General features: G+C 41.1%; 1 pseudogene; it reads right to left on the bottom strand.

The window, feature by feature from the left end:
* Nucleotides 1–29,081: 29,081 nt before the first annotated feature.
* LOC128122616 (hepatitis A virus cellular receptor 1 homolog) lies at nt 29,082–51,616 on the bottom strand (annotated as a pseudogene).
* Between the last annotated feature and the right edge of the window lie 20,473 nt (nt 51,617–72,089).

The raw sequence follows: 72,089 nt of genomic DNA, 5'->3' as shown, positions 1-72,089 counted from the left end.
GTTTATTCTTTTTACCTGGCCAGAACTCTGAGGTCTATATGCACAATGATGTTTTTAATCTATGTTTAAGACTTTAGCTAGTAATTGAGAGGTTTTGGCTACGAAAGACAGACCATTGTTGAACCCCATGGTTAGGAGGAGGTCAAATCAGGAGGCCAGGTTCTAGAAAAGCTTTTTAAGCTACTATTCGAGCAGTTTCAATCTAGGTATGTAATGCTTTTACCCACCTTGAAAAGGTATATTTAAAAACTAGTAAGTACTTTTAGCCTCTCCCAGCAGGCTGGACCTTGGTGAAGTCAGTTTTCCCAGAGTGTCTGTCTGTCTGTCTGTCTTTCTGTGTGTGTGTGTGTGTGTGTGTGTGTGTGTGTGTGTGTGTGTGTGTATGTGTGTGTAATCATGGGAAACAATGCAACTAAAAGATTTAATTTAAACATCTTCCCTAAAGCATGATATGTACAGCCAAGCCTCTACTTCCAGACTTCCTTCCAAGGCCATCTGTTTCACCCTCCCCTAGACTTACTTGCTAGAAAAATGGAAAGGGAACTCATGTTCCCTACACCATGGCTCTGTGCTCAACACTGTGTCTTGTTTACATATAAACTCTAAAATAAAACTGTAAAGGGTGCAATGACTTCTCCATTATACATACCTGGAAAGAGGGATTGAAAGAGTGGATGAATGGATTCATATTCTGAGCCACCAAGTGGAGGATATGACAAAGCAGAACAGTCAAGAGTGGCTGTCTGGAATTTTGGCAAGGCTTGACCTTAGCTCTGAACCTCACTTTTTTTTTTTTTTATCTGTAAGACACAAATGAATAATCTTTTTCCCAGAGAACTGATTTGGGAAATGAAATTACTGATGGGTAAGTTATGCAAAATCCCAAGGAACTGGGGAAATGTTTTGATTTATAAGCAAAGGAAGTAAAGACATGAGGAAACTGATTTGAGTCATGTGGTATTAGATGCCAACCTCAGAGAGCAGGAGCCACGAGCTGAAAAAGAGAAATGGAGCCTGGGTGGGTCCATGTTCTGGGTAGTTCAAAAAGTCAGTATTGCATCTATTTTCCTCTCGGAATTGGAGTTTCTATTTGAGGGTTTACAGAAAAATACTGAAATATCAGGAAATGAACTCCTATGCTAGACTGCTTCAGGACATTGAACGTGGGACAATCATCGTAAGAATGAAAAGGCATAGCATTCACTTCCTTCGGTGAGAGCCTAGCTGGTACAATTATAGTGAAATCAGTTCTTTCAGGTCACACAATAGTGAGAAAACTCGAATACAAAACTGGAGGTCTTTGGAAACCACAATCAATTGATTTTATATAGATTAGTGGTAGTTAAGTTAATGGTAGATTTTTGTTTGTTTGTTTGGGAGGTTACTTTCTTTTTATGTATTTATTATTTATTTATTTGTGTGTAGGTGTGTTACAAATTTTCCAGTTCCTTTTTTGGGTACATGATAGAATAGCATTTCTCATTCCCCTTAGCATCTCGTTCAGCATCACCACATGATTCCAGGTAAGCAGGTCATTTATAAGAGAGAGTCTTTTTCTTTTCTTTTCTTTTTTTTTTTTTTTTTTAGTTTTTCGAGAAAATGTTTCTCTGTTTAGTTTTTTTGTGCCTATCCTGGATCTTGCTCTGTAGATCAGGCTGGTTTTGAACTCATAGAGTTCCACCTGGATCTGCCTCCCGAGTGCTGGGATTAAAGGTGTGTGCCACCACTGGCAAGAGAGAGCCTTTAAGACACTTTCCTAATGCTGTGACCCTTTAATACAGTTCCTCACGTTGTGGTGACCTCCAACCATTAAATTATTTTCATTGCTACTTTATTACTATAATTTTTCTACTATTGTGAATAGTAATATAAATATCTGTGCTTGCCAATGGTCTTAGATGACCCCTGTGAAAGGGTCATTCAACATGCCCAGGTTGGGAACTTCTGCTTTAGAAGTTCTATACAATGACTTGTTTCACTTTCTCTTCGAAGAAACTTGATTCTATATGGTGAAAAGCTCCCAAACCCACGTGGGAAAGGCATCAAGTAGAGCCTCATCTTTCCCACCTCCACCAGCCCTTAAGGGAAACAAGAAAAACAAAAACAGTGTTGTGGAATATTATTTTAAGATGTGTTTATGTTTGTTTATGCTGTGGAATGTTTGTTTAATGATGCAAATGTGTGCTGCATTCTTTATGTTGCATTTGTTTAACTCTGTAAAGCTGTGTTCCTTTGCCTATCTAAAATACCTGATTGGACTAATAAAGAGCTGAATGGCCAATGGCAAGGCAGGAGAGAGAAATAGGTGGAGCTGGCAGGCAGAGAGAGAATAAATAGAGTGAAGGGTGAGGAGTGAGAAAAGGACAGGGAGAAAGGATGCCAGGGAACAGCTCCACAACCAGCAACGGAGTAAAAAGTAAAGAATGACATATAGGATAGAGAAAGGTAAAAGCCCAAAGGCAAAAGGCAGGTGGGATAATTTAAGTTAAGAAAAGCTGGCTAGAGACAAGCCAAGGTAAGGCTGGGATTTCATAAGTAAGAATAAGTCTCCATGCATTTATTTGGGAGCTGGGTGGTGCCCCCCCACCCCGCCAAAAAAACCCAACTACAGAGCTAGAACAGTTAAGAGCCCTTGTTCTTGCTGCCCTCTTGCCAAGGACCCAGCTTCTTCAGTTCCCAGCACACACACGAGTCAGCTCAAAACTGCCTGTAACTTCAGTTCCAGGGGATCCAACACCTTCCTTTGGTCTCCCCATAAGTACCTGCACAGACACAGTGCACATACATGTTGCAGAATATTTGTTTAACTCTGTAAGGACATGTTGCATTTGCTTAATTATGTAAAGATGTGTTGTTGTTTTACCTTGCCTGCCTAAGGGACCTGATTGATCTAATAAAACCTGAATGGCCAATAGCAAGGGATGAAGTATAGGTAGAACTTCCAGCAGGTAGAGAAAGTAGGAAGAGGAATTTAGGCTGGGGGAAGAAAGAAAAAAAGTGTTTTGAATGTTTTCCTCATGGAGAAATGATAAGTGGTTAAGGAGATAAATATGAGAAACCTATGTTGAACTTTAATCACAAATATATCAAAATATCATGAAGGGGGATGGTGAGATGGCTCAGTGGGTAGGGCCTTTGCTGTGCAAGCCCAGGGAACTGAATTTGATCCTCTGAACTCACATAAAAGTGGAGGGAGAAAACTGACTCCACAGAGTTGTCATCTGACCTCTACATGGGCACTGTGGCATATAAGTGTATACTCATAAACTGAACACACACAAATTATACGGCATCCCACAAATATCATATAACTTTATGTGTTGATTAAAGGCACACAGTAAATGTAGCAGTGTAGAAATAACAACTCAAATATGATAAATTAAAGAACCATTAAAATGATTATCTTTTCCATTATATATTTTCTAAATATAGTATGATCTCCCGAGTGCCGGAACTGCACTAGAATCACTCTGCCCACCTCAGCCCTTGGCACAGAACTGTGCATCAGGCTACACAGCAAGGCATACACCCAATAAACACTTAGTAAGCAAAGGAAGCACCACTTACAAAAACAGCTTTAAGGAAAGAGTGAAAACAATTGGCAATTATTCTAGACTGAGAAATGATTAGGAAAGTTTGTTTGCTCAAAATCTTGAAGACATTGTCTAAAGGTAAGATATAGGTCAGTTATAAAATATTCAGAAAATTGCTTCTGTTAAAATGAATTAAAGAAGGAATTCAGAAATGAAAGACAGAAAAGAACACAGAGGCACAAAAATGTCAAAGGTCAAAGATAGTTTCTAGGTGGTTGGATTTGGTAGTGGCTTGTAGTGTTCTACTACAGCAATGCTCATTATGTGTTTGTTAAGTAAATAGAGTTTCTTTCTTTTTTCTTTTTTTTCTTTTTTTGATATTTTGAGACAGGGTTTCTCTGTGTAACAGTCCTGGCTGTTCTGGAACTCACTCTGTAGACCAGGCTGACCTTGAACTCACTGAAATCTGCCTGCCTCTGCCTCCTAAGTGCTGAGATTAAAGGTGTGTGCTACCACCGACCAGACATGAGTGAACGTCTGTATTTTTTCACAAGTGTAGAGTTGAGCTGATAATATAGTGTATACCATCACTGTCTGTTAAGTGTCTTCATGTTTTCTCCAACATCTCCATACATATTTGAACTTTAATGTTTTGGGTAAATGTCATTGGATATATAATGTCTTTGAAAATTGCATAGTATGGCTTTGCACATTATATTCTAAGAGTGTGCAACATTTCTGTTTTCTTTTTCACTCAACCCTAAGTTGTCATAACCTCACTTTACTACCACACATTCTTCATTTATGGCTTTACATTGCTACATAGTATACTATTTGGGTTATATTCCCTGTAATATGTAGCCATATTATTAATTATGAATCTCTACATTTCCAAATCCCTGCTAACACAAAAGTTTGGTGAGCATAATCTTTTCATTGACACTGAACAACCTCATGGGTATCCAACAAGGAGATGAGGGAGAATTTGTTAGAAGTATGTATCCAGAGAGGGGATGATTAAATCTTAAGCAATTTGCACACTGATTTCAAAAATTATTACCAAATCTCCCCCTAGAAAATTCTGACAGGTTCCATTCCTGTCATCTGTGTTTGAGAGTGCTGACAGTAATCACTAATTGTAACATCTGCTATGAGTTTGGATGTGATATGCTTTCTTGTTTCTGATCTCTTTGAATTTCTTTGTTCAGAAGTCAATTTGCTCATCTCTTCACAAAACTATTCACTGTTTGTTTCTCCTTCAATGAATTGATTTCTCACATCTTTGCCTAATTCTCTGTAGGTTGTCATCTTCATTGCCAACATGACTGGATTTGGAGTCACCTAGGAGATACACCTCTGGGCACGTCTTTGAGGGCAGTGCCAATGCCCTTAACTGTGGCAAGAAAATCTACTCTGAATTTGAGTTGTGCCATCCTGTGGGATGGAATCCAGAACTGCAAAAGGAGAAATAGTTGAGTGCCAGTTGAGTTACCCTTTCTCTACTTCATAACCTACTCAGTTGTCAGCAAGCAAGCAGACTCATGTTCTTGTCACCACTGCTAAGAAAGACTTTTAACACCATGATAGTCTGTACCCCAAAATCACAAGCCAAAATAAACCCCTCTTCTCTTGAGTTGCTTCTTGTCAGGTGTGGACATAGCTGTAAGAAAAGAAACTGGCCGGGCGGTGGTGGCGCACACCTTTAATCCCAGCACTCGGGAGGCAGAGGCAGGTGGATCTCTGTGAGTTCGAGGCCAGCCTGGGCTACCAAGTGAGTCCCAGGAAAGGTGCAAAGCTACACAGAGAAACCCTGTCTCGAAAAACCAAAAAAAAAAAAAAAAAAAAAAAAAAAAAGAACTGATAAAAAAAAAGAAAAGAAACTGATACATTTTCTTCTTCCTCACTTGAGAGAGAATATAAATAGACTATGGATGATTGATAGATGGATAAATAGATAAGTGGTAGATAGATGGATAAACAGATGATAGCTGATAGATAGATAATATCTTTTCTAGTCATAAAAAATAATTTTGCTCCACTATTATCCCTCTCTTATTTGATTTCTTTACTCAGACGAACTTAAGAAAATATCAGTTTCTCCACAGTATAAGACTTGCTATAGACAATTGGCTTATTCATAACTTTAGAGCAATTTCAAACTAAACTAAATGCTTCTGCAAAGGTCTCATAAGGTTAACCTCCACAAAAGATACACAAGGACATTTTTCTTGAAGGTCTATTGTAGAACCAAGGTTATTAGCACAAAGCAGCCAAAGATATGGTGCCAATTCTTCACTTGCTAAAGTCAGGTTGATAATTCACATCAGTGTCCACTGGGGGGAAAAAATCCTTGTACCCTGTCCCAAACTATGCATTGCCATGGTAAATGGCTTTGCTCCTTATCATCTATTCAAGGAATGTACTATGACCTTCAGAGGACTTTATAACTTTTCTTATTATTTCAAGAGTCTGCTGTTAGATGTATGTATATAGCTATGTAGAGAGAAGAGCTAGGGAATTAGAGCTGAGAATTAGAACTAGAGTAAAAGAAATTGACCCCTCAGAATGTATATGAGTCTTTCCCCATCAGATAGAAACTTATTTATAAAAACCCCCAGATAAAGACGTTTGATACTCTAGAAATACCCCTCTGATAAAAAAAATCCTAAATTATGTTTCACTATACTGTGGTTTATTCTATGAACCCTGTCTGTAGCCTTGGAGCAGGATTCCACATACTGGTTACACTGAATGTTTCATTCTTTTATTGTGATGGGACAAGACAGTACAGAGGTTCCTCCATCTTGTATTCTTGCTGAGGCCATTCCAGGTTTAATTAGAATCAGGTCTACTTGATAGAGAATATCATGGAAAATTCCACAACTCTATTCTAGGAACCAAAATCAGAATGTCCTAGCTAACTTATCTTAGCTTTCCAGCTAACCTCTTGTCTTAATTTCCTCTAAAACTGCTTGCTTCAAAATGCCTATTCTGCAAAGCCCTCCCAGTAGCTGCCAACCAAAATGCCTAGAAGAGGTTTCTAATTTTAAAGACTTCATGTTCTGTTACTACACCCAGGTCCCTGAACACTTGAGTGTTGTCCCAGCAGCTGGAACAATGACCTTCAATTGCCCAGACACCTTCTATTAGGGATCTTCTCTGGAAAGCTCCCTGAAACGTTTTAATGCTTTGTTCCAAACTTTCATGTTAATAAAGTGAGTCTAACACTTCTAATTTTAATTTTTTAAAGACTTCATTTTACTTTATATGTCTAAGTGTTTTGCCTGCATGTATGTCTGTGTACAATGCCCTCAGAGACCAGAGAGGGTATTAGATCCTCTTGAACTAGAGTTACAGATGTTTGTGAGTCACAGTGTGGGTGCTGGGACCAAATCCAGTGTGGTACTTTGAAAGAAAATGATGCCCAAAGGAAGTGGCACTATTACGAGGTATAGATTTGTTGGAGTAGGTGTGGCCTTGTTGGAGGAAGTATGTCTCTGTGGATGTAGGCTTTGAGGTCTCATATATGTTCCAGCCACACTCAGTGTCTCAGACCATTTCCTGTTGCTTGTGAGTCAAGATGTAATGACCCTGCTCTAGCACCATATCTGCCTGCATGCTTCCTTGCTTCCCACCATGATGACAATGAACTAAACCTCTGAACTATAATCAAGACACCACAATTAAATGTTTTCCTTTATAAGAGTTGCCATGATCACAGTGTCTCTTCACAGCAATAGAAACCCTAACTAAGACACTCAAGTTCTCTGCAAGAGCAATAAGTGCTCTTAACCACCAAGCCATCTATCTCTCCAGCCCCAACACTTCTATTTTAAAACTATTTTGTCTTTGGAATTTAAAAAATGTATTTACAAAGGAACCAGGTTATTTCCTCCATTAAAACAGTAAGAATAAACTAGGAAAGTTTAAAGACATAGAAAAATATCACAGGTTATAGGAGAGATGTAGATGGATTTCTAAGTGGTCTTATTAAATAAAAAAAACATGGAGGTATAAATAGGGGAGAAAATCTGACAGAGATCAGAGGAATTGGAGCAGCCACCAGCTAACCTTACCTTACTACCCTGCAGCTTCCAAAGTGCGAGCTACTTTCTGTCTGACCTTTGCCTTGCTGTTCTGCCCTCTCATTGGTGATCTTTGCCCAGCTACCTCACTTTCTTTCCACTGCCTGTCAGTATAGATCTCCAGGTCTCTATGGTTGGTTCTGAGATTAAAGACATGTGTCACCATGCTTGGCTCTGTTCTCTAGTATGGCCTTGAACACACAGAGTTAAGAGTGTGTGCTAACATTACATGACTTCTGTTTTTACTAATAGTGGCTGACCTTCATCCTCTGATCCTCAGATAAAATTTATTGGGGGACACAGATAAATTATCACCATATTTCCTCTTTTTATCTAATAAAAGTAAAAAATGAAAGAAAAACTATATACAATTAGTACAATAACTATATAATATATTCAAGCAATAAATACATCAACAATGTCTAGTCCATTTACATTTGACAAATTCAGAGAAAATATTCCATTATCTATCCTATTTTGGTAAGTCCAAAATGTACCTGATGCATTTTCTATCCTAACTTATATTAGTAACAGGAAACTATCTTATAATGTCTTTCAAATTTATATACTTTACAGCTCTTAGTGAGTTTCTTTTCTGAAATTCTTAACAAAGAAAACTATAACTATCTAATCTTCAATTCCCTTAGAAACCTGAGAAGGAAATAATATTACTTAGTAAAACAGGAAGTGCAAACAAGTGACTTCCAAAAATTGTAAGTTGACAGAAACAGCCAGCTGCCTGGACAGTCACCCGAGGTTTCTCCACAACATTAGGGCATCTTCTTCAGCTTATAGGCTTAGCGTATCTGATAGGCTCATTTGTGAAGCAGGATGTATGCATGGTCTACAGCTCAATATCACATTTTGTGCGAGTATTCCATATACCAGATAAACTTGAATTCTGCCAGTGTCCTGTCATGATTCAGGATTTAAATTCTGGAAATTGCTGGTGTTTTTAAAATTCAGCTTTCCATTCTTCTCAGCTTGTGGGTGGTTTCATCTACTTTATTAAATGTCAGTCTACCATTGAGAGGTTAGACTCCTTCATCCTAGTTACTCCTTCAAGAATAACTGTTTGAGCTACTGTTCTACTGCACACCAGAAGCCATTGGTCCATTGCCTGTTCAGCTGCCTTCAAAGAAAGAGTCATTGTACCTTTTCCAGATTTCAAAGCCACTTCAGAGATAGTGCCATATTGTCCTGGCCTCAGAGGACACCTGTTGCCAAAGCTGCAACCACGCTTGTCTTGGTAGATTGGTAGTCCTTAGTTTTGTGTCCTGTTTGTCCATTTTGGATAGCATACTGTCAGCAGTCTATGTGAGGACAATTTGTTGCCTGGTTGATAACTTTTGCCACAGTGAAAGTTAACTCAGTGTGCATTTTCTTCAATTCCCATATCTTCTCTGAAGTAGATTGTTGGTGCCAGAAGCCGACATGTCTCATAGTCATAAAAAAAGAAAAAATTCTAAGTTATTAAAACATTTTAAATGCCATATTCTGTAGATCTCTGAAGGGTTTGAAGATGACTTATCTATCTAAAATATATCTCTGCTTAACCTTGGAAACACCTAATGTGACTAAGTTCAATTATAATGACTAAATATTAACTCTCATTTCTCTATATCCTAATAGTTGATAATAATAACTTTCAAGGATTAGCAAATTGCATTACATTGTTAAATGAACTGTATAGGTGTAATATCTTGAGCAAGATTAGAAATATACATACAGCATTTTCTAACAATATCAATCTCAATATATATAATTTGTATACAATATATAAAAATCCAATCCAATGTAAAGTATTTAAAACTGGTAGTTGTCTTTTAAAAGTAGATTCAATAATTGGCCTTTTCATCTATATCATATCTATATCCTCTCTTTGTTCTTTTCAGAGTAGATTCAATAATCTTGCCTTTTATTCTATCATTTCTATATTATTTAAATTTTTCTTAAGGTATGAATTTTATATCAAAACTTATAAGATTAATATGTATTTTAACCTTTCATTATGATATTAATGGTCATATAGAGTACTAGCTAATTCTAGAAAAGGGCTTCAGTTAGCTGCCTATACATGTTTTTTTGTGTTGGAGTGTTAAATTTTCTGATTTGTAACCTGCCTTTCCTTGTTTGTTTGCATCTGTATAAAATGTGAGTTCCAGATATGGGTATTTCCCATACAACATGAGGCAAAATCCAATCAGCTCTCTTTTAAGTTCAATTCTATCACTTTTGGGATATTTGCTGTTAATTTTTCCCCCCCAAAAATTACTGCAACCTCTTTGCCAAGGTTCACTTTCTGCCCATAATTTTTCAATGTCCTCCTTAGTTAAAGGTACGACAATATCTGCTGGATCTATTCCTGCTAATTGATGAAGTCTCAATTTTCCTTTTAAAATTAAGTCAGAGATCTTTTCCACATAAGTTTTTATTTTTTTACTCTGTTTATTTGGTATAAATATCCATTCCAATATAATAAATTTCCTCTGCATTAAAATTGCTGTAGGAGAATGCTCAGAGGGTAAAATAACCAAAATGCAATCAAGCTTTGGATCCATACCATCCACATGTTCTCCCTGTAGTTTTTTTTTTTCCACCAAGGCCAGTTCTTTCTCAGCTTCAGCTGATAATTCTCTTGGACTATTTAAGTCCTTGTCACCTTCTAAGGTTTTGAACAAATTACTAAGTTCATCATTTTTTACCCCAACAACAGTTCATAGATAGGAAATGCCTCCAAATAATCTTTAAAAGCCATTAAGAGTCTATAATCGATCACTCCTAATTTGCACCTTTTGGGGTCTAATTTTTTATAGACCTATTTTATATCCTAAATAATTAATAAAATCTCACCACAGAGCCAAAGAGATAAAGCCAACTGACCATGGAGGAGGTTTCTGAAGCCACATGACAAAGTGAGCCATTCTGGCTTCATGTTGATTGCTCACAGCTATTTTGTCACAGGAACAGGCAAGCATGTGACTGAATGTTGGGAAACTGAACTGGCTCTTGTCATCACTCTAGGCCCCACTCTGATATTGAAGCTCTTTGTAACTGGGTCTGTGTATGCTAAGTGTTTTCTAGCATTGAAGCAAGAGCAGTGAAACTCCAGGGTCCCATTGCTAAGGGATATTTGTTTCTTCAGGCCTCTCACTGCCAAATAGTTACTCACAGTTGCTCTTTGGAAGAGAAAAGGAATTTTTTTCCCAGCATTTAAGTAAAAATACATTTGAGTTGAAATTCACAGCTTTCCAGTTGACTATCTTGCATAATGGGCATGGCTCCTTACTTAAATGACTTCTGTTTCCCCATCAACACACCATGTCCAAACCACTCACCAGCATCTCTAGGGAACCTAAGAAACTCAGACTATGTTTTTGAAGATTAGCAAATCTTGAGATCAAATGATTTCCTCAAATGTAAAACTGTATATTAAAAAATAGCTAGAATACAAAATGTAGGTAAGCATATGAATATAAATAATACTGATATCAAAGAGTAGAAAGCAGCCTAAGTGTCATGCACATCAATATGAAAATTCATAAAGAGGGATCAAATAAAGGTTCAGCAGTCATTTAAAAGAATGTTGCATGTCTGGGATGGAACTCAATGGCAAAGTACTTGGCTAACATGCAAGAGGGCCAGAGTTGATCCACAGCAACACACACACACACACACACACACACACTCACACACACACACACACACATACACACACACACACACACTGTAGTTTTATATCTATTAATATAGACATATCTTCAGACTAGGAGAAACTTATAGCTAAATATGACAACTGAGATATAAAAGATCATGTACAATCTTAATCAATTTATGTCAGAAGAACATGTATGCACAGACACAGGTCTAAATAGATATTCCAAGTAAGATTATCCAAGTTTGGTAGCATGTACCTGCAACCCTATCAGTCAGGAAGTTGAAGCAGGAGGATTACTTGAAATTCGTTGATGATCCTGGACAACATACCAAGACCCTATCTTAAATAACCCTACACAACAACTAACTTCTGTTCTTTAAAAAAATTATTAATTTATTTTTATTTTATGTGCATTGGTGTATTGCATGCCTGCATATCTGTGTTAGTGTGTCAGGTCCCCTGGAACCGGAGTTACAGACAATTGTGAACCACCATGTGGGTCCTCTGGAAGAGCAATCAGTGCTCTTAAGACTGAGCCATCTCTCTAGCCCTACCAACCTATATTCTTGAGTGAAACAAAAGTTTTTAAGAAGAAAGAAAAATAACGAACCAAAATGGAAGTGAGCATTGGAGATCTACATCCCAGTCTCAGCATGTCCAAAGTTTATTAGTAGAAAATTCTGAATAAATCATCACATTTTTCTTGTGCCTCAGTTTACCCATAAAATAGGAGTAGCTGTCTTCATCTGGCACAAAGTTTTTGACAAAACATCACCCCACAGTTTAGCACAATGCTCAGTAATTTCACTGTTCGGTATTTTCCTTGAGAGAAATGAAAGCATGCCACTCTGGACTCAGCTCAGACCATAGGAACATTATTTTAACTAGCCACAAACTGGAAATGACCCGAATGTTTATACAATAATGTGTAATGCAACAATAAAAGAGAACAAAATTCTGATACATGCAATACCTCATACGTGTACACATATGTCAATATACACACATACGATATGTCAATCAAAATAATTATATTTTTAAAAACACCATGTCAGATGGAAAACCCAGACATGAAAAACTACATTGTGTACTATTAAATTCACACAAAATTATAAAACTTGGGATCCAGCTTAGTTGACAGAGTATTTATTTATCTACCATCCATCAAACCATGGATCTTTTTTTTTGTAACAGAATCACTTATTTTATGTGTATGAGTGTTTTACCCACAGGCATATAAGTGAACCGTGCATGTGCATTACTAGAGGAGTATCAGATCCTCTGGGAATGGAGTTAGAAAGGGTTGTAAACACTCTGTGCTTTCTAAGGACCAAACCCAGGTCCTCTACAAGAGTAATTACTGCTCTTCACCTCTGAGACACCTCCCCCAAACCATGAATTTAACCCCCAGCAATGCATAAACTAGGCATAGTGGCATACATCTGTAATCCCAGGATTCTGGAGGTGGAGACAAGGAGATCAAAAGTTCAAGGTCATCCCTCAGTGATAAATTTAAGGCCAGTCTGGACTACATGGTACTTCATGTCAAAAAATTAAATAAGTGAATACATACATGAGATTAAATACACAAGTGAGATTAAAGTTTTAAGCATGTGCATACACTACTCTTTTCTTAATACTGAGAAAAGGGAGGATTACCTGTGAAAATGCCTGTTATATATAACAACAATACCTCTTGTCATTGCTAAGCAGAGGCATAATTGTTCCCTTTCATTTCTTTTAGCTATGCTAAATATGACATCACATTCCAGGCTTGCAGAATATACACCTTCTAAATTACTTTTATATACCTTTCTGCTACATATTAAGTTGAAAAATAGAGAAAGAAAAAAAAAACATAGTTTTAGCCTCAAACCTGCCAGAAAAGCCTGGCAACACAACCATCAGATATAAAATACTTAGAAATATTTCAGATTTACCCTTCACATGACCAAGGACATTTTGGAGTAACTGAATGTTGGGATTGTGAATAATGTGCCTGAGGATGAGTACTAGGACATGTCAGGGTAGGACACTCCCCTGACTCAGACAGCATCTACACAGAAGGTTATAGTTTGACTCTCCTGTGGGATAACCAGCAAGGCTGGAGGAGGAAGTGCTTTAGAAATGAGAAGTGGTAAAGGTATGGTGGCCACATGAGAAGGAACCCTGAGAAGTGGCAAGGTGCCAGAAGCCAGGGCGCCTTTCCCATCTGTTGCCCAGCTGGCTTCTGATATTCCTTACCACAGACTGGGGGAGGGGTGGCCACATGACATAGTCTGGACTGTGTCTAGGGTGACTGCTGAGTGTGTCTGTCATGGGGTGGAAATCAGCAGGCTTCCTGAATGTCTGTGTGGGGTGGAGCAGCAAACCGCCCTGCTTGTTATCCTGAGACATTCCTGTGATATTTTTTTTCTTTTCTTTTCTTTGTTTGTTTGTTTGGTTTGGGTTGTTTGGGTGTTTTTTATTTTGTTTTCTTTTTTCTTTCTTTCTTTTTTTTTTTTTGTTTTTTTTTTTTTTGTTTTTTTGGTCAGGAGTTGAGATAAGGTTTCTCTCTTTAACCCTGGCTGTCCTGGAACTCCCTCTATAGACCATGCTGGCCTTGAACACAAGAGATCCATTTGCCTCTGCCTCCCAAGTACTGGGATTAAATACATGTGCTCCCATTACTCTCCCAGCTTCATCTGCTATTTCTACTTCAAAAGATTTATTTATTTATATATTTTATGAGTACTCTGCATGTATGCATGTATGCCTACATGCCAGAGAGGGAATCTGATCCCATTATAGATGGTTGTGAGCCATCATGCGGTTGATAGGAATTGAACTCAGGACCTCTGTGAGAACAGCCAATGTTCTTAACTGCTGAATCATCTCTCCAATCCCCATGATTTCTAATAAGAGAGAACACTGGCTCACACCATCTCTGACTGCACAACTGGGCACTCTTATTTTTAGTATTTATGTTTGGAGCTTTTGTTTTTACTCTGTACATAGCATAGCTGGCCTGAAACTCACTATGTAAGCCAAGCTTGCTTCAAAGTTGCAGCCATCCTCCAGCCTCAGCCTCCTGAGTGTTAGGAGTACAAACTTGAGCTACTGAGAACTCTATAACAAGCATAATCAGAAGGTGTGGAAGAACCTAAGAGCCATGGGAGTGTGCACTACCATCACTGTTAGTGTCTCATGGATGGTTTTCTCAACTACCCTCCACCATTACTCCATCAGCATTACCATAACGTAATGAACAACCATTGTTCTGTTCTCCTTCCTCCATTTCCGCTGAGGAGAAGAGGCCACAGTTCCAGATCCCAGTTCCAATCTATAGTGTGACACCATCCCTGAGTGTCATAATTGCATAATCAGTTAGGCAATCAGTGACTGAAAGTTCTAAGATATGGGTTCAAGGCAGATGCTAAGATGGATTGTTGGGGTTAAGAAGTTTATTAGGAGAGTTATTGACATCATAGAAAAACAGAGCAGAGTCCAAGAGATAGAAATGAAATCTCTTTTTTATAGCTCTTGGAAAAGAGGGTGGTTTCTCAGTGTGGGTCAAGAACTCGTTTGTAAGCAAGAGGTAAGAAAGAAACCGAAGACTTTTAAGATAAACCTGCTTTAATATAAACTCACTTTCCCAGGTAAGCAATCCTTGTATCTAGAAGTCTGTTAGCTATAGACTCACAGACAGTGCCCTTTGTCAGGTGCCTGTCTGGTCTGGATTCTAAGGCTGCAATCATTATATTTAACTTAATGTGTTCAAAGATGTACAATTTAAGAGTGGGTTGAATTGTGCACCTCTAAAGACAGGCTGGAATCCTAAGACCTCAGAATATGACCATCTTTGGCAGTGGGTTATTGCAGACATGATTTGTTGGGCTGAGGTCATACTGGAGGATGGTAGCCTCTTGATCAAGAGAACCCAACATTTTAGGAGAAAGGAGAAAAAGGCTAGCCTTGAATGTGCTGTGTAGTCCAAGAGGGTATTGGTCTCCTGACCCTACTGCCTCCACCTCTCAAATGCAGATATGACAGGTGTGAGCAGACACATCTGTCAACACATCTGCTATTCATCAGATTTTTTCATTTCCTGTACCACAGCTATATTTAATATTCTTACATTTTTAATTTAAACCTTTTTTCTACTGAACACTTGAATGTCTTTATTGGTTATACACTCTACTGGTGTGTGATGTTTTATTTAAATAAGTCTGCTTAACTAGATAGACTTCCCCTGCAATTTTTCTACTATGAGAAGCAGCTTTTTAATAATACCATTTATGAAGAATTGTCCTCACAAATACTAAAATGGAATCTTATCAAGCATTCAGCTCCTACTTCCAGTTTATAGGAAATGAAACCATCCAAAAAGTCCACAGTGGGAGGCATTTTAAAGAACTCATCTGGTTTCTTCGACAAGCCAGTGCCATGGAAATATGAGGGTGTCACTATTATAAATGAGAAGAAACATAAAACATACCCCAACACAATCTATGAATCTTGTACACATATTGGCATCAAGGAATAAATTATAAAAAGGTATCTGATGGGAAAGCAGAGAGGGGAGAGAACACAGGAAATTTCACTAAGGATCCTTACTGTGGGCCAGTAAGATGGCAGAATGGGTAGAAGCACTAGAATTCTACCAGAGTTCAATCCCCAGACCAACTCCTAAGAGTTGTTCTTTGACTTTCACATGCATACCATGCAACGCATGTGCCTACAGTCACACACACACACACACACACACACACACACACACACACACACACACACGTAATAACAATAATCATAGCAATAATTCATATTAAAGAATTATCAAAAGAGTTGTAGCTCATGGGCATATACAAGGTCATGAGTACAGTCCCTACCACCAAACACACAAAAATATTATCATTTTATGACTACTTTTGGTGAGATACAATGACAAAGGTTATGTAAAAATGTGTTCTAATACTTTAGAGATACATAACCCAACACTTAAAAAAGAAATGGTCTTCACCTTAAGAAGGGTCCTAGTCCTTAATCATGTCCTAGTCCTTGTCAATAATGCAGAAAATAATGGAATCAAGTTTAGTTAACATTTTATAGTTAACCAAAAGTTAAAAGACAGCATCTAGATGACAGTAAGTTTAGTATCATTTCAATGTAGTATCCTCTAGTCCCTGCCTGAAAATATTATTTTGATTATTTTCTTAACTTTAATTTTTAGTTTATTGTATTATGTGGATATTGCCTTCATGTATTTCTGTGTACCATTTGAGTTTCTGGTGCCTGGAGAGGCCAGAAGATGTCAGAAGCCCTGTAACTGGAGCTACAGACCGTTTTGAGCCACCATGTGAATACTAAGAATAGAAGCCAGATCCTCTGGAAGAACAGCCAATGATTTAACTGCTAAGCTATCTCTCAGCCCCAAATCTTTTTTTTTTTATTTATCTTTGTATGTCTGTGTATCTATGATGTATGCGTATATGCTTATGGACAGGCACACACAAACGTGGCATACAAGTAGAGGTCAGGGGACAACTTGCAGTGTCTGTCCTCCCTTCTGCCATGTTTGATGTGGGGTCTCTTATGATTTGCTACTGTGTATTCCAGGCTAGAAAGCCCTTGAGGATCCATGGACTCTCTTGGCTCTACCTCTCATATCACCCAAGGAATGTTGGGAGCACATAAGCATTCTACTTACTGCATACGGCATTTATGTGAATTCTGGAGTTGCAAATGCCAGTCTTGATACTTGTACAGCAAGCAATTTATGCTCCAAGCCATCTCCTAAGTCTGAATTTCTTTCCTTCTTTCCCAAATGATTCTCATTACTCGGTGTAAACTGCTACACATCTTGTTTCTCAGACTATCAGCTACATCAATACTGTCTATAAAACATATATATATATAAAATATATATACGTATATATGTGTATACACATATATATGTGTGTGTGTGTTTGTATGGTTTAATTTTATTAAAATAACAAAATTATTTCAAACTTTAAAATATGAATTAAGAAACAGCATGCATAGACTGAGTGGCTACACACACCTTTAATTAATCCCAGCACTCAGGAGGTAGAGGCAGGTGGAACTCTGTGAGTTGAAGTGCAGCCTGGTATATGTATTGTGTTCGTAAGTAGCCAGGGCCACATAGTGAGAACCTGTTTCAAACAAACAAAAAAGAAACAGTAATACCAAGGACTCTCTCACTTATGATTACAATTATTTACCATTCAATACATACCTAGGAGATTGAGTTACGAACATAGACTTTGGACAGGGAACCTATATTGATAGCAAATTATTTTTAATTTTTCTATACTTCCATATTATATGAATTTTTCTGATGATTATGTACATTAGTGTATTAGTTAAAACAGTAAATCAAAATAGTATTTAAGTAAATAATTAATTGACTACTATTGAAACAATCATCCTTGTCTCTAAACATTTACATGTGATAGTCATGAATTGTCTTAAGATAATGAGTGGAGAGAAAATATTGGTTCAGCATTTCCTTAGAAGTCATCTCAGTTCATCCTTTTGAAATTGTGTTGATGAAATATTGCTTCACCAACTCCCCCAGGCATACTTTTTTGTTTTAAAATCTTTTTTAAAGTTAAAATACTAAGCCAGGCAATGGTTGCCACACCTTTAATCCCAGAACTCAGGAGGCAGAGGTAAGCAGATCTCTGTGAGTTCATAGCCAGCTTGGTCTACAAAGAGAGTTTCAGGAAAGTCAAGGCTATGCAAAGAAACCCTGTCTCAAAATTTAAAAATGTTAAAATACTAAATACTCAGTGTGAAACTTTAAGACACACCACCACGATGTAGACTCAATCCTATCAGAGCTTCTCCTACAGCTGGGAACCTTAGTAGAGGTAACAGTTTGATCTTCTCCCCATCCCATTATCCTGTAGAAGCAGGCCATGAACCCAATGCCCAGCAAAAGCACATGGTGGACATAAGTCTCCTGATGAAGACACATTGGGTCTAACCATCCATTTTCTACCAAGTACAAGCAGAAGAGTGTCTGTCTTAGTTTTCTAATGCTGTGAAGAGACATTATGACCAAGGCAACTCACAGAATAAAGTTTATTTGAGGCTAACAGTTTCAGAGGGTTAGGGTGTCATGGTTGGGGGGCATGGTAGCAGTTAGGAGGGCAGGGCACTGGAATAATAGTTGAGAGCTCACATCTGATCTACAAGCAGGAGGCAGAGAGAGCTAATTGGGAATGGCATAAGTTTTCAAAACCTCCAAGCCCTGCCCTAGTGACACACCTTCTCCCAGAGCATCACAACTCTTAATCCTTTTCAAACAGTTCCACTAACTGGTGACCAAGGATTCAAATGTATGAGTCTATGGAAGCCATTCTCCCTCAAACCATCACAGTTCCAATGGTCATTGGTACGAGTATGGCAACCAGCAGTCTCACAGCGTAGCAAACCATAGGCCAGGGAGGCTAGTCAGCCCTAATTTACATCACCTGCCCCCTTTCAAAGGGGCATAGAGGGTTCCTTAGCTTCTGTCTTCAAAGAGAAGGAGGAAGAGGAGGCAGGAGTAGTCACCACTCCTCCCTCCCAACAAGTGGTATTCGAAAGGGCCAAGTTGCATAAAACAGCAGTGAAGACATGACATTCAGTGTACCCAGTTCCTCCCCATGTCACCAGCCCCCACTGCTGCTGAGACTTCACTTACTCATACAAGATAGAGGTAGTTAGACAAAATGCCAATGGAACTTGCTTTGCTTCTATCTTTATTCCCTGGTGCCTTCAAGTCCAGTCAGAGAGCTGATCCACATTCATGAATGAAGGCAGAGGGGTAGAGAGATGATCCCACACCCATGCATGGAGGCAGAGGGATAAAGAAATGATCCCACACCAATGCATGAAGACAGAGGGGCAGGGGCTCTTCCTATACCCTTGCATGAAGGCTGAGGGATCAAGGAGCTACTTCTGCACTCATACAAGAATGCAGGGGGCAGAGGGCTTATCCTCCACCCTTGCATGTTGATGCCACCCTTGGACAAAGAGAGGAAGTATTAGGTAGTAATGCTACTCAAAATGGTCCTTGTGCTGATGGGAAAGCTAAACTTAATGTTGCTGTCTGAAAAATGGCAGAATGACGTGCTGTGATCACAGCCTCCCAACAATTCCAGCCTGCACCTCCACCCTGCATCCTCTACACCACTCTAGACATGTTGACTGCTGGGAAAAAATAAATAAATTCAGAATCTGAGAATCTTGTATCCATTTCGTCAGGATTGTACCAATAACCAATCACCATAACAAAACTCAGGAGAGTCACAATTCAAATTGTGGAAATAATGCAATAACTACTGATTGATATGAATTAAATACTGGAATCTTCTGTCAAAGGTTTCATATCAGTTGTAATTTTAAAAAGTAATGATTAAATGATTGCAAAGCTTCTTGGAAGAAATAAATAAAAATGTGTGAGCTGACACCTTAAATTTCCTTTTCAGTTTCTTCAAAGAGTCAGCATTCATTCAACAGCCTCTTGCTTAGTTTTCATGTATTTGTACAATTTGTAAGTTTAATTTTATTGTATAATGGGCAAAGGACACACATTCTGGGAATTCAATTTTCTGTTCACATGGAAACTTGTTTTGTGACTTAATCCATAGACCACCATTCTGTCCCATTAGGTGATAGAAGAAAGTGCTGTTGGATGTCAACTCCATTTGATTGACACTCTAGTTTAACTCTGATGTCCCTCTGTTGATTTGTGGTGAGTGTGGGGGTGGGATGTGTGAGGGGGAGGACTCAGGATGATCAGTTCATTGATCAATGGATAATGAAGTCCCTCACTGCTTTATTGCAGCCTGTATCCCTCCAAATTCTTATCATCAAAATGGTCATACTACCATAGTGCTTTACAAACTTGATGTAATCTCATGAATATTCTATTGTGCTCCTCTACCAAAAACAAAAGAGATAAAATTAAAATACAAATGCAAGCACAAAAGATTCTGAACAGACCAAAGCTGAACACATCACCATGCCTGATCTCAGACATACTACAGTTACCAAGACTAGGCAGTATTAGCATAAAAAGTAGTGCAAACTGAATGTAACCAATTCCAGAAGTTAATTCATGAATCTACAGCCAGCAGATGGTTGGCAAAGATGCCAAAAGTCATGTGTGGAGAAAGGCCAGCACCTTCAATAAGTAGAAGAGGGGATATGGGATATCCATATACAGATCAGTCTGGCCTCAAACTCTCTATGCAGCTGAAGATGGTGCCTCTACCTCTCCAGTGCTGTGGTTACAGCTGAGTACTAAGATACCTGCCTGAAGAACAAAGGTTAAACACTCTGATCCTCATACTATATTCAAAAACAAGCAGCCAAACACAGGAACAACCTGAAAATGGATCCAAGAGCTCAGTGTCAGTCATGAAAGTACAAGCATAAGACAAGAGAAACAACTCAAGGTAAGGGTATGGTACCATTATATTTGTTTTAAATAAAAGATACTCTCCTGAATGACACGGCACATACATGCATACAGGTTTCCTTTCCGTAGCTCCAGTTCCATAAAGTCAAACACAATTTGAAAACATTAAATGAAATAGTCCATAAACAAATAATTCATAAGTTTTTGCTTGTATACTGCGCTGAATACGATGATGAAAAGCCATCCTGTCTTGTACTTTCCTATTGATGTGAGTCCCTCCATTGCCCAGCATCATCATGGTGTATATGCCATATGGGATATAAAAGTGACTCCTACAGTATTACAGGGCTTGAATATACCACCCAGTGTGATCCTGCATCTCAAGTGTCCACTAGCATTTCTCTACAGGGGGAGGCTACTGTACATTTGTAGTCGGATGTTTCTCCAGTCCTGCCCGGCCCTGAGGTCCATTTGAATCTCTCCCACTGTGGTCTCACAGCCACTTATAAAATAATTACACAGAGGCTTATATTAATTACAAACTGTATGGCCTATGGTTCAAGCTTCTTGCTAGCTAGCTCTTATAACTTAAGTCATTTCTATTAATCTATGTCTTGCCACATGGCTTTGTGGCTTACTGGTACTTTCACATCTTGCTTCTCCTGACCACAGCTCTAAACGTCTCCCCCATTCTCCTTTCTTGTTCTCTCTCTTTAGTGCAAATATACTGCCTAACCTTATTTTTCCTCACCATTGGCTAAACAGCTGTATTTATCAACCAATCAGAGCAACACATATTCACAGGGTATAGAAAGATATCCCACAGCATGTATTATTCATGAATGTGTTCACCCATTCCCTGGACTCTTTTTATTTTATTTACTTATTTGTTTATTCAATCATTCATTGTTGTTCCTTGTTCTACTTACTATTTCTTATTCTTCAAATATTTTATTTATTTTTTAATTTATTCTCTGGCGATTTTATACTTGATAACAAAATATTGAGATCCCATTTGCTTCCCTTCCTCCAACTCCTCTGAAACTCCTCTCAAATTCTGGTTTTGTTTAGGTTTGTTTGTTTCATTTTGTTTTGGTTTGGTTTTTGACAGAGGATTTCTTTGTGTAGCCCTGGTTGTCCTGGAATTGGCTCTGAAGACCAGGCTAGCCTCACATTCAGAGATCTGCCTGGTTGTCTCTGCCTCTTTAATGCTGAGATTAAAAGTGCATGTCACCACACCCAGCTTCATGTATATTTTTATTAACCCACAGACTAATTACTACTGTTGTTTTGCACAGGCACACAGGGCAATCCACTAGAGAATGGACAACCTAGCAGGTGTTACAGCACTCATCCACTAGAGAATGGACAACCTACTGAGTGATACACCACTGAAGAAAATTGACCTTCTCTCCTTAAGGATCCCTCAGATGCTGAAAAGCTCCTCAATTGTTCATGGGCTTCAGGCATCTCTCCCTATCCATGCTGGGTTGATCTCATGCAGGTCTTGTCAGGCAATAATAGTTGCTGTGTCTCAGAAGTGCAACAGCTCCATCACATTCAGAAGACACTGTCTTGAAGCAGTCCACCCCAACCTCTAGCTCTTACAATCTTTCTACCTGCTCTTCCATGATGTTCTCTGAGCCTTGGGGAGAATGGGTGTGATAAAGATGTCCAGTTGAGGGCTGAGATGCACAGTTACTTATTTCCCACACTTTAACCAGGTGTGAGTCTCTGTATAAATCACCATCTTAATACTAAGTCCCTTTGGGAGAATAGCTGTAGGTTCTCTCCATGACCTAGGCCTTCCCCAGCCATGGGTTCTTAGCCAGGTTGAGAGTAACACCCTCTCCACATTCTTGATAGAGTGTTTTGCCACACTAAAGATTTACATTTTAATAAAGTCCAACTTAACTATTATTTCAAATGTTCATGCTTCTAGTATTATAGCTAAGAACCATTTCATAATCAAAAATATTGAAATTCATGATTATGCTTGATCTTACTTAAAAATCTAAACCCTTCCTTGAATGGCAAATACAAAATAAAAATGAAATGAAGCTGGGTGGTGGTGGCACATGCCTTTAATCCCAGCATTGGGAGGCAGAGGCAGGTGAATCTCTTTGAGTTCGAGGCCAGCCTGGTCTACAAAGTGAGTTCCAGGACAGAATCCAAAGACTACAAAGAGAAACCTTGTCTTGAAAAAAACCAACAATCTTCCACTTCCCAAAAAATCAAAGGAAAGCTTTAATAAATGTTGGGTAGATGAGGGGTGGTAAAAATTAGGAACCTGTGAGGGCAGGAGAGACATTTAGAGTGGGTATCATGTATATCCCATGAATCCCCAATCCCCAGTCTTTACAACAATGAACAATAGATGCTCCCAGAATCTGCTCCACCCACTGGCTCAGACTCAGTGGTACCAAACTCCAGTCTTACTGATAGTTGATGAGGTCTGTCAGGACTCTGAGGCAAGGCTCTGTCTTATCCCTTACTTTTCAGCCTGAACTCAGCCTCCTGAGGTCTGTACCAGTCAGTGCCTGCCTGGGCCTCCTGCTTTCCAAAGCTGTATCTCTGGGCCTTCCCTCACTGTAGACTGCAAGGCCAAACTGAGGCCTATGTCTCAGATGGCTCCAGGTTGAGGGACTCTGAGTCACAAGGTGGGCAAAATGGGATTTTTCTCTACCACTGAGCCATCTGCCAGAGGAATCAGTCCAATCAAAACCCACAGCTGTGTTTGAGGCTTGTGAGGGCTGTGGGCTTGTCCTGTGGAAGGACAGCCCATTCTTCCTCTGACTTAGCTTTGGAAGCAGTTTCTACTTCCTCTTCACATCAGGATATTGCACAGCTGAGACCCATGGTTTCTGTACTTCTCTGCATCACATGCCCTTTTCCTTCACCGGTTGAGGGAAACTTTCCCTTTTGTGGTGGACTTCTGAAGCCGTGGATTAGAATTCCTTCTTTGAGATAAAGTTTGGTTTTTTTATTATTGTAATTAGCTCCTTCACAGACTCACAAAAGGCAGACTCTGCTTTACCATCTAACCCAGAAGTCCCTCCACTCCTTGATAATTACCTAAAGCAGTTGAAAACCCAACAAACAAACAAACAAACACCTGCACCTGAATCTTTAGAGCAGCTTAGCTGAGTTTCCAGAACTTGGAAGCTCCCAAACTGTCTTCCACCAGCAGATGAATCAATGAGCTTTAGTACACTCAGACAATGAAATGAATGTATTCATCTATAAAGTCAGCTGTGCTGGGCATGGTCATGCATACCTGTTATCCCAGCACTGAAGACTCTGAGGCAGGAGGATCACAAGGTAGAGGCTAGCCTACTATACAGGAAGAACCCACATCAAAACAGTAGCCCAGGGCTGGACAGAGGGCTGAGCAGTCAAGGGCACTTGCTGTTCTCACAGGAGACACTGATTCTATTCTCAGCACCCACGTGAGTCCATTCACAGATGCCTGTAACTCCATTTGAAGGGGATCCCACCCTCTTTTCTGGTCTCCTAGGACAGTCACACACACCCCACATACACATAATTAAAAATTTAAAAATTTCAACCCCCAAAAAAGAGCCATGAAGAAAAGAAGTCCCCTCTCTCCTCTCCTTCTCTTTCCTCTCCTTCCTATCCCAACTCCCTCTTTTTTATCTTTCACTTTTGTTCTTTCTCTCAGTGAGTAAAGATGTGTGTGTGTGTGTGTGTGTGTGTGTGTGTGTGTGTGTGTGTGTGTGTGTGTGTGTGTGTGTGTATGTTGAATGGGGAAGGTAGTTTTGTGGGAAATCTTTTTACTTTCCACTTAGTTTTGCTGTAAGCATAAATTGTGCTGAGTAAACAAAATCTGTTGAAAAACATGACTGCAGGTGCAGAAACTGGGGAAGACAGCCAGTCCACGTCAGTACTCTGCAATGGAGAATCGAGTGACCTTCGAGCATTTCCCCACAGCACAGGGGGGATTTTCTTTCTTGTATTTTTTTAATAGTTGTTTTGGGGAAATATTCAGTCCTTTCAAAACCCAGGGACAGAGTCAGCTAACAGCTGTGCCTCAGCTTCCTGGGGGAGCCTCATGAAGACATGGGAGCACTCAGACTTTCCCAATACTACCTCCTGGAAGTCAGACATGGGACAGGTCTGCTGTCACAGCCTTCATGGCCCTTTGTTTACTTGGTTGCACACTGTCCTCACCCATTGTTGATATTGTCCTGTTTCATTTTGTGCACTTTATATTCTTCTGCAGGACCTAACAGAGACATCCTGAAAACATTCTGTCCTCAGTCCTCTCCCCTGCCAGGCTCCCTAGATCAGTGGGTTTTTCTCTGAGGCACACACATAAATCATCTAAATTGAAACACGCAGGACACCAACAGCTGGCATCTGAGATCACAGTTACTGGGTCAGTGGGCAGTTTTCAGCACTCCAGGTGACTGAGCTGAGCAGCCAAAGTATGAACTACAGGTCTTTTTTTTTTTTTTTTTTTTTTTTTTTTTTTTTTTTTTTTTTTTGGTTTTGGTTTTTCAAGACAGGGTTTCTCTGTGTAGCTTTGTGCCTTTCCTGGAACTCACTCTGTAGCCCAGGCTGGCTCGAACTCACAGAGTTCCGCCTAGCTCTGCCTCCCGAGTGCTGGGATTAAAGGCATGTGCTACCACCGCCCGGCCTCAAACTACAGGTCTTAAAGGGCTCTTGACATTTCCCCAAACTTTTGCATTTTCCTCCGATTAATAACAAAAGCAAACTGAGATGAATATAGAAAAGAGAATCATAAATATAAACACATGGAAAAATTAAAATACAATACCATTTCTAAACCAAGTAGTAGACTATGATGATCCCTATACCATCACCACTCCTAAACCAGAAGTTTGGTCTCAGCTCCTAGTAGACCCAAAGTAGTTAGGGCCAAGTTTCCTATCCCATGTCTCTTCTTCAGGCTCCTTCTTAGGTTTAGACGACCACACAGCCCGTAGATTACCATTTTCCTTCCCTTCCTTTCTGAAAACCTATTATAATCTCCAATATAACATGCTATGTAAATAATCTAACTTTCCCTTACTGCCCCATATCCAAACTAAGCTAGATATCCTAGAACCATGCTGCTGAAGCAAATTCTGATATGCTAATACAGCGTGTACTAGGCAGCAGATATAAATCTTTAGTATATTAAAGTGCTATGTTTTCCAAGAGTGTGACTCCTCCCAAACAGATGTGCTCCTAGGTCCTTTCTCATTGAGCCCCCCGAGAGATCTATATGAGATTTCTTTCAGGAGATATTCACTTGGCTACACATGCCTTTGGTTTCATCTCTAATATCACTCTTTCCTAGGGACAGTCCTGAGAATGGGCTAAAGCTGTTCCCTCTGACAGAGATTCCCTGCAGCGCTGTCACTCAGCAGACTGTTCTAGCAGTCACAACTACAGGCTGTGATTGGTTCACAGTGGGGAGACTAGATTCTAAGGTCTCTGCTCATCCCTCATGCCAGTTTCCTGGTCCCAAATGTCATGATTGGGAAGCTAAGTGTTGTCACAACATCCTCCCCTTGGAATGAATCAGCAGATCAATGAACCAGAATTGATGTCCTATTCCATCTATTGCCTCCTGTCCTGCATCTTCTCAGGAACTAGACTTCAGAAATGGACCCTAGCCCCAGCCCTGAGAAGGGCACTTGGTACCTGCTTAAATTGTGATAAATTTTAACCAAATTTCCAATGCCCTATGAGCCTACACATTGTAAGGTGGAGATGTCTGGCCAAAATGAACTGGTGAGTTTGAAAAAAATAAATGCCAAGCCAGTTTTCAGAGTGAAGAAACAATAACTTTTTATTAGTGAAAATGCACACAGCTGAAGTCAGACAACCACCCAATATCCCATCTTTATTACTGTCCAATTTATGCACACAGCTCTCAGAGAAAGACTCATTCTGTTGCTTCATAAGATGTGCGAAGTTTCATAAATTTAAATGTGTAGTCAAGATTGGCATGAAGGTTCCACACACTTTTAATCCCAGTTCTTGGGATGCAGATACAAAAGGATCTCTGTGAGATTGAGGCCAGCCTGGTCCATATAGACAGGAAGTTCCAGCCAAACTGGGGCTACACAGACCCTATTCTAAAAACATAAAAAATAAAAAAAGTATAGTTGTTAAGCATTGTAATGAGCTATTCCACAACAGGTTATAGGTAACAGAATCAATATAATCTTGAAAGTTCAAGATTAAAAGAAAATTGAGTAAAATCGACAAGACTGATTTATGTGTGGGAATATCAACGAAATTCATCTTTTATCTTTCTATCCATCCTCTCAACTTATGACTTTTTTCTATAATATAAAAATATAAACACCAACTATATCAAAGGAAGACAGGATTATATTAAAGACATATCAGACAGCCTGCACAATAGGCTTGTGGTTGTAATAATATGAAAATCATTGACTCAGCTCTAACTCTACATCGGTTATTAGTACTACAACTTCTAGGATTGGCACATGCATTCTGGAATGTTTTCACTGCTCAAAGACTTCTCACCAGTCACCTCTCATTTCAATGACCACTGTCCACCGAGGTAAGTGGGGACATGATAACAGCAAACAGATAGAGGAAACAGACATAGAGGTTACTTGATTGTTACTACTGACTAGTACTGGAGCCCATATAAATGACCTGTTTTCTACTGAGTCCCACGTGCTTTCACAGAATGTCACTAGTCACCATGTTCTTGGGTTCAGGAAAGATTTGGAAATGGTAGGTGGGATAGTGAGACAGATTTCCAGACCCCTTCATGTCTATCAGATGTCTCTAGGAAGACTGAAGAACAGAGCAGACATCACAAACTCAGAGCTCTGCAGTCACCAGACAGGAATCAGGAAGGAGGCAGGAGAGTGTAGGGATGCATGGCCCCATCTAGTGGCCTCATCCCTCTAGAACCCAGGCTGATTTTGACAAATCTTTATTTGTAGTTTTTCTCATTGAGAAAGGCCTAGTCTGATGTGTAATTGCCTCAAATTAACCTCAGATATAACACTGTATACCCAAGAAACCCTGTCTTGAAAAACCAAAAAAAAAAATCACAAAATCACTCTTTTTTAAACACAACCATTTTAAGGAATCCCCATTTGGCAAAATCAGAATGCAACTTCCTACCATCTGCCCTCCTCAAGAAATCCACAATCATCACGTATTCATTTCCTAGAACTCTGTAGAACAGCAGTTAACTGAGATCCAGAACCTGCTCTCCTACAGACTAGTGTCTCTAACTGGAGTCAGAGCTTATTAAAACATTGAAATAGAAATTAATACCCTCTTACATCTCTGTTCTTCTCATAAACCAAACTGGCAAAGAATATACCAATATACCAATACAACAGCCTTTGTTAACTCTAGCAAATACCAAGTATTTAATTGATTCTGACAAACTGATCCACTATGAGAAATGATTTGAGAAATGAAATGAGAAATTCTGAAATAAATTTAAATCTCGAGACAATTATAAATTTGGAACTCTGAATGAAACCACTGATAATCTCAAATGCAGTCACTCCTGGCACAGGACTTCTCTCAGGCAGAGAGCCTGGGTCCTGCTCCCCTCTTTCCCCTTCATTTCTGCATTGTCTCCTCCAGCACCTAATTCAGAGTCCAGTGGGTGAGGACAGGACACTGAGCACCAAGTAAGACTGCAGTGGAAACAGCACTAATGAACTCAGTCCTTGGTCCACTATTTTCTTCCCTGATGTCTTCCTGGCCCATTCTCACCATGGCAAGCTCTCCTGGCATGAAACACCCATCCTTATCCTAAGATCAACCACATAATAATGTATTGTATATCCAGAGCTATGAGAAAGCATAACTAACTCTAATAGTGACATTAGAGTTCCTTCTATTTATCTATTAGAGAAATTAAAACCTGCATGTTCCCATGATTTTACCCCTTGGGGATGGGTAAGAGAAGTGACATTTCAAATTACAATAAAATATCTAACATGATCATCAAATACTTGTAAATTCAGGGTGCCACTCCTACCTGGGCTCACTCTATTTTTTTTTTTTAACTTTTCAATTCCATTCCTTTACAACAGATTTAATAACCAAGGCAGTAATCTTTTTCCTGTATTACTGATGATGATGTTGACCAAAGGAAATATAACATTTTAAAATGTTAATGTTTGGGAGAATGCACTGTAGTGTGTGGAGAAACTGAGGCAGTGTGAACATAAGAATTATGATGATGTTAACAGTGAGTTTGAGTACAAACAGCTGAGGGTCACTCTCTCCACCACTGCTGGATGAACTGACATAGAAAATAGCCCTGGAGCTGTAAAGGGTGTTTGCACTGTCCAATCCGGTTGTTGTCTTTCCAGTATCAGGCAGAAGACCCCTCAGAGGGCCACTGGGACTCATTCCATAGGGTAACGATTGTCTTCAATTATGTACACATTATCTTCAGCTGGGGACCGTACATCTGCTGGGTTTTGAAAAGCTCCATTTTTAGAGGCATGGAATGTTACCAAGCTGCACAGAGAGGGGGGGGCGGTTTGAAGAATGAACAAGAGGTCACCTTTCAGGTCTGAGCAGAACTATATGATATATGCTCAGAAATCCAGGGACCCCATTCACAAAAACTGTAACAGTAAACAGCACCACACAGAGCCCTCCTATTAAGTCATAAAAACGTTTGTTCAATAGGCATCAGATTAACTAAAAAATTGTTTTTTAAAAAAGCAGCTCATATTGGAGTCCTTCTAGATACTATTGTACAAAAAAAAAAAAAAAAAAAAAAAAAGGTGGTAGACCTAGGAGACAGATATCTAGATATCAAACCAAGGTACCTAATCAGGATGTGCATTTTGGAAGTAGGCTAGGAAATTGATGACTCAGGTACTTACTTTGCACTGTGACACTTTAGAAAGGGTTAGGGAGCCTGTGACCTGAGTAAGATCTGCCGCACACAAGGAAAAGGCAGAAGGAAAGAGACAGCTCCACAGTGTTGTCCTCTGGCCTCCACAGGTGCCACAGCACTTCATATCACCATACACACACACACACACACACACACACACACACACACACACACACACACACACACCACTCCCTCCCACACACTCATATCATGCACACAATAATACAAAGTTTTCTTTATTGAAAAAGAAAGTGTTTTGGAATCTGCACAGATCTAAATCTAACATTAAGCATGGAGTAGAAAAACATGTCAAGTAACAAAGCAGTGTCTTTTCACTGTAGCTGGTGGTCTGTGGTACAGTTTCAAAGATTACTGTATGACACACATTCTCAGATGTCACAAGCACACAAACATCAGGAACTGGACTGAAAGGAATTTGGGGGACAGCTCTGCCGGGGTTCACAACCAACAGCTGTGGGAGGGGCGTCACTTGCAGAGCTCATCCCGTGCCCCTGATAGTCAGGGAAGGCACAGTGGAATGACATTGAGCTTCTAGAACTCATGAAGGGGCAAACCAGGGAAGAAAACAGATGAACTCATGGGTGATGTTTTGACACAGTGGAGTTTTGTCGTTTGTACACAGCAGCCATTTCTACTACTGAAATGCAGAACCAAAATGAGCATCTCCAGTCAGCCACATAAGGAACATGCCTGTGCTGAGAATTACACAGAACAAGAGAGATCCAGCTCCACTCTGCCTGGGACAGTCACACATGTAGGGAAACAGTGTAGGGTCAGGACACTCCTGAGTCAGTGTGATATAAACTGACAGAGAAAGTCATGAGAGAATGCCCAGATTGTGTCATGTAATGGTTAGTTTGGTTTTGTGGCTTTCTTTCTTGCTTTTGATTTATTTATTTATTTGTTCATCCATCCATCCATCCATCCATTCATTCACTCATTCATTCATTCATTCATTCATTCATTTGGTTTTGTCAGGGTCTCACTGTGTTTCCCTGGCTATCCTGTAAAATACTACATAAACCAGATTGACTTGGACTCATAGAGACCCACTAGACTCTGCCTGCTGAGTTGGAATTAAAAGCCTTATTTACTTATTTTTAGACAGGGCATTGCTAGAAGTCTGGGCTGGACATTAGCTTACAGTACTCCTGCCTTAGCTTACTGAATGTTGAAATAACAGGCATGTGCCACCTTCCCCAAGTTCTCCCCCTCTTCTTTATGTGTTGTGTCTTCTCCAATGTTTTCTTTTATATTAAGTGATTAAAAAGTAACTTTGGGGTCTGGAGAGATGACTCAGCAGTTAAGCATGGTCCTTGCACAAACAGGAGAACCAGAGTTCAGATGCAGGCCCCAGGTAACAGGTAGAACATCGCCTGCATCCCTGTAAGCCAGCACTGAGGGAGACAGAGGCAGGAGGATCACTGGGGCTTTTGGACCTTGCAAAGCAAACAATGTGAACTGCAGGTCCAAGGGAGACTCTGCCTCAAAGGACAAAGTGAGGATAGAGAAGGACACTCCCTGTCCTCCTCTGGCCTCCAGGCAGGTGTACTTGAACACACTCATGCCTGTCCTCTCCATGTCCCTGTCCCACCTCTGCCTATTCTTAGCCTTATCTTTCTCTCTCACATGCAAAGATAAAAAATTTAAATTAAATATTTTTTAAAATGCCTTACTAATAAAGGAACAAAAATTATGGACTAAAATGATGCTGTGTTCTTCCAACTCTTGGGAATAGTTCTTTTCCATTTCCAGAAACAGCCTGTTTGCTTTACATTATTTTACTTACCCGTTAGATTTCCAAGCATGGGCTCCTGAGGTTGAGGCCAGTATAGTGTGACCTCATATTTATGGACTTGTCTGTTTTTGATTTTGTAGGATGAGACTAATAGCAGTTCCTACCTTATAAATTTATTACTGTGAAGGGAAGGTGTGATGGACACTTATTAAGAACTAACTGTGTCAGGCACTTTAATGCCCTGACACTGGTCACAACCCAGTCTATGGCTTCGTTCTTGTGCTTAACACAGACACAGGTAAGTCTATGGAGGCAGCCTGAAGGTCATGGAATTAGACTTAGTTAAAGACACAGTCCTGTGAACAGGCAATCTTCAGTCGATTGAAGAATATTAGATGGCTGTAGAGGAGGGCAGATAACACTGGAGAGAGAAAGGAGCTTCCAAGTGCAGTAAAGAGGACAAGTGCAGGAAAGAGCCTGTGAGGCGGACACCAGTGCAGTGAGTTCAGGGGACACGTGTGGAGTGTGGGGACACTGGCCACACCATATCCCGTTACACTCCCGGGGTCTCAGAAATGATCTTCCTCTAAATCCTCTGCTCCCTTGGGCTTCCTCAAACAGCCCACCCCCTAACCCTGTCATCCCCACCATACTTACCAAAAGCACCTAAAAGGACCTGTCTACTAGCTTATATGCTTTGTGATACACTTCATCAGTTTTTAATAGAATAGGAACTCAGTGAAAGAAAACACTGAGGAAACAAGAGTGGATCAACTCCTTCAACACCAGTTCCAGGAAGCAAAACTTAGAACTCAATGACTACCCATAAGAGGTGAGGATCCAGGGCCTTCTGTTCCTGTCCTACCGTAAATGCAGGAAATACGGAATGCAGAAAACATCACTGAGAAATGAGGGCAACAAGAAAGGGACTCATTAAACTTTATTTGGGATCCAATGTACAGAACAGAGCCCAAGCATTGTGGAACACACTGTAATCCCAGCACAAAAGAGTCTGAGGTAGAAGTGTTGTGAGTTCCAGGACAGTCTGAACCACATAATAAGACCATGCCTCAAATCAACCAACCAATCAATGAACCAAAGAGTAAAGAATGACTTAGTAGCAAAAGAGAAAATAGACATTCTTAAGATTGTAAGTTCGAAAGGAATCAACACTATCCGTGCCAGCTTACCTTAGAGACCCCGACTTCTTTTTCATAAGGATGTACCCTAAATTGGAATGGGTAGAGGTAGGATAAGTTGAAAGGAAAATTGAACATGTCATCAGAAACACTCATGATATTTTCTCCTAATCAAGGATATTGTTTCTGTTTTTGATTGATCCATGCCCTGGTAATTTTGGGTAATTTCTTCCTGTACCCCACAGGAAGGATTTTCTTTCCATTCATTGTCTGGTATATTCATCCACATGACCTAATTTGATAGAATGAGATTGGTAAATTATTGTTCACTGAGACAAACAAAAAGTCTGGATTCTTTCTAATGGGCCACTAGAGAACAAGCCAGTAAGGGAGAAATAAACAACTTTGAACAAAGGAAGGGAACATTTGTGGAATTTTACTCCCTTACAACGTAATTCTCCCTTTTAGACATGCTCTGATATGTAGCCCAGGCTAGCCACAGACTTGTAAATGCTCTTATTATAAACACACGACACTAAATCCACCTTAAACAATCACTTTGAATGGACACCTTTGAAATAATTAGAGGGAAACATCTGAAATCTGATGAATCTGTGAAACAGTCAGTAATGGTCTCATGCACGGTGTTTTGTAAAGTCCATGGCTGAAGTTCTTACACAGGGAATGGACTACACAGAAAGAAACACTGTGTACAGATGAGCAACTCATGGAAAGGGCCATGTAGGCCTGGGTGCCACCTTCAAATTGTCTGTTCAGTATTAGTCAGGGGGCTTCCCACCAATGTCTCATTTGCCTCTTCTACTATGTTCCAGAACATCCAACAGTATCATCATGGGAAACAAGTGAGATTCCAAGGGTGGGAAAGGAGAGAACACATCAAAATCTTACAGTGGTCTAGAAATTCTCAAACCTATCCAAAATCTCTTGTGTCATATTATGTAATTTATTTTATGGAAAATATAATGTTTCCCTTTCGATGGCAACAAATGAAAGACACAGGACAGAGTTGGGAACAGGAGTGCAGCCAAGCACTTCGGGCCTATCCCCGAGAGCCCAGCACTTGGATGTTGGAGGCAGGAGGATCTGGAGTGGAAGGTCATCCTCAGCGACCTCTTAAGGTCGGTACCAGTATGGACAACATGAGGCCAAGTTTTACAGAATGGGAATCTTTGGAGACATAGCAGCAATGGTTCAAGATCACTGAACAGAGCACTCACCAGGTACCAGAAATCACCTGCAGAGTTTTGTGGGTCCTAACACATCCCTTGGGGAGTAGATGTTTACCAAGTGTGTCTTATATCTGGGGCTATAGAAACCATGTGAACTCGAAGCCCCTGTGACATGTTTACTTGCTAAAGACTGTCAGAGAACCCTGGCTCTCCTTCCCTGGGGACAGTTGTGAAATTACTTACTGGTGACAGCCAGGGTGCACACAAACAGCAGCAGCAGCAGGGCAGCCATGGAGATGCCCACATAGAAGCCATTAGTCATGTTCTGCTGCTTCTGTGAAGGGACTGATTCCTAAGGAAACAATAAATAAAACAACAGTAGCAATAAATAAACAGCAGTAAACACAGGGACAGCAAGTGAGAGGAACAGAAAACATGTGCTTGACCTTAACCTAGACTCTAGGTCCTAGAGCTTCATCTCTTCTGGACTGTGGCTAATCTGGAATATGAGGAAGACCCAAGAAACTGAGGTGGTATTGGGCAGTGCAACTCCAAGACTGTGTGAATTTGGTGTCTTTGATGATGGTGGAAACGTGTTCCATGTTGCTTGAGGTTATTGCATGGGTGGATACCTCAGTCAAAATTCTACACCTCATGCTTAATGTAGGTTCATACATCATGTATGTGAATTACGTCTGCTTTAATAGTCAGTAGGGTATTCCCTAAATTCCAGAAATCATCTTATGATATTAAAAGAGAAAAAAAGAGTAGCCCATCTCTAAGTTCACTTGCTCTCAGTGTGCTCAGCTCCTGGTCTGGTCTTCCATCACAGACCCTACTTGTCATGTAAATGCAACTCAAGATTCCATGTCTTTATAAACATCTAACACCAAATGGTTAGCATGGAAACATATACACAGAAATAGTATATAGACTAGCCAGGTTATATTAATGTTTTTAGAATACATATATGTATTAAGTATAAATATGTAAATAAAACATCTTATACAGTTTATGTGTGATGTTAATAATTATGTATTAACATATTACAGATTTTATAAGTTATATATGTGTTAATATATTATATATATAAATAATTAAAGGAATAGAGACCATGAATTAGAAATAAAGCAAGGAGCAAGGATAGAGATGTGGAAGGATTTGGAGGGGGTTTAGAAAAAAGAAACCATACAATTATATCCAATAACTTTCTAAAAATAGTAGGAAGACTCTTTCCCCCCAGTGTAGCTTGATTAACACCATGTGATCAGACACAAATGCAGAATCTCCCCTAGTGCCTTGGTGCAGGTGATCAGGGATCAGCACATACTCGAATAAGTAGGAGACAGGCTGGTGGCAAGTGAGGCCCCTCTAATAGCTTAGCACTAATCTACCAACCCTAAACAGAGCCCATGGGATGGGTTTAACTGCAAGGAAAGGGAGGATCAGAGACCAGGTCTTTGCTGGTGTGTGAGCCTCATCTCTGGAGTCACAAAACGCGGCTCCTCTGCCTAGTCAGGGAGACCATGGACAAGTTAATTAAGCTCTATGAGCTCTGTCTCTATGTCCTCAAACAATGTGTTCAGTAGGGTTCCCAGGAGAGGGATTTTCATTTATTCTTGACAATACTGTAGAGATTATAGAAGAAAATAAGGTTTGTTTGTTATTCTGACAGGGTCTCCTGGTCGGTCCTAGGCTGTCCTGAATCTCATTAGTTGACAATGAACTTGAACCTCTGCTCCTCCTTCCTACACCTCCTGAGTGCTTGGACTGTGTGTGTCCATGGTACCCACATGAACATTTACTTCATAACATTTTCTTGATTATGAATGGCAGCTGTACTTATACTTTCTTATTATTCTTAACAAATTTTGTTTAACTTTTTTATTAAACAGAGTCCAGAAAGTTGATATATTGGTTTAATACATATGCTACAAATGATAGTCATGGGTGTGTACACCTTAATCCCAGGACCTGAGAAATGGAAGCAGGAGGGTCAGGAGTTCCAGAGCCTTTCTGGGTACATAGCCCTTTCAAAGCCAGCCTGAGCTCCATGGGATTCTGTCTCAAACAAACAAACACCCTGAAAGGAAAACTGTGCTGCTGTACATTGTTTTCGATGCACCTAGGGGACAGCTTGACATCTTAAGATGACTTATTTTGAATTTAACTCCAAATTATTCCTTTGTGCTGCTAAGCATGACTGTTTCTCAGGTAACTGAGGGCAAGAATAACTTTAACATGCAGTGCTGTTTTGTTTTGTATGGAACCAGAAATCTGCTCTTAGCAACGTGTACTTAATGGTTTCAGATATTTAACTTTCCATATCTTCCAGACCACTGGGTGCTAATGTCAATTAGGTTGTTACTTTTTTAGTGTGAAGCTGGGCATGTGACATAGGCCTGTAATCCCAGTGCTCAGTAGGCTGAGACAGGAAGATTGTGAGTTCTAGGCTGTCCAGAGCCGTGAAATAAAATGATGTCTCAAAGGAGGGGGACAGTTATGGTGGACTTCACTCCTCTTATTTCACCTCCTGAAAGACAGGGGGTCAGGAGTTCAGAGATATCTTCAGCTATGAAGAATGTGTTATGTTCTGACTGTCAATAGGTATAAAAGCATTAATTAGGCCATTTGGCCTTATATAGATATTTCCACATTGTCTTGAGGGTTTTACTGTTGCTGGGTGGTTTTGGGCAGTTCAAACCCAGGGTCTTGCACATGCTAACAAGAGCTCTCCACCCCCTATCTGGCTTTTTTCTTACCTCACCCACCATTTCTACTGTACTAATTACACATACTAAGACAAACCTTGCTTCTTCCTGGAGACAAAAGTGAAAAATCCTATTGAAGATTTCCCTCTGCTATTTGTAGGATAGAACTCTGTCAAGAATCTTGGAAGCAGATGACCTTAGATTTTCCTCAAGCTTAGTATACAGAAAGTCTAGAAAAAATCATGCAAAATTAATAATGCCTAAGGCCTTAATACCTTATGTGGAGGTTTGTGTGTGGAAAAAATATCACCAGTGGGCTCTACAAAAAATGGTTACTGGGTAGAAAAACAGTATTAGGAGACTGTAAATGAACATCTTGAATTCAAACACCCTTTTAAACATCATATTCTTCTTTTTAATTTCTTTATTTTTATATGTTTATGAGTTTATTTATCGACAGTTTTAGTGTTAGGGTCTCTCTCTATGTAGCCCAAGTGGCCTAATGGTCCAGGCTGGCCTCAATCTTCTGATATTTGTTTTAAGTTCCCAAGTCCTAAGAATAAGGAATAGACCACTATATCTGACTCTTTTTCTTTTCCTCTTCTTCTTTTTTGACACAAATATCTGTGGACTAATCTTACAGACAATATCTTTAAATACAAATTGTTTCCTAGAAGATATACAAGTGAACGTGGCTAATAAATTGGGGAGGAATATACTTACAGTGTAATTTCTGCAAAAGTTGTCTGAAGATGTCACAGTGTAATTCCAATCTGCTCAATAAGAGGAAAAGTTAATTATAATTACAAAAATTTAGATAGTATTCTACATCTGTAAATATTACCCACAAGGCCACGGTGTCTTATAATATGTGAGGGTTAATACTGAGTATGGCAGGAGACATCCTGAACAGCATGTTTTGAACATCATATATTTGAAGTCCTGTAGCAGGAATCTTAAAGTTCTTATTAATAAAATCAAACCTGAGACCAGTTATTGGGTTGAACGCTGGAAGATCAGAGAGACAGAACAAGCCACAGCTATCCTCACCTGGCCAACATCTCAGCTGATCTTGTTTCCTCAGACTGGAAGCCTCTGTGTCCTCATATCCGAATGGCTCTCAGCTGAACTGTGCTGCTCAAAACCTAAAAGCTTAACCAGCCAAATGCTTAACCAGCCAAATGCTTCTAGTTTCTGGTTCTCACGCCTTATATACCTTTCTACTTTCTACCATCACTCCCTGGGATTAAAGGCACGCTTTGTGGGATTAAAGGCATGAGTCAGCATGCTTGGCTGTATCCTTGAACAGATGGATTTCTGCCTCTGGAATGCTAAGATTAAAGGCATGTGCTACCACTGCCTATCCTAAGTATCTAGTGGCTTTTCTATTCTCTGATCCCAGATAAGTTTATTAGGATACACAATATTTTGGGGAACATAATACCACCACAAAGTCCATTTGAAATGCCTATTTTGTAACAAGGAATCTATTGTTTTCATTGTTTCTCTGTGTCTATATATGAAACACAGAACCCTGTATCAGACATACATAAGGTTTGTAGCATCCTGACAAGGAGCCCCTTCATTGCATTTAACAGATGGAGCAACTGACATCAGATGCCTCCATATTTCGAATTTTATCAAATGACAGACATCTCTGGTGGCAATGTACACATAGTGCCACACAATGAGTGGAAACACTACAGGTCCTTGGAAGTCCCTTCTAATTGCCAAAGCTGATATTGCCCAGCATGAATAAAGTTGAATGACTCATAGTTTTCCTCATTTTCACATTACTATGTTTACATTTTACTCTATGAAAGCTCTTACAGGGAACCAAAAGCAATGACTAAGTTTAGATAACATCTACAGTCTGGGCTCTGTTTGTAACTTAAGTCCTTAAGTTAAAACTTCTAGGAATAGGAGGAAGTGATTCAGTAAGATAAGGCTAAATCACATAAAATTTAAATTCAATTCTGTCTATATTTATTAGCAAAGTGACCTTCATCATCATCAAGGTCCTGCCCATAAGTACTGAGGAATACATGCATGAGCACTCAACACTGTTGGAAACCTTGGTGATGTTATTATTATTATGTGATGGAAGGAACAGGGAGCAGGAGGGGGAATACTGTGGAATTCACTTTAGAAATATCATACGGTTTATCTAATGAGGAGCATCCAACAACTTGTCAAAAGAAGTGTACCTAGAATTGGGGAATAAATTGGAAGGTGTGTATCTCCAAAGAAGAATTAAAGAGTTTCCCCAATCTAGCAGTGACATAAATTGCCATGAAATAATGAAATGGGATGGTGTGTAAGATTCCTGGCAGACACAGCTATCAAAGGCAGGTGGTGGGCCATGTGACACCCAAATCCCCTTCAGTCTAAACATTTCTTGTTTTTGCAAAATGTTCATTAAGAAATGGGTGCCATGTGCCAGGAAGGAATCAGCCCAGGAGCCTCAAGTTACAAGACCCAAATGCCAGAAGTCTCAAGGAGACCAGGGACACAGGTACTGCAGTCCCTGCTCTGCTCTGGAAAGCTCCCCTCTGACCAGGGTTAGGTGACATGGCATTACATACCCTGAATGCCCTCCTTCTTTCTTCTTCACAGATGAGGACAGTGGCAGACAGCAGCTCCTGCTGCCTTGTGTTTGTATCTGTTTCTTTTTGTTTTTCTACCTGGAAACAGGTCACACTAAGGATTTCCCTCTCAACATCCAAAGGTCACAATTATCTAATCCCTCCTGACTCTGTGGGTTCACTGCATATGACTTTAAATTAACTAATGTCTCTGAAAGCCTAGAAAAAAAGTAGGCCACATGGGGATGAGGAAAACACAGATAAGCAGCTCCTGAGAATATTGAGTCACACACACAGACATGCACACTCATGCACAGACATTCATTCAGAGTCCTGCAAGGCCTGGCCTTGTTTGGATGAGACTCAAGGCCACAGGAACCTGCTCTAAACCACAGAGGCCAGCATGTGGCAGTTTCAGCTTACCATGATTGAGAGCATAGAGCTGGCTGAGAAAGGTGGCAGAGGTCAGCATCACCATAGTTGATTAAGAAAGACATGCCACTATAGTTTTAAGGACAAGAAGTAGTATAGGACCAAACCAGAGTGTGGAGAGTGGGGCCGAGTGAGGGAGAATTAGGGTCTCAGTGCTGCAAGCCTATTTTGGTGCTGCCGTTGGTATGCTCAACCCACCTTGGTCCATTCAGGTTGCTAAAACAAAATTACTTAGAATGAGTAAATTAGAAACAAAAGAAATGCATTGGTCATAGTTCTAAAGGCTGGGAAGTCGCAGATCCAGACACAAACTGACTGGGCAGTTGCTGAGACTCCTCTGTTCATAGATGATACTTTTTGTGTGTCCCCAAGAGAAGGAAAGGGAAAACCAGCCCCATCAGCCCTCTAACAAAGGATCTAACACTGTGCACAAACTTCTTACTTTTATAACCTAATCACCTTCCTGATGACCTCAGCTTTTAAACTATTGCATTGAGAATTAAACATTATGAAAGGAATTTATGGGGACACAAACATTCAGACCACAGTGCAACCTCAGATTTCCCATGTGACCTAAGATTGACAAGGCAGAAGAGGAGACTCTGCTACACTGGAGAAAGTATAAGTGACAAGGTTAGAGTAGACATCAGGGAGCCAGGCTCACTAGTTTAAGTCCCAAAGAACCAAGTCCAGTGATGAGCTTGGGAATCAAACTGAGTCGTTTGCTTTGTAAAAGAGGCACATGAATGTAGATGTTCCCAAGTCATAGCAGCTACCTGTTGCAGAATATTCCTTGACACAGTGTGAAGATGTATCATTGTGGTTGGTTTAATAAAGAGCGGAATGACCAATAGCTAGGCAGGATGTGAGGTGAGACCCCTTGGGACAGAGAGGACTTGGAGAGAAAGAAAAGCAGAGGTGCCAGCCAAACTGAGAGGAAGCAGGATGAGAGTACAGAGTAGAGGTAACTGAGCCACATTAAAAACAGAAGTAGATTAAAAGATAGGGGTTAATTTAAGTTATAAGAACTAGTTAGGAACAAGTGCTGTGGGAAGTTCTGTATGTCAAATGTGTTGCTAATTAGTCAATAAATAAAACACTGATTGGCCATTGGCTAGGCAGGAAGTATAGGCGGGACAAGGAGGAGAATAGAGCTGGGAAGTGGAAGGCTGAGTCAGAGAGACACTGCCAGCCGCCACCATGACAAACAGCATGTGAAGATGCCGGTAAGCCACAAGCCATGTGGCAAGGTATAGATTAATAGAAATGGATTAATTTAAGCTGTAAGAACAGTCAGCAAGAAGCCTGCCACGGCCATACAGTTTGTAACCAATATAAGTCTCTGTGTTTACTTGATCGGGTTTGAGCGTCTGTGGGACTGGCAGGTAAGAGAGATTTGTCCTGACTGTGGACCAGGCAGGAAAACTCTAGCTACAAACAAGTCTAAGCTAAGGCCAAGCTTTCATGATTAATAAGTCTCTGTGTCATTTTCTGTGAGCTGGCAGCCCAAAAGAAAGTTCATCTACAGCTGCTTGCTGCCAGTCCTCCAGGCACTATGCCTAACAGTGTAGCTGTCATCGTATCTATGACTTACCCCCTTTGCAGATATGACCCAAGCCCCTCATCACACTTTACAACCACAATATTCTGTAAAATTGATTACAATAAACTGATTTTACATTTTAAAAAAGTGATGTTATGTTCATTGAATAAATAATAGAACAGATTCAACAGAGTAGATATCTCTATAGTCACACAACTGTTAGCCAAGACAGGAACAGGATAGAAAGGCAGGAGTAATCAATGAGCCACAGAACGGAAGCCTGCAGCATGGGGGAAGGAAATGGCTCATTGTTCCAGGATGAACAGGAGGGTGGCTGTATTGCTTATTCTGTTGACAAAGTCGAGATCCTTCTGGGAAACACTGATAAAGGACAGAATTTCCAACCTAGGCAATCTGTGCTCTTCACAGATATCTCAAACCAAGTTGGCATAAGCAACAAGCAAATCACACTTGTTGGGGGTCAAATGATATAGATACTCCTGTTTTTAGCACTTCTCTCCCATTCCTGAATATAAACAAATATCCCTCTGAAATCTACATCACAGTATTGCTTATGGAAGAATAGTATTTAACTATAAATAAATCTTGGAGCATTGTTTCCAAGCAAACAGCAACAGGAGGGATGGGGCAATTCCTAGAAATTCCAGAGATCCGACTTGAGAGCCACCACATCACATGTATACCCAATGTAAAGAAACCTAAGTGCTCTGCATGGAGAAGTCCATATACATGCCTCAGTGCACCCTATTCCTTTGCTAAGCATCTCTCTTCGTAATGACCAGGTGCTTAGGATCTGAGTTAAATATCATCAACACTCCATCCCATTGACTGTCCCTGACATTCTTTTCTTCAGAGAAGCCACACAGTCTAGTTTGGCCTGCATGGAGGAGCTTGTCGGAAGGTACCATTTGAGGATGCTGGGTGAGGGGGCGGTAGAATGGAGCTGTGTCTCTGTCCCTGCCACCACTTATAATGTCAGATCTGTATTGTTGCAGAGGGTGCCTATTCTTCACCAGCTTCATCAAGATCTGGACCTTCCAAGGGGATAAGGGAGGAGAACTTAGTTACCTGCAAGAGCATAGGATGGGGTTTCTGTCACCTCAGCTGTTGTCTGATGTGGATAAAACGTAGTGGGTTCTGGAATGAGAACAATGCAAGAACTGTTTCAGCTTTGGAGTGTGTCCCCACCAAGGAAATAGAAACAAAACTTAATATCACCTCCCCCAGTGCCTCCCCCAGCCTCCTAAGCAAGAATAGCTCCTTCCTATACATCAGCCTTGGCTGACTCCTCTGAGAAATGTATCCAAAGATGGGCACTGTCTGTCATTGTCTCACTATCCTGAGCAAGTGATCTGTGTCCTAATGTTCTGGACAGCTTTATCAGGATTCAGAATTATTTCACACTTTCCATTATAGACTCCTGAACTCCTCTGACACATAGGTGACATTAACACATGGAGGATCGAACACTCAGTTAAGATTTAGGTTTATCAAGAATAGGGTCATTTCACCTTCTAGGAGAGGGACCTGGAAGTATCTCACTACCCTCTTCACTGCAGGTCTTATTCAAGCCCCAGATTATCCACACTTCTTTCCATGGAGATGAGCTCACTGAACAACATGGAATAAACGGACCATTTCATCACTGAGTTCTCAAGGTAGCAGCATCATTCTGGGGATGACTCTTACTCTGCAGCCTGCCTTGTGCTATGGAATCCCTCTCTCCTTCCTCTTTGTCTCTGTTTCTCTCTTAAATTTATTTACTTATTGTTTGGTAATTGGTTGAATGACTGATTGAGACAAGGTCTCCTGTCCTCCATCCATTCCTGTACTAAGAGTGACTTCCTGTGTTTTCTGACTCATCTTCCATTGCTCACCACAGGCTTCCACATGGAACACTCTAGTGCAGCCTGTGTTTCCCTTTTCTTCTGGAGTCCCTACATTGTTCTCACCCACAGCTCACTTCACCTGCAGAGCTGAGCACTTGCCTCCCTGGGAGTCCTCTAAATGCTTCCCTTTTCAGAACAAGGAAGGATCTTGGAGTAAGTTGGTCGTGGCCAGACTGGAATACCTAAACCTGGGCTTCTCATGGCTCCTCAGGGTCTTTCTGGATCCCCTACCTCACTACAACCTGGACCTTACATTTGAACAACACTCTCCTGTTCTACACTACTCTCCTATTTTGTCCTGACACTGAAACATGTAAGATGTGACTGTCCTTCTGAACTAATGACAGGACAACACAAATGTCAGATGGTCAGAAGTTACCCAATTCAGTTCTTGATAAAAGGCATCATGAGTTTAACTGGCTTCCCTAGCCTGGGTCACTTTCTCCTTGTTCTTACACCCTCACATCTGATATTCCATGAATAGTATCTGGACAACCAGGATGAGCACCCGAGGTGGATGTGAGGATATGTGTTCTTTTTGCAGTAGTCAGAGTGTTTGCCTTCTCCCTGGACTGGACAGCCAACCCTCAACGGCAGTTCTTTAGTAAACTAACAATAGAAATATAAAATTGTATTAAATAATTCCCAGGAAGTCATCTGAGCTCATGGCCCAATGCTTCTCTTAAATATCAGTTTCTAGTCAAGTCAATAACCTGTCCATGTTTTCCTAACTTAGTTCACGAGCCTGTCCTCTGAAGCAGGCAGAAACTGAGTATTGAAAAGTTCCGTCAGTCCTGAGAGATCTCACAGTTCTCAGTGTGTGCAGCGGCCTGGAACAGAGGGTTGTTCTCACAAATCCTGTGCTCTAACATCCCAGTTATAACCTAGAGCTCTCTGCATACTTGGCGTGTAGCCCAGTCCTTCAGGGTCCTTCTGCTTGAAAGTACCGGAAGGCCAATGAGAGGACAGGGTATAAATACCTCCCATTACTCTAAAATCAACAACAGAAAGCTGTGTGGCTTCTTCTACTTGTCAGAATGCAGCCCTCCCTCAGGGGATGGACAGTTTCTAGGAAGCTCGAGAGCCCCTCTCACAGCTGTCTTTTCACTCCTAGATGTAGAAAGTTTGAAACTAAACTTGCCTTCAGGATGGCATGCTTCTCCCCATCTGTAAGTTAAGTTCCTATGTATTAATATTAACTTTACTTGTAGGCAATTTAAGATTTAGACTACATGGCCTCACTCAAAAGCATGAGCATGTAAAATCATTTCCTACAGCCTTCAAATTTGATGTGTGTGTGTTTTTTCATCCCTACATAGGATTTATATTTCACTTTTCATGTTATATGAATAAATGGAGAGACCCTTAAAGTAAACTTTACAAGCCATCCATTGCCTCTTTAAAAGGGTGGTGTAAGGATGCCTTTCCAGTAAGGATGTAGAAACAATACAAACCCTCCAAGCATCCATGCTCATGGCAGAGGTCTGACCCTGGACTCAGAAGAACCAGCTTCCAACCCAAGTGAACAAAGACAGAGTCTGAGCCACTTTCTGTCTTTATAACTTCCACCACGAACTTTCTGACTCAGTTCATGTGACTATTGTTGGGCTCAGCTAAGAACTCTTCACCTATATTATGCTTCTGACTTGACTCAGTGTCTATGTCGTACCGACTCTCATGAGAAGGACTCTGGGTCCTGAACCCAATGGGTTGTACCTGCTGTGTGAGTCTGTGTGTGTGCTGGTGTTGTAGAACTAGAAGTGGAGACTCGGGGTGATAGTTGTACATGTGTGGGTCTTGTTGAAATAGTCGTAGGTCTTCCTGTAGTTGTGGGTCTTGTTGGAGGACTTGTGGAAATTTCTGGATTTGAAAATCAAAATAAACAAGGATCAGTCAAGCAAGAATAGGCAAGTGCTTCTGTTGTAGTACCCATGAGAGGCTGTCCCCAGAGAGGCTCCTCTCCTGAACTTCTGTTCTTTGTCATTGACCAACTAGGACTGGGCAGGACAGGGCAGTGGACACAGCTCACCAATAGGAGGCAGCTGCACAAACAACATGGAGCTGAGCACAGAGCCCATGTTCCTAAGGACACACTGTATAAATGACAGGTGTCAAATCCTCAGATCTCTAAGCATCTCTGTGAGACTGAGAAGGTGTGGAAACTGGGACTGCTCTCAGCGGTGACTGACTTCACCACAGCTTCCATGCCCAGCATGGTCACTTCAGTCAGTCCTGAGGGGACACAACATACAGCTCTGCATCTTAGCATCCTGATCCCACACAAGCCCCAACACAACTGGGATTTGCACAATTGGGTAGAGAGTGGACATTGTCTATAGTTCCTTCCAACCAAAAAGAGACAAGGTGAATACCCCTTATCCAAAAATGCTTAGTTGGCTGAGTTAAATATTTTACATCTTTCTTAACAATTGAGAATAGGAGTTGGGGATTTAGCTCAGTGGTAGAGCACTTGCCTAGCAAGCACAAGGCCCTGGGTTCGGTACTCAGCTCTGGAAAAAAAAAAAACCAATTGAGAATAATTGCATATAGATAATATCTTTTTTAAAAAAAAGATTTATCTCTTTATTATAAGCGCCAGATGTCATTACAGATGGTTGAGAGCCACCATGTGGTTGCTGGGATTTGAACTCAGGACCTCTGGAAGAACAGTCAGTGCTCTTAACCACTGAGCCATCTCTCCAGCCCGCGTATAGATAATATCTTATGGGTCAGGCTCAAGTATAAACATGATTGATGTAGCAGTCATATGACCACTTTTACATATATAGCTTAAATGGTAACTTTATAAACCGTGGATAATTCTGCACATGATGGTTTCATGGTGTTGGATTTTCCAGGTGTATTATCAAATCTGTGCTTAAAAGGCTCCAGAATTTGGAGCATTGTAAACTTGGGATGTTTGGATTGGGCAGGTTCAACCTGCAATTGACAAGTCAACAGGATCCAAAGCACTGTAATGATCCAAACAGCTACTGATGGTGTGTGCAGAGTTCCTAGACAGGAGCTAAGGCAAAGTGGTGCTGGGATCACACAGTCAGCCAGGACTCATGCTGTCTGTGTCAGCAGACACATGTGTTCCCTGTAAGTAATCTCCTTTGATCTTGACTGTGCTAACTACAAAATAAAACCTCAGCAACAAGGAATGATTGCTTTGAAAACTCTTCTTTACCTTGAATACAATGTAGTCCCTTAATATAGCGTGAGTTTACCTTGACATAAAGAAAACACTGCAGTGTTCCTACTATGTGTAGGGAAGTATTGGGAGTAGAGTTCCCCCTTAAATTCAATACATTAATTTATTCGTTTATTTGTGTGTTTGTGGGATGTCACAAATGTGGATGCCAGGGGATAACTTTTCAGAGTCTGTTCTCTCCTTCCACCATGTGGGCCCAGGGATTGAACTCAGGTCATGAAGTTTCACAATGGGCACCTTTCCCCACTGAGCCATCTCACTGGCCCTCAAGCCCCTTTTATGTAGAGGGTCAGATGAAAGGATTTTTGTTTCAGGAGCATAAAAACAGGTGTTCAGGAGCAAGCACTCATGTCAGTCAGTGTGAAAGTCACTGCTGACAACTTAGCAAGGAGTGGGTGTGGCTGTGCTGCAGTAAAACTATTCCCAGCAGCAGGGAGTCTGTTTCTAACCTGGTCTGGTCAGTTTGCTGATCCAGTCTAATGTGTGGGCAGAGGCCTGAGCACAGTACACACCCTCCCTGGAGTTCGAGGCCATCCTAGTCTAAGAGCAAGTTCCAAGATGGCCAGAGCTACACAGAGAAAAAAAAAAAAAGGAAAGAAAGGAAGGAAGGAAGAAGGAAGGAAGGAAAATATAACACTTAGTGCTGGTGGAACACTCCTTTAATCCCAGCACTCTGGAGTCAGAGACTGGTGGATATCTGTGAGTTCAAGGACAGCCTGGTCTAAGAGCAAGTTCCAAGATAGCCAGAGCTACATAGAGAAACCCTATCTTGAAAAAACAAAAACAAAAAGAAAAGTAAGAAAGGAAGGGAGGGAGGGAGGGACAGAAGGAGGGATGGAGGGAGACAGAGACAGAGACTCGGGGGGAGGGCTAAGAGAGAGAGAGAGAGAAAGAGAGAGAGAGGAAAAGAAAGAAAGAAGGAAAGAATGAAGGAAAGAAAGAAAGAAAGAAAGAAAAAGAAAGAAAGAAAACAAACAAACAAACAAAGAAAATGTAATGAGTCCAGATTTGGTGATTTCATGAACTTGTTACTGTTAGAACATGGGCTTGCACCTTTAGACCAAATCCCCAGATTCCACAGTCCGAACAGGTCAAGCCCCACCTTGCTGCTGCTCCCTGACACAGTAAAGAAGCTGTCTGCTGTGTGCCCTAACAGCAGCCCCAGATTTATGGACCTAACCAACATCTGGGTGTTCCATATTCTATGTCACTTAAGCTATGGTGAACTAAATCACATGATAAGAAACTTTCTGAATGAAAAAAAGAAACAAAAGGAAGACATGATTACTCCTACCCATGGTGCAGATTTACTGTAGATATGAGGGAGAAAACAGACAGAGGCATCCAGAGGGTCTAGAGTGAACATGACCAGCAAACTGAACTCCCCATGTGAGGAGAGGGGAAAGCTAGGAGCCAAGAGTGTGGGCCAAGAGGTCAAGAACACAAAGGGGCCTGTCTAGCCAAAATGACTGGGTTACATAGGGAAGAGCAGCTGGGGGAGGGGCAGCCCAGCCCAGTCCCTGGGCTGGAGAATTTAGGGAGGGGGCAGGGTGTGCCAGGTACTGGCCTTGCTGAGAGAATGACAGCCAGTGTCTGCTTTGATATGTTAACAAGCACCGTAGTAAGCCTTCATCCTGAGACCTAGCAGCTAACACCTCCACCACTAACAGATGCAACAAGTCAGACTGTCTCCTTGCTCTGGGGACCAGTCTGAGACTCCTCAGGGGAATGCTGAGAGGATTATTCTGCAGGCTCCTCTCTGAAGAGGATCCTCTGCAGACCTGCCATTCCAGTCATGGCAGCGCTCTCTCTCTCTCTCTCTCTCTCTCTCTCTCTCTCTCTCTCTCTCTCTCTCTCTCTCTCTCTCTCGACCTTCCTATCTCTGTCTCTCACACACAATCCTGCTCTTAATGAAACTCCTCTTCAGGTTGTAAAGAGAAGCCCCTCCTTCCCTGGAAGCCTCTTCACACCCCATCAAGGGATGAACCTCATAGATGGTATTGTTTCTGTCTAATGCTCTCCCTCCCAGCTTGAAGTCTGATCTCGGCCTTGGGGTCTCCTCATTCTAACAAAGCTCATTGGAGGGAATTGTGTGTCAGCGTCATTTATGGACTAGCTGCTGCTGCTCATCTGTTAGTACACTGCTGAGTGACAGTGAACAGGTGTTGGAGGGAACCCTCTTCTATGTGGACATTTCCAGTGTGCAGGCAACAAATTGTGTGGCAAGATACAGGAGATCATGTCTTTAAATATGTCTCAAAAGCAAGTGTTTAATCAAACATATTTCTAAGAACTTTCTGTTTCCATGTTCTAGGAAAACAACAAATTATTAGCTAACAGGGGCTTCAGTTTACCTGCAAGAAATAAAGAAAGGAAACCAGGAAAGCTTACCTGGTTTAACTTCCAAGGAAAAGTTCACTATCTGCTGTCCAGGGACATCCACTGGACAGCAATACAGACCAAGGTCACTCTGAACAGCATTTTCTATTGTCAAGGACACGTTTCCTCCCGAAATATGCCCCGTTAGCTGGTATCGGCTGCTCCTCTGATAGGTGACACAGTATCCATCTCACTTATCCAGGTAAGTGTGTGTGAACAAATAACACACGAGCAAGCCTGTGGGCCCCAACAAGTGGCAGTGATCCCTCCATATGGTGAGTAACTACATGGCAGTGTGACAGGATGACCCACCACTCACTTTACTACTCTGTAAGAACCCAGAGCACCTGTGATGGAAAAAAAGGGGGAGGGGAACTAATGGAGAAATAGTACCCAACATTTTCCTAAAATGTTGTTGCTATTGTTGTTTTTCAGAAAAAAAATATGGGGAAGGGGAACATGGAACCCCAGCTACAGACCTTCTTTATTTATTGTTTTGTTTTTGTATTTTATTGTTTTGGTTTGGGGTTTTTTGTGGGGAAGGCTTGAAAGGAAGCAGACAACTTAATGTTTGTTGTTATCATTTGGTTTTCTGAGCCAGGGTCTCACTTTGTACCCATGGCTGGCCTGGAGCTTTCTGCATAAAGCAGGCTGACTTAAAACTCCCAGAGCTCCTCTGACTCTACCTCTCCAAACCTAAGATTAAATGTCCAGTATTACAGCTTGAATTTGAAGACTGTAAACAGTTTTCTCTTAGCATATTCTTCTTCAGGGTGATTATTTAATGGTACATTTGTGAACAAAAGAACTTATTTTGTGGTAGGATATTCACACAGATACTTTTCATTTCTGTTTTCTTCTTCAGTGTGTGTATTTCTTTTGGAGAGAGAATCTTGCTACATGCCTCATACTGGCTTTAAATCACAATCCTCGATTTGGAGAGATGGCTCAAAGGTTAAGAGGACTGGCTGCTCTTCCAGAGGTCCTTAGTTCAATTCTCACCAACCATATGGTGGCTCACCGCCATCTGTAATGAGATCTGGTGCCCTCTTCTGGTGAGCAGGCATACATAGAGGGAGAATGTTGTATACATAAATAATTCTTAAACTACAATCCTCCCATTTCTACCTCCTGAGTGCTGGGTAATTAGCAAGTGCCACTGAGACCAGCTCAAATATTTCATTATTAAACATTTAAAACTTTATTTCAGAAGCTGGGCACAAAAGTAACCCTTGTAAACCCAGAACTCTCTTGTAAACCCAGAACTCACTTGTAAACCTAGAACTCACTTGTATACCTAGAACTCACTTGTATACTCATAAAGTGGGAGGTAGAGGGAGAAGGATGAGGAATTCAAGGCCAGCTTCATCTAACTAGTGAGTTGAAGGCAGGCCTAGGATTTGGAGACCCTGTCTTAAACCATCCTTCCTCCTCCTCCTCCTCCTCCACAGTGCTATGACAACAAAATCGCTAACTCTTCCCACCTCTCCTAATCAAAGAGCAGAGCCAGTGCTTTGGAAAAGCATTGTTGACTTCAAGGCAGAACCTTAGTAACTTCAAGGTCAGTCTTCAGAAAGGGTTTTAGAAAACCACCAGGAGGGGCTGTGTTTTATTCTGAACTTTATGATTAGCACTTTACGAACAAAAAGCAAACCCAAAAACCAAACCAACAAAAAACATTAAGCAGAAGTCCCTTCTTATAAGTTGTTGACATTCCGGAACTTGAGCAAGACCCACTAGCAAAGTAAGACCACATAGTCAGAAAATATGTAACTAATAACTTAATGATGCAATTTAAAAACTGAAATGATTAAATATAATTCTTTTGGGGATGATGGAATAAAATTTCTAATAAAATTTTAATAGCTTCCACAGTGGCCTTTAAAGGAACTTTGAGGACTGAGGATGGAGCTCAATGATACAGTACTTGGCTAGCCCATGCTAGCCCCTGTGTTGGATCCCAGCACAGGAAACAAACAAATAAACAAACAAAAGCACAAAACAATGAACTGTGAGATTCCTTAACTAATCACCTATATGCAGGACTAGGCTGTGAGGTTGGGACATGATCGAGAAAACACATTAATAATTGCATAAAATGAGTATTATGTTTCCTTCTGGGATACTCATTTCTTGATTTTGCCAAATACCGTTTTTAGGATCGCAAATAAAACACATGCTATTTTAATTAAGTCACAGAAACATATTTTATTTCTCACCAGTGATCTCAGCTTTTAGGAGAATCTCAGACCTAGAAGCAGGAGGATCAAAAGTTTGAGGTGATCCTCAGCCAGCTATGAAGTCGGAGGCCAGCCTGGACTAACTTAGACCATGTCTCAAAAACAATTATGTTATTTCTTCTTTTCCCTTTTCATGGAACACTTTGAATTACAATGTTTTTAAGATAAATAATTGAAAATGTTTAAACAAGCAAAAATGCACAGAGAAATGGAAGGAAGGCTAACTTTGACTAGCCATCCTGTATGGAAGGCTCTCGTTTAATTTTTTATTAGCAATTGACCAACATATGCATGCACATGCATTCACCCTTACTTGTCTATCACATGTATGCACATGCCCTCACCTTTAACTTGTCCATCACATGCATGCACATGCATTCACCCTTATTTGTCTATCACATGTATGCACATGCCCTCACCTTTAACTTGTCCATCATATGCATGCACATGCACTTACCCTTACTTTTCTATCACATGAATAAATGTGTTCTCACTCTTACCTGACATGTTCTTGGGTATCATGTTTATTTAGCCATAAGTTTTGAAATTCATACAGGTTAAGAAAGTTCTTTGGGCTGGGCGGTGGTGGTGCACGCCTTTAATCCCAGCACTTGGGAGGCAGAGCCAGGCGGATCTCTGTGAGTTCGAGGCCAGCCTGGTCTACAGAGTGAGTTCCAGGAAAGGCGCAAAGCTACACAGAGAAACCCTGTCTCGAAAAACCAAAAAAAAAAAAAAAAAAAAGAAAAGAAAGTTCTTTGGAGCTACAATTTATCCTGGTTCTCTGCTCACAACATAAGCCATAATCAAAAAGGCCTGAGGATTGTCATCTCTTCTGGCAGCTCTAGCCTCCTCAGCATCCCCCAGCTCACCTACTCACTTACCTGGGAGAAGCAGTATGAGGCCTGAAATGAAGACTTGAGGATGCATCATGGTGTTGACCTGCAGGACAGTGAGAAGACACTCTGTTGTTGTTTATTTTTGCTCTTTACTCTTTTGGGGGGCCTCTCACCCAGCTCCCAAATAAATCACACATGAAGGCTTATTCTTAATTATAAATGCCCTGCCTTAGCTTGACTGATTTCTTGCCAGCTTCCTTAACTTTAAATTAGCCTGTCTTGGGGGAATGTGGGGGAGGTGACTGGGGGAGAAATGGGGGTTATACATTACTATGTTTCATTGTATACTTGTATAAAATTCTAAAATCAATAAAGAAATGTATTTCTAAGTTATGGTTCACTAAAATTTTTTAATAACAAAAAATGTATATTAGTACATTTCAAAAAAAATTAACCTGTCTACCTTTTTCCTCTGGACTTTTTCTATTCTCTTCTATAAATTTCACTCTTACTCTACGACTGGCTGTGTAGCTGGGTCGTGGCCCCTGTGTCCTCTTCCTTTTCTGTCTACTTCTCCTCCTCTTCTCTCTCTTCCCAGATTCCAATTTCAATTTTTTCTCTCTGCCTGCCAGCCCCACCTATCTCTCTGTCCTGCCTTGCTATTGGCTGTTCAGCTCTTTACTAGGCCATCAGGTGTTTTAGACAGGCACAGCAACACAGCTTCACAGAGTTAAACAAATGCAACATATACAAAAAATAACACACCTTAAAATAATATTCTGCTTGGCTATGGCACTCAGTATACTCTATCGGGGCAGGTCTTCACTCTGACTATGAATCACACAGGCCTCTCTGCTAGGGACTGCTGTCCTCTCAAACACCCTCTCCTTTCCCAGTCCTTCCTCACATTCAGCCAGCAATCTCACTTCTTGTCGTGACATATAAAGGCAGCAAACAGAGAAAACTGAAGGCAGAGACAAGAGTGTGTTCTCTTGGTAGAAGTCTAAACAGAGACCAGCCTTCTAATGGCAAGGACGCACTTGCCCCCTGGTGGACACATAGCAGTGTCTGCTCAGTCACAGTAGTTGTCTCTGAATCTCGACCACCTTAATCACTATCAAGATATCCTGAGCCAGAATGCTGCTATATATGATGTCTAAGACCACATCTTCCTGTGGGATGTCTAGAGATACTTAAAAAAGCACAAGGTAGATCCAAACCTTCCATTCACAGAGCCCCTCCATGGCTACATTTCCTCCTATGTAAAATTGCACTAGTTTTTTTCTCAGATTTTTAAATCTGTGAAGGAGACAATGGGCTATTTACTCACAGGCATTAAATCTTCATGGAACACCTACAGCAGCTATTTTTAAGCCCATTTATGGTGGATGTTATGTGTCTTCAGATTCCAATACCTGGATTTCAACATTTGTTCTTAATTGGTAAACCATAAAATCATGAGTAAGTCTGCCTAATACTTTATTAACTCCACTTCTAGTCAGAAGATTCCACGACTTCCTCTCAGAGAGTAAAGTGTGCCCTGTTACCAGTCTTAAAGATAGTAATGGCTTTCATGAAGCCTCCATGAGCTCAACATCATCATGCCTGAGCCCAGCACTATTCACACTAACAGCCCCTGTACTGAGAAGAGATTCTAAAACTAATACTGCCAACTGGTGGCCAAACAATGATTTTCATGGACGCTTTAAACATCTTGTTTCTTTATTAGAAGACAACTTCAGAACATATAAAACCAACATGAGACACAACTGCCCTACTTTTTAGCATGGTATCAACCGTTCTGTCCTGTTAGATTTCTACTGAGGACGTTTCATGTACTTGGGCATTCACTGTCTCACACAGTTGGCTCCCTTCTTGACACATGCTCACTGTCATTGAGCCATCTCACAGGATGTCCTATGGCCTACTCGCTCATAAAATGAAGGGAACAGACAGTGATGATTAATAGCTGTCCGGAAGGAAACCTTCTCCACATCCTGGAATCCAACTGAGTAACTAGGTGAGGTCTACTATGGAGTAAGCACCTTGCTGGTGGCTTGAAATCCTTTTATTTTCTGTCTCTACTTGATGCTTGAGGAGAACATTTGAGTCCATCTCAACTACTAAAGTTTGAGCTGTAGTTCCCTTTAGAATCCATACTGTGAAGATCCTGCAGGGAGGCTGTGGAGGGATGGAATGTTGAAGTTTAAGAGCCACAAATAGTATAAATTCTATCCAGTCTTCTCAGTAGCCATTTACTAACAACTTCTGCATCTCAGCTAACATCCTTGAGACAATCAGGAACAACTTCTGGAATGTATTGTCATGTTTTCACACAGCTAGTTTCCAGCAAGCCTAAAGCTAAGAATTTTAGAACATCTGAAATCTATAGAGGAGATATCTGTGTTCTACTGTGTCCCATCTGCCTGATGTTCCCACCAGAATCCTTGGTAAAATGTCTTCTTTTTGTCCTGGGACTATAAACATTTACATAAAAGCCTCTTCCACATGGAACATGATATTTATGATGAAATAACCTACTTTGTGTTCCCTAGCCTTAGTCACTCCCATTTGGATCACAAAAATCCTTATTTCCTTTGGAATAAGAGCATAATTCCTCTGATTTTTAAACATTTCATTTAAATATTCTTTGTGTCGTGAGCATACCAGGGGACACAGGTGGTCAGAGGACAACTATGGGTAGTTGGTCCTCTCCTTCTATAATGCTGGTTCTGAGCACTGAACTCAGCTCATCGGGATTGGTGACAAGCACCTTTATCTACTGAGGCATCTCATGGGTTCAAGGACTGCATTTTGTACAGGCAAAAGATAGTCAAACAAATGTTAAGGTGGTTCACACAGAATTAAAACATGCCTTATTCATTTGAAAGGCAACATCTTTCAATATTAATTTTACTATGACCTAGGATCAGGCCATATCCCAATGTCCATAAGAAGCTTTTTTTAAAAAGATCTTTATTTCAACGCAGTTATCATTAATAAACTAAGGATGGAGGAGTACAGTTCAGCACAATAAGGATGTAAAATACCCAGAATTATGCAAGCAACTTACACGGGTATGTGAGCAACTAACAAATAAATTCACAAACAATGAGACAGATGGTAAATGTGTAATCAGACCATGTCATGTCCCTTTGACACCCCTACCTCAGCTCTCTCAAGGAGCAGGGAACCCAACTACTTACCCAGTGTTTTTGCAAAGTCCCTGCCTAAGGTTGAGATTTGCTTTGCTGACTCCTGTTCTATAGTCATGTGAGCTTTCTTTCCGATTTATCTCCTAAGGTCTGTCCAGGTGGTGTTCCGTCTTGGCTCTTCTTCCTTAACTCCACTGACAGTTATCACTTTTTCTCCTTTCTTACTGATTCCTGCTTAAAAGTCTGGGACAGCTCCCCTGGATCACCTGCAGTGTAAAGCAGCCATCCTGCCCCTCTCCCAGATCTCAGTTGCTCATGACTATCATGTCCTTGTGTCCCTGAACATCCACCCCTGTGGCTGTGATACCCTGGTCTCTGCATCTCTCCCCTCCTGGCCAGTGCCACCAAGTAGAAGCTTTGTTGTTGTTTCTCTTTGTTTCAGCAGAGCTAACATGAGTTTATTAAGGAAAAGTAAAAAGGAGCTCCCAAGAGTAGAGAAGCCCCAAATGAGGAATACTGAAATACTCTAGAATCCCACCCCCTTTTTTGAGACAGGATTTCCTCCCTACCTCTTTCTAACTCTCTATCTACATCTGTCTGTCTGTCTGTCTCTCTGTGTACATGGATGCACACATGATATAACACACACACACACACACACACACACACACACACACACACACACACACACACATATATATATATATATATATATATATATATATATATGTCTTGCCTGAAACTCACTAAAAGTTCCAGTAAAAAAAACTCATGACAGTCTTCCTGCCTGTGCCTCCAGACAGCTGAGATTACAGATGTGTGCCAGCATGTCCAGTCAGAATCTTCTCTAATGAGCTTGTTATTAGGTATGAGCTCTGTGCAGTGCTATAGCCACCAGCAACTGATTTAGCACATAAAACATGGCTAGTATAAGTGAGTAAAAAAAATTTTTTTTGAGACAGAGTCTCTATGTGTAGCCCTGGCTGTCCTTGAACTCACTAAGTTGCACAGGATGCCCTCACAGATCTATTGCCTCTGCTTCCCAAGTGTTGGGATTAAAAGTACGTGCCACCATATCCAACAAATTGAGAAAATTTTTTAAAAAGATTTACTATTCTTATATCATAAATGATATATGTCTCTGTGTGGCTATGTGCACTTGAGTGTAGGTCCCTGCTAAGTCCAGAGACATGTACCCTAGAACTGGCATTACAGACAGATCAGAGCCACCTGATGTGGGTGGTGGGAACTGATCACACATCCTCTACAGGAGCAGTACAGGCTTTTATCTACTGAGCCGCCTCTCCAGCCTCCAGTTGAGTAAAATTTATTTTATTTTTTCCATCTAGTTTGATTTTAATTATTAAGATTTTGCACAGACTACAGTGCTAGATGGCACCCAACTATAGGTTATATATTTCTTTGAGATAATTTAAGTGTGAATAGAGAGATGAACAAATGGAAATTTAAGGGTGTGGAGAGATGACTTCATCATTCAGGGTTAGCAGGGTAAGAGGACAGGAGGCAACCTCTTAAAAACTGACATGTGACAGTCAGGGGTGATGGCTCTATCTGTGATCCCGGCACTCATAAGACTGAGGCAGGAGGGTTGCCATGAGTTTAAGGGCAGCCTGGTCTACATAGTAAGTTTCAAGCTAGACAAGGCTATAGAGTAAGACCCTATCAATAAAGGAAAAAGCAACATGTGGCATAGTACTGTAATCCCAGCATTGGAGAGACTGAGGCAGGAAGACTGGCAGTTCTGAGCTAGCCTGGGCTATAAAAGAGGAATAAAATATAAAGAAGCAAACCAAAGCAAGTGACAGGAGAGGCTAAGAGCTTAAGGGAGACAGGTGAAGGGCAGAAGGTGTCAGAAGTGAGGAAAGGATGAAGATGGGAGCTGAGGAGCTGAGCCATTAAATACCACAAATCCTTAGGGGTGAATTTCCCAACATTAGCCCATGGGCTCCCACAAGACCAGCTGTTGTACCTAGTGCTCACAGAGGACATAATGCAATGGAATTTCTTACTATTTATTAATTACTCTTGTCATAAACTCTCTACTACAGTCTGTGAACGTGTGCAGGCCATGGCACTCATGTGAAGGAGAAAACAACTATCAGAAGTTGTTTCTCCCCTTCCATCATTATTAGGATTTCAGGATCAACTCGTGTATCTGCTCAGTCAGGCACCTTGATCCCCGAGCCTTGTCACGGATGATGGAAGTTTTCTTTATTAACCCGAGCTTTGCAGTCTTCCTGAGTCACTACATTTTAGGGTCAACTTTGGCATCCTCTGAAGGTTACTCATCACTTGCAGGGGAGTACTGTGTGATGACAGGACTCAGGTATGAGACCAGAATTCCCAGTTCCTTACTAAAGATCTTCATTTGTGGGAATATGGGGATAGCACACTGCCAAAACCCACCTCAACTTAGCCTCTGCTGCCCTCTCTGAAATAGTTCAACTGCTTCTATTCATGTTATTTTCACCCCGTTGGTCCTGTACACTACCAGGTACTCACTGAATCACTCCATTATATGCAACCCCACCATTTTATGCTATGCCACTATCCATAAACAGACTCCTGAAATCCCCTCCAAATGGTCTCCTAATGTCCCATAGCCCTCTGCTAACCCTGCTTACCATGTAAGTCAGCCATTTCCCTTCACTTCCTACTCACATTAGAATGCTAATATTGAGACTGGAGATATGGTTCACAGTAAAGACAGTCTACCACTCTTGCAGAGGACCGGAGTATGGCTCCCAGCACCACCCTCAGGTCGGTCACAACCACCCTTAACTCCAGCTCCAGAGAATCTGACAGTCAAGAAGGCTTTTGCATTCACATGCACACATCCATACAGTCACATGCATATATACATAATTTAAAATAATAATTATAAATCAGAAAGGTAGATAGTTAAAACTATAAGATATTCATGTTTACTATAGCAAACACTATCAGAATACTAAAGTTTTACTGATATACTGTTGCATAGCTACAACATATTATATATGATTTTATGAATTTTGTATGTATCAGGGAATCAAAGACCCCTGATCTCATGAAGCTTGTATTTATGTAGAAAAGTAATAATGTCAAGAAAAACATTTTAAAAATGTCATTCAGCAGATAGCTCAGAGAGGTTAAAGAGTTCACCCTCAGTCACACAGGAGGAGGCTGCAGACAGACAGCAGTCTTAACCATCTTCCTCTTGGATGAGCAAGTGAACAAAGGGGAAAGACACAGACAGCAGACAGCAAGCCGCGGGAGCTTTAGTGTAGGATGGAGGGCTGGGTGCAATTTTAACTTGGTTTGCCAGGCTACATGGACTTTGTAATGCTTTCCCAGAGAAGGTGGGATGTGAGCAAAGCTGCAGAAGATGAGGCCAACCAGAGAGAGATGTCACAGGAGAATAAAGAGGGAAGACAAAGGTCCAGATGCAGGGGAGTGCCTGTGGCAGGGGAGGGTTCAGGGAGGGACAGCAATGCAGAGGAACAGGTCGTGGGGGAACAGGGAGAGAGCTCAGGAATCACTTAGTGAGGACTGTTCTTTTCACAAGGAAATATAGAGTCATTGCTGGGGTGTGGTGTGCCAGGACCTGGTGCCCTTTGATGACTCTGTGACTGCTAGGATGACAGGCAAGGACACCATAGTGCAGGGGTTCTCAAACGCTGGGTCACAACTCTTTGGGGGTCAAAAGACCTTTTTACAAGAGTCACATATAAGATAACCTCCATATGAGATATACATTATGATTCATAACAGTAGCAAAATTATAGTTATGAAGTAGCAATGAAATAATCTTATAGTTGGGATCACCACAACAAGAGGAACTGTATTAAAGTGTTACAGCATTAAAAAGGTTGAGAACCAGGCTGGGCAGTGGTGGCACACGTCATTAATCCCAGCACTCAGGGGGCAGAGCCAGATGAGTCTCTGTGAGTTCGATACCAGCCTGGTATACAGAGTGAGATCCAGGACAGGATAGGCACCAAACGACACAGAGAAACCCAGTCTCGAAAAAACAAAAAAAAAAAAAAGAAAAAAGGTTGAGAACCACTGCCTCAGTGTCTGCTGCAGGAATTCAGTGTGGAAGAGATAACAGAGGGCAAACATGATCAATGAACGTAGCACAGTTTGCTCTGCCTTCTGAACCCACCAAGGAGAGCTTTGCTTTCATTGATCACATTGCCTTTTGTTGAATGGCAGAAAGAAGCCTGAATTAGGTATTCTGGGGAATGTCTGTGCTGAGGAGAATGCCTACTCTGAGACTTTTTGTGTGTTGAGGCAAGGCCCTGGGGCCTCCTGGCAATGGCCTTCCTTCAAAAGGGCACCAGAGAAGAGGTGCTTATACACAGGCAGAATCAGCTCAAGCAGCAAGAGCATAAAGACAAGGAGAGCCTGAAAGTCAAGGTCAAACAGTGGCAAAGGTACCATCAATGATCCCAGGTCAGAGCTGCAAAGGTCAAGGTAAGGTTGGTCCAGAGGACGTTGCACCTGCAGGCCCGGTGACCTTCCCGTGTTGGAGACATCAGTGAACATGGATGTAAAGAAAGAGAAAACAAGGCAATAGCAGGAAACCCAGAACTGAGGGTCTGTGGACTGAAGCTCTCTCCTCTCCACACAGCAGATGTCTAAACAGCTGGACATGAGCTCAAGACCCCTAAGACTGTGACCTTGACTGAGCAGAAGAGCATCCTGATGGGGGAGGGATAGAATGCTGAAGGTCAGAGCCAAAGTTATCTCAAGGTATCTTAGATCTTTGAATAGCCATTAGCTACTAAGCTTAGCTTCTAGCAATCTAGCTTTAGATAAAACTTGAATTGCAGGCTGGGTTGACTTCAGCCGGCTCCATCCACTCTGAGGCTGGGAAGGCACTAAATGCAACATCTTATGACCAGAAATCTCTGTGCCTTGCTGTAACCCTGACCTTGTGACCCACCAGTGTGGTTGGTTGGTTTTATGATTTATTTAGTTATTTTTGTAGCATCTTACTGTAGCCCAGACTGCCCTGGAGCTTGTTCTATCTCAATTGGTTCTCACTTATAGAGACCATCCTCCTCAGACTGCTGGGAGTACAGGCATGACCCAACACACCTAGTCTTCCCTCTGTGCTTTGTATAAACACTGACTCTCAGCTTTCACTTCTGGGTCTGCAAAGTCCACACTTGGCCTGAAGTACAGGCCTGTAACCCCAGTTTCTACGAGGCTGAGGATAGAGGATCATAGGCTCCCTGAGTAACTTAGTAAGACCCTGTCTCAAAATCCAAAGTGGGAATATGAGTCTTGGAAATGGAGTTAGAGGTTTATGGCAGAGACTCTGGTTTCCATCTCTGGCACACAGAAAAGAGTTATGACAATAACAACAACAAAGATCCAGGTATGGTGGCACAGGCCCTTACTCCACAACCAGGAGGCAGAGGCTAACAAATCTCTGAGATCCAGGCCAGCCTGGTCTGCATAGCGAGTTCCAGGAAAGCCAGAGCTATACAGGAAGACCATGTCTCAAAAATAAATGAATAAATAAATAGTAAAAGAAAAGTAAGTTCATATAATTTTTTCCATTGTGGAATGTCACTCAGGATGAATTGATATCCTAAAGCCACAGTCATTCAAATTGGGATTATAACAACTATTTTACTACCATCTTAGAAAGTTCATATTTTTATAAAACTAGAGTTTGATAACACATGCACACACACACCCACACACACACACACACAAATGGAAAGAGACAATAAGGACTGCATGATAGATAAATTTGGGCATTTGATGTTTTTAATTCAAAATCTCAATCAGCCAGGCTAGCCTAACTCAGCCAGGCTAGCCTAACTCACCCTGTGGCAAAGATGAACTTGAACCCATCCTACTGCCTCTGTCTCCCAAGGGTTGGCACTGTCAGTGTTAGGATTACAAGTCTTTGCCAGTATTCAAGGCTTTTTGTTTTTTTTCTTGATAGAATGAACAGTTTAGAAGCTGGGGGAACAGTCCAGCTGGTAGACAGCTTGTCTAGGGAGCAGGAAGCCCTGAGTTTGATCTTCCTCATCAGATGAACTGGGCCTATAATCACAGTAGCTGGGAGAGGGAAGCTCAGAAGTTCAAGGTCATCCTCAGCAGTGCTTCAGCTGTGAGGAAAGCCTGGAATACAATAGGCCTGTCTCACATAAACCAGACCTGGCAGTTTATGGATGTAATCACAGAATTCAGTGGAGGCCTGATATGAGAGCTAGGTCAGTGAGATGCCAAAATTTGTTGTAAAAATCAAATGAGTGCTCATCATGGTGTATTTCTTACTTTTTCTGACTTGTGACTTTTTTAATAGTTCACAAGTTAAATGGGGGAGAGACTTGAGGGATGGGGCATTGCAGAGTGAATACACAACCACCCCCACAGCATCTGGAAGTGAAGGGAAGTACCAGGTCTGACAGACTGACAGCTGAGAGGATAAAACTGCAGTCTGGGGGAGGATTGCACAAATTCTCCTCAACATAAATGCATACAGTCATAAAAATCTTATGAAGGTTCTCTCTACATATCTCTCCCAATATTTAAGGAATTCAGTGTCTCACTAGTCATTAAAAAATGAATACCAAACTCTAAACGCTGCTCACCAATCCACAATGGGCACCCTCCTCTCCCCTATCCAACATTCCAACTAAAGCAAAACATTTTTGCTTACGGCCTTGCCAAGCTCCCAAACCCAACACAGAACCTCAACTCATAGCAGCTCTTGTGAGCCTCTCTTTTTCCACCAAACACATTATTTCTTCCAATATTTTACTTTGCAAACCACAAAAGTCAAGGAACAAGACTGCAAATATATCTGTGCTCTCACCTCACTAGTCCCATTTTCATGTTATATAATATTGCATGTTACCTACAGACATGAGCCTAAATATATAAATAGGACTTATTCTAAAAGTACCCGACTATTTCCTACAGGTTTCTTCTTATTTTTCATGTCAGTGTTGCTTAAGGTCATTTTAATATCTCACCTAAGAAAGTCCATTATTCCAGTCTACATTTCAAGAATCTGAAGAATTCCCTTAGACGTCAAGCTGCTCTAATGTCTAGAGACTCGCGCCCCATTGTCCTAATGTCCCACATACAATCCCACATCACTCCATATATATTTCCATATGGTCCAGAAACTCCAAGGAGCACTACCCTGATTGCTTCTCTCCAGCATGAGTTTGCAGAAGACTCTACTTATCACTTAGCTAAGAGAAGCACAGCATTTTCTTACAGTCTCTCCTTCTAAAACTCTGCTGCTGATAGACTCTTCCAGAGCCGCTGATGGATAAAGACAAGTTCTTTTGTAACTCCAACCTTATCTCCAGGCCACACCTTCAAATGTTTTGTTTGAAAATTGAGTCTCTCTAGATCTACAACCTATCTCCTCACTTAAGGAGATCTTAAGAAAATAATTAAAATAGCACTCAGGAAGCAGAGGCAGATTGATCTTGTGAGTTCCAAGGCAGCCTGGTCTGTATAGTGAAACCCTGTCTCCAAAACTAAACAAAACAACCAAGAACTAAATTGCTGGTGGGGTATCTCTACAGACTCAGCAGGGGTCTTCACTAGAGTTAAGATTTTAGGCCTGGATATCGTGCTGACTTTAATATGGTTCCAGAATAAAGGGAATTTAAATGCCTGAACCAATTTCTCTATTTGTGGATGAAATAAACTGAAAGGCAGAAAGAAGAATAGAATATAGCTAGAGCCCAGTGAGGGTCCTGGTGCAGAGACAGAAGTGAAAGCTGACAAATTATACCCACTGATCTGCTGTTCAACTAACACCATCCTGATAAACATTTATTTACAGCCCATGCTAGGAGTGGAACAGTCTAAGCAAATGAAGCTAGAGTCTCTGCTTGCAGAAGTGTAAGAAGAGAGCCTGCCAGCTTGCAAAGCTGAGCTTCTCCATGCCCTACGCCCCTTCCAAGTGTACTAAGTGGCCTATGCAGGCTTCTAGACTTGGGTAGTTGTACAAGACAGGAAACTAGATGTGATCTTTTTCTCTTCTGCCAACTAGAAGGTGCTACATTGTTCAAAACAAAAGGTTTCCAGAAGGTTTTACCACTTGGCAGGGCTTCCTGGTCTCCCCAAACCAAATAAATAATTAAATAAATCATGCATGGACTTCTTAAAGATACTGGGGACAATGTCACACATCTGCTTGGGCTAAAACTTCTCCAGGACCATCAGCATCTGAGTGGCTGTAAGACTCTGCCCCCACACCCAATTAGAGAAAGATAGAAGAGTCAGGGAGACTTAAACATTAGGTTTTCCCAAACGGACTTAGGATAATCATTCCACTTTAGATTGGGAATGTTGCTGTTTTTTTTTTTCCTTTCTTGTCTTGAGACAGCATCTCACTATGTAATGCAGGCTAGCCTGAAACTCCTATGTACCAAGGATGACTATAAACTTGCCATCCTCTTACCACCCCATGTGCTGGGATCACAGGTGTGTTCCATCATACATGGGTCTCTGCTGTGCTGAGGATCCAACCCAGAGCTCCATGCATGCTTGGTAACTACAATAAAACTGGCCTACATCCACAGCCAGGATGGCCATCTTACAAACAACTGTCTACACTCAAAATAAGATGTCTCACAGTCCCTGTGCACCAAGTGAACTGCCCATGCCAGGAGAGCTATATAAATGTGCTAAGTCTTGCCAACCTACTCTGAGGTTGTCCCTTTGAACACTGCTGAGTCTGGTTATTAACAGTGCATATTTATAGAGGATGGCAACATTTTATTGGAACTCTGTGACCTGAAAATAATTCCAGGAATTATAATTTTTTAAAAAGCACAAAACAACCTTTTCTATAGGAACCCATTTTGGCAAAAACATGAGACAATGACAATTTATTTACATGCATTTGTCTAGAGGTGGAAATGTCATGAAAAACAGCCACGACCATTCTTAGTGTTCTCTAAGATGGAGAAGCAGCCTGAAATAGGAGGACTTTAGTTTGAAGCCATATGTTTTTTATCTTTTTTTTATTATTTAAGTGCTATAAAAGACTCATTAATATATGTTAAAAGGATTCTTTTGTTTGCTTTTAAGTTTGTTTAATATTTTTCTCTCTCTCCTTCTGTGTGTGTGTGTGTGTGTGTGTGTGTGTGTGTGTGTGTGTGTTTGTGTGTGTATGTGAATGTGTGTCATATCCACTCCCTTGGAAACTAGAAGAGGGGAATGGATCTGTTGAAGCTAGAGTTACAGGCCATTATAGCCCCTTACATGGGAACTGGGAAATTATTTCAGGTCCAATAGAAGAACCACAAGCACTTCAAACTGCTGACACATCTCTCAAGCCCCACATAAATGTGGTACATAAACATTAGATGAAGGGGCAGCAGGAGCCCACAGCCTGGCATCTGGAACTGAATAAGGAGAGGAAGCAGCTGAGCAATCGCATTTATCACTCAGCTTCCTGACTGTGCATGCAATGGCTCCAGCTGTCTCCCAGTGCTGCTGCCATGGTCCCCACCATGATGGACTGGACCCTCGAACTGTGAGCCAAAACATTCCCTTCCTTCCTCAGAAGAATTAACAGAAAATAAGCTCTTTAAAGGAAAACAAAACAAAACAAGTCTCCTAATCATGTGCTGTTACAAGATAGAAGTACTTTTATTAACATGATTTTATTTTTTCAGCCAATTTACAACATTGTTTCTTTGTTTTTTTCCATTGTTTCTGTCCTTCCTTCTCTCAGACAGATTGTCCCAGAGGATGCTACCAAACATGGGGAAGGGTAGGAGGCTACAAGCATACAAATGTTACACTAAGAGACACTTTCCCTCTACCAAGTAACACATTAGGTCACCATTTCTGGGGATAGACGTTAGACACTGTGACATGAGCCAGTTCCTGAAATCACCAATCCCTACTCATGGATCACATACTCCATTTTGCCAGTCCTATTCAATAGGAGTCACTTGAGTTCATAGAACTACATTAAGCAAATGTAATGCTCAAAATTTGTATTTCCAGAGCAGGAGAAAAACAAAAGACAAGGTCAAAAACTCCTTCCCAATGTCCTTCAGAATGTAGTTATAGCAAGTCTGCTCCTTGCTCACTGGCTTGTTGCAATACTTTGCTTGGCTATTGACCTATCCTACTGCATTGTGACTTCCATGAAGTAAAAACTCATGAATCTTTTTCATTCTTTTAAAAACTTTGCAATATTTTATTTCTCTTTATGTGTATGGATATTTTGCATACCTATGTATGTCTGTGTGCCACATGCATGCCTGGCACCTGAAGAGGCCAGAAAAGAGAGTCAGTCAGATCCTTGGGGACTAGAACGACAGGCACTTTTCACCTATTGTGGGGGCACTGGGACTCAAACCCAGGTCCTCTGGAAGAAGCACCCAGCACTCCTAACCACTGAGCCTTCTCTCCAGCTCCCCTTCATGGGATTGCAATCCAGCAGGCATGTGCTCATCCTTCCAATCACAGCACAGATACTGATTTTGCCACAACTATGACTCAAGCATTATGTAGCTTCCTGGGGTATGGCAGGCATATCAGAGTTTACTCTCTAGATGAGAGTTTGATTGGGATACACTGCCCAAGAAATAAACCAACTAGGGATGAGAAGGATGTTTTCTGGACAATAAGTGTATTTGCAAATCTGAAAGATACAATGTGGTACTGCAAACCACCAGAGAGAAGTGTCCCAGAAAGAGAACAGCCATGGCATAGGTGCAGGGACCAGGAGAGCTCAGGCTATCCTAGAAGCAGACAGGAAGCCAATGTGGTTGAAGCAGAGAGAACCAGAAGACTAGGCAGAGGCAGGAGAGAGGCGGTCCTTCCAGGCAATGGCTGAAAGGCCCTCAATAGCAGTCACGTGAATCTGATTGATAATCTTAGAAAGCTGGAATATGTAGGCTGCCATGTGACAACTATGGACTACTATGAGAGCAAGGGTGGAGTAGAGGATAACTGGAAGTTAGGACGCTGATTCCTAGAAGAGAGGGGGAGGAAAGGCGAGAGGTGAATGAACATAAAAATCACTGGGATTCCAACAGAAACCTCATGAGAATTGCTTGGCCTCTGTGCTTTGATTAATCTGGTTCTGATCTGCTTTGTTTGGTCTGTAGCTCTGCTCCTCATGCACCAGCCTCCTGACTGCTTGATTGCAGGTGTGCACCCTCACACCCTGTTGAACTGGATTCTTCAGCCAAATTTAAAAACAAAACCCAAACTAAAGGGACCATGCTTGAATGAAAATATAGTATTCTTGGGGCTGAGGATGTAACTCAGTAGAGTGTTTGGCTATCCTGGACCAAGACCTGGATCCTAGCATGGTAGTACACACCTGCAAGGCCAGCACCTAGAAGTTGGAGGTGGTATCACAAGTTCAAGGGTCAGCACTTCCTATGTAGAGAGTTTGAGGCCAGCCTCAGCTACATGAGACCCTGTCCCAAAAATAAATAAACAAACAAATAAATAAATAAATAAACAGAAGTTGTTTTGCTTTTGTAAATAATTGCCTTGAAATAGAGCATGTACATTTAGCTATTGTCCTAATTTCAATTCTATTGCTGTGATCAACACCATGGCCAAAAGACATTTGTAGCTAAATGGTTAGCCTTAGCTACATTGATAGTTCTAGGCTAGCCTGGGCTACATGAGACTTTGTTCAAAACAATTAACAATATACTGGCTGGTTTTGTGTGTCAACTTGACACAAACTAGAGTCATCAGAGAGGAAGGAGCCTCAGGTGAGGAAATGCCTCCATGAGATCCAGCTGTAAGGCATTTTCTCAATTAGTAATCAGTGAGGGAATGCTCATCCCATGGTAAGTGGTACCATCCCCTGGGCTGGAGATCCTGGTTTCCATAAGAAAGCAGGCTGAGCAAGCCATGAGGGGCATGCTAGTAAGCAACACCCTCCATAGCTTCTGCATCGGCTCTTGCCTCCAGGTTCCTGTCCTGTTTGAGTTCCTTGTCCTTCCTTCAATGAGGAATAGCAATATGAAAATATAAGCCAAATAAACCCTTTCCTCCCCAACTGGCTTTTTGGTCATGGTGTTTTGTCACAGTAGTAGAACCCTAACTAAGACACACAACAACAAACTCCAGCCAACCAAAAAATGCCCTAGAGTTGAAGTTTACACTGGTATCCCCCATTCTCTGTCTTTCCATTTAACACTCCTGATGCCCAGGGGTCAGCCATGTAATAGCTTTCTACTTCTAGACCGGTACTGTCCAGTGCTACTTTAGTGAGAACTATAGAAGTCATTTTTCATTTGCCTACTACCTATATTTAAAAGAAACAGAAGACAGAGCCTGCCCGAAGATGACTCAGCAGTTCACAGCATCACTGTACCATCCTGAGACCCAGCACGTGGATGCCAGCACAGCACCCACCAAACAAGCCAAGCATCACACACACACCTGTAACCCCAGCTCAGAGAGCACCAGAGACAAGAGGATCATGGGAGACTGATGCTTGCAACACAGCTGAGAAAACATGAGCGTTTTGAAAATTTTACCTTTTTTTGAGACATGTTCTCACTATGCAGCCCTGACTGACCATGAGCTCATAAAGGTCTACCTGCTGCTGACTCACAAATGCTCCACCTGTGCGTTTATACTCAGATGTTTGTTTACTTCCTTTGAATCAGCTCTGACATAGCCAAACATCTCCACAGCTCAGTCAGGGCAGATCAGCTATCCTGCACTGAACTTATTCATGCAGCTTTTCATTAAAAGGGTCCAAGTACAATGAGACTGTTTCCTACATGTTTGTTCTAATAATGGATTTCTGCATCAGATTCGGAGGAGACCATACCATGTCTCAAGGGAATGAATAGGCAGAGTAATAGGAGAGGACACCAGACTCCCTCTTCTGGACTGCATGTGCATGGACGGGTTCCCATACACACAAGCACACTTGTGCATACAAACAACACACACACACACACACACACACACATATACACACACAGAGACAGAGAGACAGAGACAGAGAGAGACAGAGAGAAAGAGAGAGAGAAACTTTTAAAAGTAGAAATAAGTACACTAATTTTAAGAATTCATTTTCCTTAACTCAATGCATCTGAGTCATCATCTCAACATGGAATAGACAGAAAAATCACCAAGGAGAGTTCATTGCAAGTCTTGTGAATTTGGTGTGCATTTGAACATTTGTTACACATCACAACCCTAACTGCCAACATCTCAGATGCTCAACAACCATGGGGGTAGGGCTCAATTCCTGTAACTCACAGAACAGCTCCCATCAGGCATCATTCCTCTACCTACTCCTAAATGATTGCTCATAGTACTTGCTTGTTTTGATTTTTTCTTTTTGTTTTAGATAACACACTCTATTTAAATAAATTTGTAGTGTTAGGTGAAATGAATGCATGCCTTCTATTAAGCCATTTTTTTCTGTAGACATATTTTTTTTCACTTTTTTTTATTTCAAATATGGCTGCAAGAAATATCCTTTATAAACAACAACAACAAAAACCCAGTTCATCCCCAAATGTCTTTTGGCCATGGTGCTTATCACAGCAATAGAAATCAAATTAAGACAATAGCTAAATGTACATGCTCTATTTCAAGACAATTGTTTAAAAAAAACTATTTATTTATTTATTTTTGGGATAGGGTCTCATGTAGCTGAGGCTGGCCTCAAACTCTCTACATAGGAAGTGCTGACCCTTGAACTTGTGATACTGCCTCCAACTTCCAGGTGCTGGCCTTGCAGGTGTGCACTACCATGCTGGGATCCAGGTCTTGGTCCAGGATAGTCGAACACTCTACTGAGTTACATCCTCAGCCCCAAGAATACTATATTTTCATTCAAGCATGGTCCCTTTAGTTTGGGTTTTGCTTTTTAAATTTGGCTGAAGAATCCAGTCCAGCAGGGTGTGAGGGTGCACACCTGCAATCAAGCAGTCAGGAGGCAGGTGCATGAGGAGCAGAGCTACAGACCAAACAAAGCAGATCAGAACCAGATTAATCAAAGCACAGAGGCCAAGCAATTCTCATGAGGTTTCTGTTGGAATCCCAGTGATTTTTATGTTCATTCACCTCTCACCTTTCCTCCCCCTCCCTTCTAGGAATCAATGTCCTAACTTCCAGTTATCCTCTACTCCACCCTTGCTCTCATAGTAGTCCACAGTCGTCACATGACAGCCTACATATTCTAGCTTTCTAAGATTATCAATCAGATTCACGTGACTGCTATTGAGGGCCTTTCAGCCATTGCCTGGAGGGACTGCCTCTCTCCTGCCTCTGCCTAGTCTTCTGGTTCTCTCTGCTTCAACCACATTGGCTTCCTGTCTGCTTCTAGGATAGCCTGAGCTCTCCAGGCCCTGCACCTATGCCATGGCTGTTCTCTTTCTGGGACACTTCTCTCTGGTGGTTTGCAGTACCACATTGTATCTTTCAGATTTGCAAATACACTTGTTGTCCAGAAAACATCCTTCTCATCCCTAGTTGGTTTATTTCTTGGGCAGTGTATCCCAATCAAACTCTCATCTAGAGAGTAAACTCTAATATGCCTGCCATACCCCAGGAAGCTACATAATGCTTGAGTCATAGTTGTGACAAAATCAGTATCTGTGCTGTGATTGGAAGGATGAGCACATGCTTGCTGGATTGCAATCCCATGAAGGGGAGCTGGAGAGAAGGCTCAGTGGTTAGGAGTGCTGGGTGCTTCTTCCAGAGGACCTGGGTTTGAGTCCCAGTGCCCACACAGTAGATGAAAAGTGCCTGTCGTTCCAGTCCCCAAGAATCTGACTGACTCTCTTTTCTGGCCTCTTCAGGTGCCAGGCATGCATGTGGCACACAGACATACATAGGTATGCAAAATATCCATACACATAAAGAGAAATAAAATATTGCAAAGTTTTTAAAAGAATGAAAAAGATTCATGAGTTTTTACTTCATGGAAGTCACAATGCAGTAGGATAGGTCAATAGCCAAGCAAAGTATTGCAACAAGCCAGTGAGCAAGGAGCAGACTTGCTATAACTACATTCTGAAGGACACTGGGAAGGAGTTTTTGACCTTGTCTTTTGTTTTTCTCCTGCTCTGGAAATACAAATTTTTAGCATTACATTTGCTTAATGTAGTTCTATGAACTCAAGTGACTCCTACTGAATAGGACTGGCAAAATGGAGTGTGTGATCCATGAATAGGAATTGGTGATTTCAGGAACTGGCTCATGTCACAGTGTCTAACGTCTATCCCCAGAAATGGTGACCTAATGTGTTACTTGGTAGAGGGAAAGTGTCTCTTAGTGTAACATTTGTATGCAAGTAGCCTCCTATCCTTCTGCATGTTTGGTGGCATCCTCTGGGACAATCTGTCTGAGAGAAGGAAGGACAGAAATAAAGGAAAAAAGAAAGAAATAATGTTGTAAATTTGCTGAGAAAATAAATCCTGTTAATAAAAGTACTTCCATCTTGTAACAGCACATAATTAGGAGCTTATTGTCTATTAATTCTTCCGAGGAAGGAAGGGAATGTTTTGGCTCACAGTTCGAGGGTCCAGTCCATCATGGTGGGGACCATGGTGGCAGCACTGGGAGACAGCTGGAGCCATTGCATGCACAGTCAGGAAGCTGAGTGATAAATGTGGTCGTTCAGCTGCTTCCTCTCCTTATTCAGTTCCAGACGCCAGGCTGTGGGCTCCTGCTGCCCCTTCATCTAATGTTTATGTACCACATTTAACTTGGGGCTGGAGAGATGTGTCAGCAGTTTGGAGTGCTTGTGGTTCTTTCATTGGACTTGAAGTAATTTTCCAGCATCCATGTAGAGGAGGTATAATGGCCTGTAACTCTAGCTTCAAGGGATCCGTTGTACTGTTCTAGCCTCCAAGGGCATGCATGTGCATACAATCATGTGTAAACACACACACACACACACACACACACACACACACACACACACACACACACACCACGCAGACAGACAAAAAGACAAATAAAATATTAAACAATTTAAAAGCAACAAAAGAATCCCTTTAACATCTATTAATGAGTCTTTTAAAATATTCAAATGATAAAAAAAAGATAATGCACATAGCTTTAAACTAAGATCATAGTATTTCAGGCTGCTTCTCTATCTAAGAGAATGCTAAGAAGGGTCTGGTGGCTTTTTTTCATAACATTTCCACCTCTAGACAAGTGCATGTAAATAAGTTGTCATTGTCTCATGTTTTTGCCAAAATGGGTTCCTATGGAAAAGGTTGTTTTGCATTTTTTAAAAAAATTGTAGTTCTTGGAATATTTTCAGGGTCACAGAGTTCCAATAAAATGTTGCCATCCTCTATAAATATGCACTGTTAATAACCAGACTCAGCACTGTTCAAAGGGACAACCTCAGAGTAGGTTGGCAAGACTTAGTACACATTTATATAGCTCTCCTGGCATGGGCAGTTCACTTGGTGCACAGGGACTGTGAGACATCTTATTTTGAGTGTAGACAGTTGTTTGTAAGATGGCCATCCTGGCTGTGGATGTAGGCCAGTTTTATTGTAGTTACCAAGCATGCATGGAGCTCTGGGTTGGATCCTCAGCACAGCAGAGACCCATGTATGATGGAACACACCTGTGATCCCAGCACATGGGGTGACAAGAGGATGGAAAGTTTACAGTCATCCTTGGCTACATAGGAGTTTCAGGTTAGCCTGCATTACATAGTGAGATGCTGTCTCAAGACAAGAAAGGAAAAAAAAACAAAACCAAAAACAAAACAGCAACACTCCCAATCCAAACTGGAATGATTATCCTAATTCCATTTGGGAAAACCTAATGTTTAAGTCTCCTTGACTCCTCTATCTTTCTCTAAATGGATGTGGGGGCAGAGTCTTACAGCCACTCAGATGCTGATGGTCCTGGAGAAGTTTTAGCCCAAGCAGATGTGTGACATTGTTCCCAGTATCTTTAAGAAGTCCATGCATGGTTTATTTAATTATTTATTTGGTTTGGGGAGACCAGGAAGCCCTGCCAAGTGACAAAACCTTCTGGAAACCTTTTGTTTTGAACAATGTAGCACCTTCTAGTTGGCAGAAGAGAAAAAGATCACATCTAGTTTCCTGTCTTGTACAACTACCCAAGTTTAGAAGCCTGCATAGGCCACTTAGTACACTGGAAAGGGGCCTAGGGCATGGAGAAGCTCAGCTTTGCAAGCTGGCAGCCTCTCCTCCTACACTTCTGCAAGCAGAGACTCTAGCTTCATTTGCTTAGACTGTTCCACTCCTAGCATGGGCTGCAAATAAACGTTTATCAGGATGGTGTTAGTTGAACAGCAGATCAGTGGGTATAATTTGTCAGCTTTCACTTCTGCCTCTGCACCAGGACCCTCACTGGGCTCTAGCTATACTCTATTCTTCTTTCTGCCTTTCAGTTTATTTCATCCACAAATAG

This window comes from Peromyscus californicus, unplaced genomic scaffold (assembly GCF_007827085.1).
Source record: "Peromyscus californicus insignis strain IS unplaced genomic scaffold, ASM782708v3 Scaffold_3__1_contigs__length_106647218, whole genome shotgun sequence".
Lineage (NCBI taxonomy): Eukaryota > Metazoa > Chordata > Mammalia > Rodentia > Cricetidae > Peromyscus > Peromyscus californicus.
The sequence above is the reverse complement of the archived record's forward strand: the minus strand, read 5'-3'. Positions and strand labels throughout refer to the sequence as shown.